The sequence below is a fragment of the Hylobates moloch genome, unplaced genomic scaffold (genome assembly GCF_009828535.3).
Source record: "Hylobates moloch isolate HMO894 unplaced genomic scaffold, HMol_V3 SCAFFOLD_15, whole genome shotgun sequence".
Lineage (NCBI taxonomy): Eukaryota > Metazoa > Chordata > Mammalia > Primates > Hylobatidae > Hylobates > Hylobates moloch.
In genome coordinates, this window is record NW_026652290.1 from 50703556 (window position 1) to 50769283 (window position 65728).

At 45.5% G+C, this 65728-nt stretch overlaps 1 protein-coding gene, 2 long non-coding RNA genes and 1 other non-coding gene across 4 annotated transcripts; 2 read left to right on the forward strand and 2 right to left on the reverse strand.

The window, feature by feature from the left end:
- Positions 1 to 9705: 9705 nt before the first annotated feature.
- On the forward strand, positions 9706 to 9920 carry LOC116484419 (small nucleolar RNA U3). Its single transcript, XR_004252577.1, has one exon. It is a non-coding gene; the product is annotated as a small nucleolar RNA U3 (small nucleolar RNA).
- Positions 9921 to 19055: 9135 nt separating this feature from the next.
- On the reverse strand, positions 19056 to 23068 carry LOC131381381 (uncharacterized). The gene is made up of 3 exons (XR_009210093.1): positions 22998 to 23068; positions 22133 to 22261; positions 19056 to 19848 (listed from the first exon to the last, which is right to left on the reverse strand). It is a non-coding gene; the product is annotated as an uncharacterized LOC131381381 (long non-coding RNA).
- A 4508-nt stretch (positions 23069 to 27576) lies between these two features.
- On the reverse strand, positions 27577 to 33213 carry LOC131381379 (uncharacterized). Its single transcript, XR_009210091.1, has 4 exons — positions 33080 to 33213; positions 30126 to 30791; positions 29391 to 29483; positions 27577 to 28600 (listed from the first exon to the last, which is right to left on the reverse strand). It is a non-coding gene; the product is annotated as an uncharacterized LOC131381379 (long non-coding RNA).
- A 1067-nt stretch (positions 33214 to 34280) lies between these two features.
- Positions 34281 to 60207, forward strand: LOC116483415 (ubiquitin carboxyl-terminal hydrolase 32-like). Its single transcript, XM_032177439.2, is given in 10 exon segments — positions 34281 to 34505; positions 39348 to 39532; positions 45691 to 45777; positions 47934 to 48054; positions 52970 to 53161; positions 55158 to 55446; positions 56849 to 57075; positions 57078 to 57275; positions 57971 to 58063; positions 59891 to 60207. Coding segments are annotated over 9 exon segments (1566 nt in total). The 5' UTR covers positions 34281 to 34505; the 3' UTR covers positions 60065 to 60207.
- The last annotated feature ends 5521 nt before the right edge of the window (positions 60208 to 65728 follow it).

Genomic DNA, 65728 nt, shown 5'->3' on the forward strand with positions numbered 1-65728 from the left:
CGGGTGTTCGGGCGTGCGCCTGTAATGCCAGCTACTCAGGAGGCTGAGGCAGGAGAATCACTTGAATCTAGGAGGCAGAGGTTGCAGTGAGCCGAGATTGCGCCATTACACTCCAGCCTGGGCAACAAGAGCGAAACTCCATCTAAAAAAGCAAAAAAACAAATAAACAAAAAACGGGCCGGGCGCGGCGGCTCATGCCTGTAATCCCAGCACTTTGGGAGGCTGAGGCGGGTGGATCACGTGAGATCAGGTTAGTGACCAGCCTGGCTAACATGGTGAAATCCTCTCCACTAAAAATACAAAAATTAGCCAGGTGTGGCAGCTCAAGCCTGTAATCCCAGCTACATGGGAGGCTGAGGCTGGAGAATCGCTTGAACCTGGGAGGCAGAGGTCACCATGGGCCGAGATCACACCATTGCACTCCAGCCTGGGGAACAAGAGCGAAACTCCATCTCAAAAAAAAAAAAAAAAAAAAAAAAACTGTCAACACCAAATGCTGGCAGATTTGTAACAAGACTGGATATAACATAACATACATTGCTGGTGGAGATGTAAAACATAGAGCCACTCTGGAAAATAGTTTGTCAGTGACAACAAACTAAGCAGTTTCCATAGGACCCAGCAATTGCACTGCTGGGCACTTATCCCAGAGAATAGAAAAGTTATGTCCACACGATCTATACATGAATGTTCACAACAATGTTACCTATAATAACCAAAAACTAGAAATATTACAAATGTCCTTCAGTAAATAAATGGTTAAACTATGGTATATCCATACATGGAATACTAGTTAACAATAAAAGGAAATGAGCTATTGATACATACAACTTGGATGGATCTTTTTTTTTTTTTTTAAGATGGAGTCTCGCTCTGTCGCCCAGGCTGGAATGCAGTGGCACAATCTCAGCTCACTGCAACCTCTGTCTGCCAGGTTCAAGCAATTCTCCTGCCTCAGCCTCCTGAGTAGCTGGGACTACAGGAGCATACCCCCACACCTGGCTAATCTTTTGTATTTTGGTGGAGACGGGGTTTCACCATGTTGCCCAGGCTGGTCGCGAACTCCTGAGCTCAGGCAATCCACCCACCTCGGCCTCCCAAAATGCTGGGATTACAGGCATGAGCTACCATGCCTGGCCAGGAGGATCTTTTTGTGTGTGTGTGTGTGTGTGTGTGTGTGTGTGTGTGTGTGTGTGTGTGATTTTTTGGTATATCCTAATTGGATGGATCTTAAGGGAATTACGCTGCATGAAAAAAAAGGCAATGTCAGGCTAGGCGTGGTGGCTCATGCCTGTAATCCCAGCATTTTGGGAGGCTGAGGTGGACGGATCATCTGAGGTCAGAAGTTTGAGATCAGCCTGGCCAACATGGTGAAACCCCACCTCTACTAAAAATATAAAAATTAGCCGGGTGTGGTGGCCGGCACCTGTAATCCCAGTTACTTGGGAGGCTGAGACAGGAGAATCGCTGGAACCTGGGAGGTGGACATTGCAGTGAGCTAAGATTGCACCACTGCACTCCAGTCTGGACAACAGAGTAAGACTCCATCTCAAAAAAAAAAAAAAAAAAAGGCAATCTCAAAAGGTTACAGACTGTATTATTTGATTCCATTTATATAACATTCTTGAAATGACATAATTATAGAAATGGACAACAAATTACTCATTGTCAGGAATTAGGGATGGTGTGGAGCAGGGTTATGTCTATAAAGGGGTGAGGGCCTGGCATGGTGACGCATGCCTGTAATCCCAGTGCTTTGGGAGGCTGAGATGCAAGGATCACTTGAGGCCAGGACTTTGAGACCAGCCTGGGCAACATGGCAAGATCTTGTCTCTACAAAAAATTGAAAAAATTGGCCGGGCGCCGTGGCTCACACCTGTAATCCCAGCACTTTGGGAGGCCGAGGCGGGCAGATCATGAGGTCAGGAGATCGAGACCATCCTGGTTAACACGGTGAAACCCCATCTCTACTAAAAAATACAAAAAATTAGCCGAGTGTGGTGGCAGGCGCCTGTAGTCCCAGCTACTCAGGAGGCTGAGGCAGGAGAATGGCGTGAACCGGGAGGTGGAGCTTGCAGTGAGCCGAGATTGCACCACTGCACTCCAGCCTGGGCAACAGAGCAAGACTCTGTCTCAAAAAAAAAAAAAAATTGAAAAAATTATCCAGGCCTGGTAGTGCATGCATGTCTGTAGTCCCAGCTATTCTGGAGGCTTAGGTGGGAGGATCACATTAGTCCAGGAGTTCAAGGCTGCAGTGAACTATCATTGTGCTGCTGCACTCCAGCCTGGGCAGCAGAGTGAGGCCCTGTCTCTAAAAATTACTAATAGAATAAATAAAAGGCGAAAGAGATCTTTGTGGAACAGTTTTGTATCTTGATTGTAATGGTGAGTACATGAATCAACACGTGATAAAATGGCATAAAACCATATACACATATTTCATTAATGTAAATTTCATGGTTTGATATTGTACTATAGCTATGGAAGATGTAGCCATGGGAGGAACTGCGTGAAGAGCACACAGGACTTCTCTGTGCTGTGTGCAGTTTCCTGTGAATGTAAAATTATTTTGAAATTAAAGGCCAGGCGTGGTGGCTTTGGCTGGGTACGGTGGCTCATGCTTGTAATCCCAACAGTTTGGGAGGCCAAGACAGGCAGATCACTTGAGGTCAGGAGTTCAAGACCAGCCTGGCCAACATGGCAAAACCCCATCACTACTAAAAATACAAAAATTAGCCAGGTGTGGTGGCACGTGCCTGTAATCCCAGCTACTCAGGAGGCTGAGGCATGAGAATCACTTGAACCCAGGAGGCAGAGGTTGCAGTGAGCCCAGATCATGCCACGAAGAAATCTGTCAAAAAAAAAAAAAAAATATATATATATATATTATATATATATATATAAATATATTTATATATATTTTCTCACCCTTTGAGGTCAAATCGGAATCAAATTTTAGGGTCTTTGAAGCCAGAAGGGGGATCCTTTCTTGATCCTCCCATCCTGGTGTTACTAAAACACCAGGGGTTCCGTCTAGGGCCTGCCACTCACCTCACAGAAAGCCTATCACTGAGACAACAATTATTGCCAAGGAAGAAGGCTTTAATAAGGTGCTGCAGCTGAGGGGATGGGAGGGATTTATCCCAGGAATGCAGGGGGTGGTTCAACATAAGAAAATCAATTAATGTAATATACCACATTAGTAGAACAAAGGGAAAAAAACAGTCATTCCAGCTGACACAGAAAAAGCATCTAAGAAATTCTAGCATTTCATGATTAAAACATACATAAAACTATGAAACGAGAGGAATTGCCTCACATTATAAAAGATATTTGTGAAAAACCCACAGTTATCACCATACTTAATGGCAAAAGACTAAAAGCTTTCCCCCTAAGATCAGGAACAAGACACAGAGGTTCACTTTTACCACTGCTAGTCAACATTTTACTAGAAGTTGTAGCCAAAGCCTTTAGGTAAGAAAAAGCAATAAGAGACACCAAACTGGGAAAGAAGAAATAAAATTCTCTCTCTAAATATAGAAAATCCCAAGGAATACTCACACAAAAATTACTAGAGCTAATAAGTAAATTCAGCAAAGTTTCAGAACACAAGATCAACTCACAAAAACCAGTTGTGTTTTTTTGTTGTTGACTTTTTTTTTTAGGAGTTTTGCTTTTGTTGCCCAGGCTAGAGTGCAATGGCTGGATCTTGGCTCCCTGCAACCTCGGCCTCCTAGGTTCAAGTGATTCTCCAGCCTCAGCCTCCCAAGTAGCTGGGATTACAGGTGCCCACCACCATGCTCAGCTAATTTTTGTATTTTTAGTAGAGATGGGGTTTCACCATGTTGGCCAGGCTGGTCCCAAACTCCTGACCTCGTGATCCGCCCACCTCGGCCTCCCAAAGTGCTGGGATTACAAGCGTGAGCCACCGCGCCCGGCCTTTTTTTTTTTTTTTTTTTTTTTTTTTTGTATTTTTAGTAGAGATGGGGTTTTGCCATGTTGGCCAGGCTGGTCTCAAACTCCTGACCTCAAGTGATCCACCTGCCTCAGCTTCCCAAAGTGCTGGGATTACAGGCATGAGCCACTGTGCCCGGCCTACTGATACTTAAATTTATTTTATTTTATTTTTTTTTGAGATAGAGTGTTGCTCTGTCTCCAGGCTGGAGTGCAGTGGCACAATCTCAGCTCACTGCAACCTCTGCCTCCCAGGTTCAAGCAATTCTCCTGCCTCAGCCTCCCAAGTAGCTGGGACTACAGGCACCTGCCACCACACCCGGCTAATTTTTGTATTTTTAGTAGAGACGGGGTTTCACCATTTTGGCCAGGATGGTCTCCATCTCTTGACCTCATGACCCACCCGCCTTGGCCTCCCAAAGTGCTGGGATTACAGGTGTGAGCCACTGTGCCCAGCTAAAAAATATTTTATTTGTGGCTGGGCATGGACTTAGGCTCACACCTGTAATCTTAGAACTCTGGGAGGCCGAGGTAGGAGGATTGCTTGAGGCCAAGAGTTCAAGAGTAGCCTGGGCAACATAGCAAGATCCCATCTCTATGAAAAATTGAAATTAAAAAAATTATGACGTTTTGTGCTACATGATGAAAAAAATTAAAAAGAAAGAAAGAAAATTGGCCAGGTGTGGAAGTGCACACCTGTAGTCCCAACTAGTCAGGGTGCTGAGGGGGGAGGATCTCCTGAGCCCAGGAGTTCAAGGCTGCAGTGAGCTGTGATAGTGCCACTGCTCTCCAGCCTAAGATATGGGAAAAACCAAAGTGTTTTTCTTTTCTTTTTTTTCTGCTGTCATTGTATGAAATAGTCTATAGGTTTCCATTATATCCAGTTATAGAGGGTGTTACTGAGTTACGGATTTTCTGCCTGCTGGATCTGTCTGTTTCTGATAGAGGGACATTGAAGTCGCCAACTAAAATAGTTTCTCCTTGCAGTGCTATCGCTTTTTGCCTCACGTTTTGATGTTCTCTTGCTAGGATCATACATGTTAAGGATTGTTATGTCTTCTTTGAGCATTGACTCCTTAATCATTATGTAATGCCCTGTTCTTATCCTGGATGACTTTCTTTTCTTTTTGTTTTTCAGACAGGGTCTCTGTCAACCAGGCTGGAGTGCAGGGATCTCGGCTCAGTGCAACCTCTGCCTCCCACACTCAAGCGATTCCCTTGCCTCAGCCTGCAGAGTAGCTGGGATTACAGGCTGGGATTACCACCACGCCCTGCTCGTTTTTGTATTTCAGTAAAGACAGGGTATCGTCGTGTTGGCCAGGCTGGTCTCAAACTCCTGGCCTCAGGTGATCTGTCTGCCTTGGCCTCCCAAAGTGCTGGGATTACAGGTGTGAGCCACTGTGCCTGGCCTATTCCTGATGACTTTTCCTTGCTCTGAAGCCTGTACTGTCTGAAATTAATATAGAGACTCCTGCTTTCTTTTGATTAGTGTTGGCATAGTAGATCTTTCTTTATCCATTTGCTTTTAATACATACGTCTTTAAAGTGTAGTTCTTGTAAGCAACATATAGTTACATCTTGTTTTTTGCTCACGCTGACAATCTCTGTCTTTTAATTGGTTCATCTGGACCATTGATATGCAAAAGAATGTTGATATAATTGGATTAATAGCTGCCTTTTTTTGTTTTTACTGTTTTCTATTTGTTGCCTTTGTTTCTATTTTTGTCTTCCATTCTTTTTCTGCCTCTTGTAGTGTTTTGCCTTTGGGGTTTTTCTTTCTTTATTTTCTTTTACTTTCTTTTTTTTTTCTGAGACAGAGTCTCCCAGGCTGGAGTGCAGTGATGCGATCTCAACTCAGTGCACCCTCTGCCTCACCAGTTCAAGCAATTCTCCTGTTTCAGCCTCCCAAGTAGCTAGGACTACAGACACGCACTGCCATGCCCGGATAATTTTTGTATTTTTATTAGAGATGGGGTTTCATCATGTTGGCCACGATGGTCTTGATTTTCTGATCTTGTGATCCACCTGCCTCAGCCTCCCAAAGTGCTGGGATTACAGGCATGAGTCACCGCACTCAGCCTATTTTTTTTAAAGTTTTTTTTTTTTTTGAGATGGTATCTCGCTCTTGTTGCCCAGGCTGGAGTGCAATGGCAAGATCTCTGCTCACTGCAACCTCTGCCTCCGGGGTTCAAGAGATTCTCCCGCCTCAGCCTTCCGAATCGCTGGAATTACGGGAGCCCGCCACCACGCCCAGATAATTTTTTGTATTTTTAGTAGAGATGGGGTTTCACCATGTTGGCCAGGCTGGTGACGAACTCCTGACCTCAGGTGATCTACCCGCCTCAGCCTCCCAAAGTGGTTAGATTACACGCATGAGCCACCACGCCTGACCCTAAAAGTATTTTTTTTATAGAGATGGGGTCTCCCTCTGTTGCCCAGGCTGGTCTCAAACCCCTGATCTCAAATTACTGCCTGCCTTAGCTGCCCAAGTAGCAGGGATTACAGACACAAGCCACCACCACCAGCTCTCTTTAGGAACATCTTAGTTTCAAGTGTTGGCAATTATGGATAAAGCCGCTATAAACATATGCTTGCAGGCTTGTGTGGACATAGGTTTTCAACTCATTTGGGTAGACACCAAGAGCTGCATTCCAGCCTGGGCAACAAGAGCGAAACTCTGTCTCAAAAAAAAAAAAAAAAAAGAAAGAAGAACAGAAATTAGGCCAGGCATGATGGCTTGCGCCTATAATCCCAGCACTTTGGGAGGCCAAGGCAGGCAGATCACTTGAGGTCAGGAGTTCAAGACCAGTCTGGCCAACATGGCAAAACCCTGTCTCTACTAAAAATAAAAAAATTAGCCAGGCATGGTGGCGCATGCCTGTAATCCCAGCTACTCAGGAGGCTGAGGCCCAAGAATCACTTGAACTCAGGAGGCAGAGGTTGCAGTGAGCCCAGACTGTGCCACTGCACTCCAGCCTGGGTGATGAAGTGAAACTCTGTCAAAACAGAAATTATTCTCTCGCAGTTCTGGAGGCTCAAAGTCAGGAATCAAACTGTTGAAGCCTCGAAGGGGGATCCTTCCTTGACTCCTCCAGCGTCTGGAGGCTACTGGCCATCCTGGTGTTACTAAAACACCAGGGATTCCATCTAGGGCCTGCTGCTCACCTCACAGAAAAAGCCAATCACTGAAACAACAATTATTGCCAAGGAAGAAGGCTTTAATCAGGTGCTGCAGCTGAGGGGATGGAAGCGATTCATCCCAGGAATGCAGGGGGTGGTTCAACGTAAGAAAATCAATTAACGTAATGTACCACATTAGTAGAACAAAGAGAAAAAAAAGTCATTCCAGCTGACACAGAAAGAGCATCTAAGAAATTCTAACATTTCATCATTAAAACATAGAGAAAACTATGAAACGAGGGGATTTGCCTCAACATTATAAAAGGTATTTGTGAAAAACCCGCAGCTATCATCATACTTAAGGGCGAAAGACTAAAAGCTTTCCCCCTAAGTTCAGGAACGAGACACAGAGGTTCACTTTTACCACTGCTAGTCTGCTAGTCAATGTGGTTTTTTTTGTTTGTCACCCAGGCTGGAGTGCAGTGGTGCGATCTTGGCTCACTGCAGCCTCTGCCTCCCGGGTGCAAGCAATTCTTCTGCCTCGGCCTCCCCAGTAGCTGGGGATTACAGGTGCGCACCACCACGCCCGGCCAATCTTTGTATTTTTAGTAGAAACGAGGTTTCACAATGTTGACCAGGATGGTCTTGATCTCCCGACCTGGTGATCCACCCGCCTTGGCCTCCCAAAGTGCTAGGATGACAGGCGTGAGCCACCGTGCCCGGTCCAGTTGTGTTTTTATACACTAGCAAGGAACAATTCGAAAATGTAATTAAGAAAACCACTGGGCGTGATGGCTCACGCCTGTAGTCCCACGCCTTTGAGAGGCTGAGGCGGGTGGATCCCTTGAGCCCAGGAGTTCAAGACTATCCTGGGCAATGTGGTGAAACCCCCTCCCTACAAAAAAATACAAAAAATTAGCCAAGTGTGATGGCATGTGCCTATAATCCCAGCTACTCAGGAGGCTGACGTGGGAGGATCACCTGAGCCCTGGAGGTCAAGGCTGCAGTGAGCTGTCACGTCATGCATCATTGCACTCCAGCCTGAAAAAGGAGTGAAATTCTGCAACATGTTACAACATGAATGAACCTTGAAAATGTCATTGTAAGTGAAATAAGCCAGATACAAAAGGACAATATTGCGTGTTTCCACTTACAGAGGTGTACCTACGAGAATCAAATTCATAGAGACAGAAAGTAGAATAGCGGTTAAAAGGGTCTGGGCAGAGGGAGGAAAGGGAAGTTTGTTTTATGGGTAGAGTTTCAGTTTGGGATGTCGAAAAAGTTCTGGAGATAAATAATGGTGATGGTTACATGCCAATGGCTACATGAATGTACTTAATGCCACTGAATTGTATATGTGAAAAATGGTGGGGCCGGGCGCGGTGGCTCATGCCTGTAATCCCAGCACTTTGGGAGGCCAAGGCGGGCGGATCACGAGGTCAGGAGATCGAGACCATCCTGGCTAACATGGTGAAACCCCGTCTCTACTAAAAATACAAAAAATTAGCCGGGCGTAGTGGCGGGCGCCTGTAGTCCCAGCTACTCGGGAGGCTGAGGCAAGAGAATGGCGTGAACCTGGGAGGCGGAGCTTGCAGTGAGCCGAGACTACGCCACTGCACTCCAGCCTGGGCGACAGAGCAAGACGCAGTCTCAAAAAAAAAAAAAAAAAAAGGTGAAAATGGTAAATTTTGTATCTATTTTATACCATCCCCCCTAAAAAAAATTGTTGTTAAGAGTCAAGATCTCACTGTCTCCCAGGCTGGGGTGCAGTGGGGTGATTGATCAAAGCTCACTGCAGCTTTCAACTCAGCCAGCTTCCCTGACTCAAACGATCATCCCGCTTCAGCCTCCCGAGTAGCTGGGACTACAGACGGTACCATCACGCCCAGCTCATTGTTGATTTTTGCCCCGCCTTGGTAGAGACGGGATTCCGCTATATTGCCTAGGCTGGTGACGACCTCATAGAACAAAGGATCCTCCCTCCTGGGCCTGGGCGTGGGCTCGCAAAACGCTGGGATTCCCGGATTACAGGCGGGCGCACCACACCAGGAGCAAACACTTCCCGCTTTAAAAATTCAGTTTGTGATTGGCTGTCATTCAGTATTATGCTAATTAAGCATGCCTGTTTTTTAAACTTCTTAAAACAATTTTTAAAATTACGTTTCCACCTAAAACGTTACAATTTGTCAAGTGATAATATTCAAAAAGATGTTATTGCCAAACTATTTTCCTATTTGTTTCCTAATGGCATTGGAAATAGCGAAAGTATCTCGCCATCAGTTAAAAGTTTGCAGGGCCGGGCGCGGTGGCTCACGCTTGTAATCCCAGCACTTTGGGAGGCCGAGGCGGGCGGATCACGAGGTCAGGAGATCGAGACCACGGTGAAACCCCGTCTCTACTAAAAATACAAAAAAATTAGCCGGGCGTGGTGGCGGGCGCATGTAGTCCCAGCTACTCGGAGAGGCTGAGGCAGGAGAATGGCGTGAACCCGGGAGGCGGAGCTTGCAGTGAGCCGAGACTGCGCCACTGCACTCTAGCCTGGGCGACAGAGCGAGACTTCGTCTCAAAAGAAAAAAAAAAAAAAAGTTTGCGACCGATGTAGACCCAGCAAGAGGCTGCGAGCACAAAGTTAAGACTATACTTTCAGAGATTACTTATGTGGTTTACTACTAGAGGGGTTTTTCTGAACATGTAGAGTAGTGGAAGCTATAATGGAAGAGGTGTAGTGTTCTCTTCTGAGCGTTAAAGCGGTTATTGGTGTTACTTTCGTGCAACATGTTGTTAGCTATTGATTGTTCTTCTCTTCGATTTGGAGAGTAAGAAGGAGAGAACACAGTCTGAGTGGTTTTCTTTCTTAGTGGTTCAACGATAGAGATTGGTGTGTTTGGTTGCGTTTGGCATGCTACGAGAAAGTTATTCGCTTTGTTATATTACCTCTTTTTTTTTGAGACGGAGTCTCGCTCTGTCGCCCAGGCTGGAGTGCAGTGGCGCGATCTCGGCTCACTGCAAGCTCCGCCTCCCGGGTTCGCGCCATTCTCCTGCCTCAGCCTCTCCGAGTAGCTGGGACTACAGGCGCCCGCCACCACGCCCGGCTAATTTTTTGTATTTTTAGTAGAGACGGGGTTTCACCGTGGTCTCGATCTCCTGACCTCGTGATCCGCCCGCCTCGGCCTCCCAAAGTGCTGGGATTACAAGCGTGAGCCACCGCGCCCGGCTATATTACCTCTTTTTGCATTTTCTGCCTTTGTCGCTGCCTCTCGACGTCGTTGCCCGCCAGCCCACCACCCCACCCCCAGACCGGGTCTCGAGGTCACTTGTTCTGTCTGGCGCCCAGGCTGGAGTGCAATGGCACAATCTTGGCTCATAGCAACATCTGCCTCCCGGGCTTAAGCGAGTCTCCTGCCTAAGCTCTCGCGAGTAGCCGGGATTACAGGTGCACGCCACGCCCGGCTTTTTTTTTTTTTTTTTTTTGTAGAAACGGGGTGTCACCGTGTTAGCCGGGCTGGGCTCGAACTCCTGATCTCAGGTGATCCGCCCGCCTCGGCCTCCCAAAGTGCTGGGATTACAGGCGTCAACCACTGTGCCCAGTCTTATTTTTTTTAGAGACAGGGTCTTCCCATATTGCCCAGGCTGGTCTCAAGCTCGTAAACTCAAGGGATTGGCCTCCCAAAGTGCTGGGATTACAGGCGTGAGCCACCGCGCTCGGCCAGTGAAGACATACTATTTATTTATTTTATTTTTATTTTTGAGACCGAGTTTCCCTCTTGTTGCCCAGGCTGGAGTGCAAGGGCGCAATCTCAACTCACCACAACCTCTGCCTCCCAGGTTCAAGTGATTCTCCTGCCTCAGCCTCCACAATCACAGCTCACTGCAGCCTCGACCTCCCAGGCTCAAGCAATCCTCCCACCTCGGCCTCCAGAGTAGCTTGGACTACAGGTGCCCACCACTATGTCTGGCTAATTATTTGTATTTTTAGTAGAGATGGGTTTTCGCCATGTTACCAAGGCTGGTCTTGAACTCCTGGACTCAAGCGATCCTCCTGCCTTGGCCTACCAAAGTCCTGGGATTACAGATGTGAGCCACTGCGCCTGACTGAGAACTGTAAGAAATAAATTTGTGTTATTTTTAAGCCACAAAGTCTGTATATTTTGTTATGGAGCCCAAAGAAAGACAAACAGCTTCTTCTAAAGCTAAACATACTCTTTCCATATGATCAGAACTTGTGCCTCTTGGTGCCTACCCAAATGAGTTGAAAATGTATGTCCACACAAAAACCTGCACACCTATGTTTATAGCAGCTTTATCTATAATTGCCAAAACTTGGAACTAAGATGTTCCTAAATAGAGCCAGCGGCTGTGGCTTGTGTCTGTAATCCCTGCTACTTGGGCAGCTGAGGCAGACAGTCACTTGAGATCAGCAGTTTGAGACCAGTCTGGGCAACAAAGTGAGACCCCATCTCTATAAAAAATACTTTTAGGGCCGAGTGGCTCCCAAAGTGCTGGGATTACAGGCGTAAGCCACTACGCCCAGCCACGCGGTGGCTCACACCTGTAATCCCAGCACTTTTTTTTTTTTTTTTTTTTGAGGAGTCTTGCTGTGTCGCCCAGGCTGGAATGCAGTGGCGCAATCTTGGCTCACTGCAGCCTCCGCCTCTCAAGTTCAAGCAGCGTGGAGTGCAATGGCACAATCTGGACTCAGCACAACCTACACCTCCCGGGTCCAAGCGATTCTCTTGCCTCAACCTCCCGAGTAGCTGGGACTACAGGCGTGCGGCACCACACCTGGGTAATTTTTGTATGTTTAGTAGAGATGAGGTTTCACCATGTTGGCCAGGCTGGTCTTGAACTCCTGACCTCAGGTGATCCATCAGTCTTGGCCTCCTAAAGTGCTGGGATTACACGCGTGAGCCACCACGTCCAGTCCAAACTTAATTCTATTTCCAACTTTAATTCCTCTTTGCATATGAGGTGACATATTTACAATTTCCAGGGATTCAGATGTGGACAGCACAGGGGGCCCATTTCTCTGCCCACCACATCCACATACATTGATTTCTCTGGAGTCATTTTACTTGGATAAAGGAATGACAATTAGTATATTCTACTCATTGAATACATTTGTCTTTTGGGACACTGCTAGCTTTCTCTTTAGGAAAGTGCAGAGTAGCAAACACAAAAGTGAGCTGCAGGATGGCAGAAAAAATGGATTTATTCACCCATATAGCAGAAAATTCTGGCTCCAAAGAGATTTCAACTCAGTTTGCTAATGCAATGCTTAATAATACTTCAGAGCGGCCGGGCGCGGTGGCTCACGCCCGTAATCCCAGCACTTTGGGAGGCCAAGGTGAGCGGATCACCTGAGGTCAGGAGTTTGAGACCAGCCTGGCCAACATGGTGAAACCTCGTCTCTACTAAAAATACAAAAATCAGCTGGGCATGGTGGCAGGTGCCTGTAATCCCAGCTACTTGGGAGGCTGAGGCAGGAAAATTGCTTGACCCTGGGAGTCAGATGTTACAGTGAGCTGAGGTTGAGAGTGAGACTCCGTCTCAAAAAAAAAAAAAAAAAAAAGAGAAAAACCCCATAGGCATCTGATATGCAAAATTAAAATGTTCACGTCAAATATGTGTGAGTGTTTCATATGAACTCATCTTGGCACATCGTAATTATCTATTTTGGAAATTTCAGTTGCTGCATGTGGGTAGCTCACATTGGCTGTCTTAATCAGTCAATTCAATATCACATCACAATGCAAGATACCCACCATTGTCTTCTCTTTCTCCTTGGTTATGTGTGTGACTGATAATTTCCCACAGGTTCTGTGTATCGTCCTAACATTGTGGGACCATAACATTAACCCATATTTAACGAACACATCTAAACTCAAACCAATAATTTATCATCGTAGTAAAAATATACAACCAAAATGATGAGACGGCTTTCCCAGGGAAAAGCGCTGTGCGCACAATCATTCTCTAGGCGACTTCATATTTCTTTAGTGCAATTCTCTGGGAACAATGAGAATGCTCTCTCTTTGCTCTTCATCTAGTACCTACTTTTCATGTGCAAAGGTATAGACCCTATTGGGAAATAATGCCTAAAACCACCAACCCCTTGATGGTTTGCTCATAACACTATAAATGAAACTGTTTTCCAAATAATCCATCTTTGTCTATGACCATTGCATCAACGTTTGTGTTATCCTATAAAATTTAGAAGGCCTAGAAGGATGTTTTTGCTTTTTGCAATATAAAAAATGGCCCAGGCCAGGTGCAGTGGCTCACACCTGTAATCCCAGCACTTTGGGAGGTCAAGGCAGGCGGATCATGAGGTCAGGAGATCAAGACCATCCTGACTAACACGGTGAAAACCCCTCTCTCCTAAAAATACAAAAAAAATTAGCCAGGCGTGGTGACGGGTGCCTGTAGTCCCAGCTACTTGGGAGGCTGAGGCAAGAGAATGGCGTGAACCAGGGAGGTGGAGCATGTGGTGAGCCAAGATCGCGCCACTGCACTCTAGCCTGGGTGACAGAGCAAGACTCCATTTCAAAAAAAAAAAAAAAATGGCCTAACAGACATAGATGATATAGACATGGATAGATAGGGGGTTGTATTTTGAAATTTGTATTTTGAAATTCTAAGGGACTTATTTCACTTCAAATTTGAAATTATACTGGTTTTATTTTTTATTTATTTATTTTTTTGAGACAGAGTCTCGCTCTGTCGCCCAGGCTCACAATCTCTGCTCACAGCAAGCTCCGCCTCCCGGGTTCACGCCATTCTGCCTCAGCCTCCCGAGTAGCTGAGACTACAGGCGCCTGCCACTACGCTTGGCTAATTTTTGTATTTTTAGTAGAGACAGGGTTTCATTGTGTTAGCCAGGATGGTCTCGATCTCCCGACCTCATGATCCGCCCGCCTCGGCCTCCCAAAGTGCTCGGATTACAGGCGTGAGCCACCGCGCCTGGCCTATACTGGTTTTAAATGTAACAAATGATAAACCTTATAGAATGACAACACAGTTGAACATGTTATAAAGGCACAGGGTATATCAAATGATGAACCAATCATTTCGTGTTGAGGTTAGTAGTGTTTTTTTGTTTTTTTTTTCCCTGAGACTTCAATTCTAACACCACCACATACTGGGGCTGTTCTCAGACTCTGAGGCTCTGCCCACATCAACCCAGGATGAGAATTTTATTCCTCATACTGTTCTTGGTACTTGTTTGTATCCCATAGTATCCCCCCAAAAGATCATTTTTTATGCTGTTTGTTCTCTTACATTTCATACATGTATCAAAAAGTTATCTTCGTTTTTAAAATACAATTGTATGCTATCTTTTAATCTATGTCCCTATAGAATTATCTTTTTTTTTTTTTTTTTTTTTTTGAGACAGAGTCTCGTGCTCTCACCCAGGCTGGAGTGCAGTGGCGTGATCTCGGCTCGCTGCAAGCTCCGCCTCCCGCGTTCACGCCATTCGCCTGCCTCAGCCTCTCCGAGTAGCTGGGACTACAGGCGCCCGCCACCACGCCCAGCTAATTTTTTGTATTTTTAGTAGAGATGGGGTTTCACCGTGGTCTCGATCTCCTGACCTCGTGATCTGCCCGCCTCGGCCTCCCAAAGTGCTGGGATTACAAGCGTGAGCCACCGCGCCCGGCTGAATTATCTTGATCCATTTACTTTTGTTGTTACAGGCAGATCAGGATAACCTTCCTCTCTCTGGAATAAATGCCATGACCACTGCTCTTTGAGCATTATTTTTCTTAAAATATTTTAAACAGAAATTTATCTAACTTACATTAACCAAATTTCTTTTCGAAGTAATCATATTTCTTTTTTTTTTTTTTTTGAGACAGAGTCTCGCTCTTTCGTCCAGGCTAGAGTGCAGTGGCACGATCTCGGCTCACTGCAAGCTCCGCCTCCTGGGTTCACGCCATTCTCCTGCCTCAGCCTCCCAAGTAACCGGGACGACAGGTGCCCGCCACCACGCCCTGCTAATTTTTTGTATTTTTAGTAGAGATGGGGTTTCATCATGTTGCCCGGGCTGGTCTCGAACTCCTGAGCTCAGGCAATCCACCTGCCTCGGCCTCCCAAAGTGCTAGGATTAAAGGTGTGAACCACTGCGCCTGGCTGAATCTTTTTTAACACAGGCACTGGCCAGAGGAAGTCATATGGTGTGTTAGTCCATTTTGTGCTGCCAGAACAGAATTCCACAGACTGGGCAGCTTATCATGAACAGAAATTTATTGGCTCATGGTTCTGGAGGGTGGCAAGTCCAAGATTAAGGAGCTGGCATCTAGCCCAAGGCTTCTTGCTGCATCATCCCATGACAAAAGGGCAAAGAGAGGATAAGAGACAGCAAGAGGAGACCAAACTCATTTGTTTATAAGGAACCCACTCCTGTGATAATAATGTCAATCCATTCAAGAAGGCAGAGTCTTCATGCCTCTTCACTTCTTAAAGGTCCGACCTCCTAATACTGTCACATTGGGGATCAAGTTTCCAACATGTGAACTTTAGGGGACACAGTTAAACCACAGCATGTGGCCGAGCATGATGCTAATGGAGCAGGGAGGACAGTCCTCTTCCAGAAAGTGGCGGTGCACGCTGTAATAATAATGCAACCCTCCACCACTGGCCTCTGAGAGGAAAATCAGAGGTAACGATTGGTAAAGTAAACCTGCCACCTAACACAGACATCTTTTCCATTCTTCTCAGGGTGACCACATATTGGAAAGCAGGGATGAAGTACTTCCCTAAGGTACAGAGTCAGGAACTGGCAGATCCAGGAAGGAGGGAATCCCTTCTCCATAACACACCCTTAACTTCTTCATCCATTAGTTCCTGGTGGGAGACAGTTCTGACCTACATCCTCACTCCTCAAGGCAGTGTGGAATGTCCAGGGGTGGGGTTGAATCACGGACTCTCTTGGGGCAGCCTCTTTGTATAAGATGAACACCATCTGCCTCAGATTCTAAAGTCATGTCAAAAAGCAAAATTTCTGCCAGGCACAGTGGCTCACGCCTGTAACCCCAGCACTTTGAGAGGTTGAGGCAGGCAGATCGCTTGAGGCCAGGAGTTAGAGACCTGGCTAGAGAAACCCCGTCTCTACTAAAATACAAAAATTAGCTGGGTGTGGCAGTGCATGCCTGTAATCCCAGCTACTCGGGAGGCTGAGGCACAAGAATTGCTTGAACCTGGGAGGCGGAGGTTGCAGTAAGCCGAAATTGCGCCACTGCACTCCAGTGTGGGTGACAGAGTGAGACTCTGTCTCAAAAAAAAAAAAAAAAGCAAAATTTCAACAAATTTAATTTAAAGATTGAATTGGCTTCTATTAGTGATTCATGAATCAGGCAGCTGCTCATCTATGCCACAGAAAAGGTGCTCCCATAGGCTGAGCAGAGGAGATGGGCTTTAAAGGCAGAAAAATGTGGAAGAAGCAGAAACAGGGGATGGGGGAGCGAATTGGTTGTTTCAAAGTTACTTTCATCTAGTTACTAGACGAGGTGGCTTGTGACTGTAATCCTAGCACATTCGGAGGCCAAGGTGGACGGATCACTTGAGGTCAGGAGTTCAAGATCAGCCTGGCCAACATGATGAAACCCTGTCTCTACTAAAAATACAAAAATTATCTGGGCATGGTGGTGGGCATCTGTAATCCCAGCTACTTGGGAGGCTGAGGCAGGAGAATCGCTTGAACCTAGGAGGCGGAGGTTTCAGTGAGCCAAGATCGCACCATTGCACTCCAGCCTGGGCGACAAGAGTGAAACTTCATTAAAAAAAAAGGAACTTTCCTTATAGGGTTAAAGCAGGGGGAATTTCCTTACCACAACAGCTCAAGTAAACTGGGCCCCTTCTAATTGGTTGCAGTGAGTTTCCTATTTTTTGAAAAACTGGCCCATTTCAAAGTTCAGTTTGATATGTGGCACTTAGCACAAGTAACTCCATTCTGGTTTGGTCTTATCTGTTGGGACCTAGAGCAGGAGCTCAGTCCAAATCAATGGCTTCCCATAAATTTCATTTAACAGGCATTTTAGGCATAAACGTTAATTAGGAAGTTTTTTTGTTTCTTGCTTCTTTTTTGAGACAGGTCTCACGCTGTTGCCCAGGTTAGAGTGCAGTGGCTCAATCATGGCACACTGCAGTCTTGCATTCTGAGCTCAAGCAATCCTTCCGCCTCAGACTCCCAAGGACTACAGGCACACGCCATTACACTCAGCTAATTTTTTTTTTTTTTTTTTTTTTTTAGTAGAGAGAGGCTCTCACTTTGTTGCCCAGGCTAGTTTTGAACTCCTGGGCGCAAGGAATCCTCTTGCCTCAGCCTCCCAAAGTGCTGGGATTTGCAGGAGGTAGGGCTCCCCCAAAAAAATGAAAGAAAGAAAGAAAAGAAAAATCAAAGTGCTGGGATTACAGGCATGAACCATTACACCTGGTTGATTAGTTTGTTTAATTATTTATTTTTATTTATTTTTATACATTTTTTGCTAAACATCCTACAATGCACACAATTAGTTTATTTTTTAAAATAATTTTTGACCAGGCGCAGTGGCTCATGCCTGTAATCCCAGCACTTTGGGAGGCCAAGGCGGGCAGATCACCTGAGGTCAGTAGTACAAGACCCACCCTGGCCAACATGGCAAAACCCTGTGTCTACCGAAAATACAAAAACTAGCCAGGCATGGTGGCACACGCCTGTAATCCCGGCTACTTGGGAGGCTGAGGCAGGAGAATTGCTTGAAGTCAGGGGGCTGAGGTTGCAGTGAGCTGAGATCGTGCCACTGCACTCCAGCCTGCAAGAGTGAGATTCCATCTCAAAAAAAAAAAAAAAAAAATCATTTTTACCATGTCAGAACCTACAGTGGCTTTCAACTTACAGCCTATAAGATCTAATCAGAACACACCACTCCCTGTTCCAGCTGTACTGAAAGTCAGTGTCAGTTCCCTTGGGGTACAAAAATTGGGGTAATATTAGGAGTGAAAAATGGATACTAGGGAAGTGACCAGCAATAACCATCATAGTTTACCACCGTAATATGCTCCTCTTACTGTCCCTCTTATGACCTTCTATAGTAAAACACAAGGCCTGGTTCAACAATGCATGTTCCCCTGTGGGCACACAGATAAACTACATTTCCTACTTCTCTTGTAGTGAAGTTGCAGTCATGTGACCGTGTTTTAGCGCAGAATGTGAGCAGAAGTAATTCACATTACATTGAGGCTTGGCTTATAAAAACCTCCCATTCACAATCTCCCATCAGATCCTTATTTTTAAACACTAGCTATAAAAGATATTTTGGAAGTAGTTAAGGAAATTTGATAAGGGACTGACTATTAAATGATACGGAATTTTAAAATTTTTTTACATGCAGTAATGTCTTTTTGGTTATGTAGCATACCCTTATTTTTAGGAAATGCATTAAAACCCACTCCTGTGGTCTTATGGTAACCTTGGACCTCTAGGCAAAAGGTTATTGCAAGACCACAGGAGTGGATTTTAGGTGAGGACTGAATCAAACTCACAATAAACAATCCAGCACTAATGTTCTTAGAAGGGTACGGAACAGGAAGCATAGCAGCAGCTTCTTAGAAAATTTGGACCCTCGGCGGGGGAGTGGTGACTCACATCTGTAATCCCAGCACTTTGGGAGGCTGAGGCAGTTGGATCACTTGAGGCCAGGAGTTTGAGACCAGCTTGGCTAATATGGGGAAGCTAAAAATACAGGCAGAATGAACTGGCCAGTAAACCATATAGGAAATAAAAGCAAAAGATAGATTTCTTTTGCTTTTACTACTAAAAATACAAAAATACAAAAAAGTCTCTACTAAAAATACAAAAATTAGGCCAGACGTGGTGGCTCGTGCCTGTAATATCAGCACTTTGGGAGGCCAAGGCAGGCAAATCACCTGAGGTCAGGAGTTCGAGACCAGCCTGACCAACATGGAGAAACCCCGTCTCTACTAAAAATATAAAATTAGCTGGGTGTGATGGCGCATACCTGTAATCCCAGCTACTTGGGAGGCTGAGGCAGGAGAATCACTTGAACCTGGGAGGTGGAAGTTGCGGTGGGCTGAGATCACATCATTGCACTCCAGCCTGGGCAACAAGAGCAAGTGAATCTCCGTCTCAAAAAAAAAAAAAAAAAAAAACTAGCCAGGCAGGCTGGGTGTGGTGGCTTACACCTGTAATCCCAGCACTTTGGGAGGCTGAGGTGGGCAGATCACAAGGTCAGGAGTTTGAGACCAGCCTGACCAACATGGTGAAACCCCATCTCTACTCAAAATATAAAATTAGCCAGGCATAGTGGCGGGCACCTGTAATACCAGCTACTCAGGAGGCTGAGGCAGGATTAGTAAATTGCTGAGAATAATGTTCCTCCTACTAAGAGGGCTAGCTCATGGCTTCTAAAGAGAGGCGTTAAAGCTGCCAAGAGGACTGTAAGGTGTTAAGAAGTACATGTCTCACTGCTGAGAAGTGAAGCACCAGGGGTGGGGGTAGTCGGGCCCTCTGCCAACCACCACAGCCTGGCAGTCACTACTTTCCTTTCAGGACAACCTGGACTGCAGGGTGTTCCAGGCCCTCCTGGTGCAGTGGGACACCCAGGTGCCAAGGGCGAGCCTGGCAGTGCTGGGTCCTCTGGGCTAACAGGTGAGGTCTTGGGTCCTGCGGTGGGCATGGGGAGTGATGTGTGAAAACCTGCCTAGTCCAGCCCTTATGCCTTCTGTGGTGTCTGTTGTCCAGGATGTCCAGGGAGCCCCGGGGGTCCAGTAGCCGTGGGCCTGAAAGGAAGCAAAGGGGACACAGGTAACAGAGGGTGTGCTGGGTGAGTAGGTGGGCTTGCTGGGTGGCAGGATGGATGGGGAGAAAAACTGCCTCCTGTTAGGCCCACGGAGGAGGCAGAGGGTCTTCTGTGCCTTGGCCTCTGAGGTTCCTGGTTATGGAGGGTAGTTGCCCCTGCCAGGACCTCTTTTTTTTTTTTTGAGATAGAGTCTCGCTCTGTCACCCAGGCTGGAGTGCAGTAGCACAATCTCGGCTCACTGCAAGCTCCGCCTCCCGGGTTCACGCTATTCTCCTGCCTCAGCCTCTCTGAGTAGCTGGGACTACAGGTGCCCGCCACCATGCCCGGCTAATTTTTTTGTATTTTTAGTAGAGATGGGGTTTCACCGTGGTCTTGATCTCCTGACCTCGTGATCCGCCCGCCTCGGCCTCCCAAAGTGCTGGGATTACAAGCGTGAGCCACCGCGCCCGGACGCCGCTGCCAGGATCTCTTAAGCCCAAGGGCCTAGGGCTGTTCTTTCTCTTCTCAGGGCTCATGAAAGGCCTTGAATGCCATGACCAAACCTCCAGCATCAGGGAGGAAAGCAAAGCACCTTGACCATACCATCTGCCTGATCTGCCTCCCAGCTGTATGTTTCTGCTCTCTCCTGCTGACCTTTCATTGGGACCCCCAGGAGGGGGTCCAGGAGTCTGGATTCAGGCTGGAGGGTCCAGAAAACTCTTCTTCCACATTTTTCTAGGGGGGCAGCCTGGGAGCACTGACCCACACTAGCCAAACTCACAAAGACTAGTTTATACCATAATGCCAACCGAGTCTAGGTTATATACCATCATGTCTATTTAGTCTAGGTTGTAAACCATTGTACCAATATAGTCTACTTTATAAGCCAGTTTGGTCCAGTTGCAGTGTGCTCACTTGGTCTAGAAAGTCCAGACCATTGTCACAATGCATAAGACCAATTCCTGCCTTCCTGCCCTCAGACATGCACGGTAGTGCAGTGAACAGAGAGACTGTTGCCAGATGGTGTGGGCACACTCTGATTGGGTATTTCCGCGGAGAACTGTTGCACACATTGGAAAGCCAGGAGCAGGCAGGAGGGGCTATGGGGAGGGCAGGGTTGTGATGTAAAGCTGTGTGTCTGCCAAGGACATCTGTAGACAGTCTGCCTCCACCCCTGTCCTCTGCCTGAGAAGAAGGTCATGCTTGTGTCAGACAACCTGGATGCCCTCACCCCCCATGCTGTGCTAGAGACCACACTGGGACCTTGTCCTCCATAGTTCTAATCGATTGATTGATTCATTCATCACCACCTCCTGGCAAACCTTGGACTATGGGCCCGAGCTTTTGGGTTTTTTTGAAAGCTGTCGGGAGCCATGGCAAGGGCAGCTTTTACACCCTCTCTGTCCTTGTAATCTACCCAGCCCCAGAGCAATTGTGTTTTTTATGGATGGTGTGTCGGTTTGGGAGGTTCCCTACTACCTGATCCCATGTGGATGCCACCTGAAGGCCACCAGCAGGGTCTCACCATGGGAAAGTTTCCATCTGGGTATAGTTGTCAGACCTTCCTGACTTGTTCACCGTCCATTCTGATCTTATAATTCCATTTTCTCTGGACCCCAGTCTCAGAGTCCATCTGACTATGAGACCTGATGCTCTCTTGCCCCTGAACCTTCTGTGTGGTTTCATGGAGATGATTGCTTTCATCTCGGTTGTAAATGGTAGTCACCCTCTGCCCCCACCCCCACTGCCACACTAACGGTTCTCAACTAACCAAGAGTATTGGAGGTAAAACATGATTTTACCCACAGGAGCATTGTGCTCACTCCCCAAGCCCCAAGCCTGTGTCTTCCACAGTCTGAAGGTAGGGAATCCTGCCCTGCCCTTTGCATCCTGGGAGGATTTGCAGAACAAAAGCAGCTCCTGCTAATGAGCATCTTCTTGACACCCAGTGGGACAAGCACCCTTTGTAGCGCAACTTTACAGTCAAACAGCCATTAAGAGATGCAGCCAGGTTCAAATCTAGGCCCATACAAGACAAAGCTTGGGGTCTTATTAGTACAGTCTATCATGAGGTCTCCCTCCCCAGTCCTACCATCACGGTGTGCTGATGAGTGACACCTCCTCCCTTCATCCCAGTTCAGAAAGGATCGGAGCAGAAGGTAGCAGCTTGCACCTAGCCTCCAAGTTGGCATGGTATTTAGGAAAGTTTCCCCAGACTGGGCAAGACAGCAATGGCCCCCTGTCTACAAAACATAAAAAAATTAGCTGGGCATGGTGGCATGTACCTGTAGTCTCAGCTACTCAGGAGGCTGAAGGAGGAGGAGGAGGAAGAAGATCACTTTAGCCAAAGAATTTGAGGCTGCAATGAGCTATAATTGCACACTGCACTCTGGCCTGGGCAACAGAGTGAGACCCTGTCAAAAAGAAAGAAGAAAGAAAGAAATTTTAGCTATTTTGAAATAATATTTGTTTAGAAATAAGGAAGGACTCCACTTCAGCTTGTAATCATGACATTTCTCTTTTTACCATTTACACCTCATGAAATAACATTAGAAGCAGCCAAAACATTTAAACTCCAAAACACCACTCTGATTGGAAATTCTTTATCTCAATGGCCTTTATGTCTAAACTATAACAATGTGAATTTTCCATGCCCTTTTATTTTCCTCTTGGGGCAAAACTGAAGTGCAAATAACTCAAAATCCATTTTCTCATCTGTATTTGAAGATGTTTTACTTTAAAGATAAGCCAAAAAGATCATCCATAATAGCAGTTGAGCCCTATATCATGAATATAATTTCTCAGTTAATTCCATTCCTCATATCTAAGTACTGAGATAGTCCAATAATTTATTAAATTCCACGAAGTCAAATTACTAAATTGTCATTTATAAAACCCTTCCTCATTTTTCTCTAAGTTTCTTAGAGAGCTCTGCAGAAGTCTACACATACCCCAATTTTAAGTCCCTTATCCTTCATCTCACTTCTTACCACAAGGTTGATTTGTTAGTTATTAGCTCAATCCTAAATTTGTCAGGTTGCACCTAGCCTCCAAGCTGACATGGTATTTAGGAAAGTTTCCCCAGACTGGGCAAGACAGCAAATCTCTCTACAAAACATAAAAAAATTAGCTGGGCATGGTGGCATGTACCTGTAGTCTCAGCTACTCAGGAGGGTGAAGGAGGAGGAGGAGGAGGATCACTTGAGCCAAAGAATTTGAGGCTGCAATGAGCTGTGATTGCACACTGCACTCCGGCCTGAGCAAGAGTGAGACCCTGTCAAAAAGAAAGAAGAGAGAGAGAGAGAGACAGGGAGGGAGGGAGAGAAGGAGGAAAGAAGGAAGGAAGGAAGGAAGGAGAGGAGAGAAAGAAAGAAAAGAAAGGGAGAGAGAAAGAAAGAAAAAGAAAAAAGAAAAAGAAAAAGAAAGAAAGAAAAGCAGGAGAAAGAAAGTTTTCTTAATGTATTGGAAATTTCTCCATTTCACTCAGAATCAGGAGATCTGAGCCTCAACTTGAACTTACCCCTGACTAGCTGGGTAACCACAGGCTCAGCTACTTGACATTGCTGAGCCTGTTTCCTTTTCTGTGGCGTGCAAGCAGCGTAGAAGAACACCAGGTCCCTGACAGGTTCACAGCAGTCTGGGTTTGAAATAGGCAGCTTCCCTGGGAGCAGGAACAATTGAAGTCAGAAGACCAGCTCAACACCAAACAACTAGAAGGCATCTGTTTTCTAACTTAACACATGTTTCTTGGGAGAATATTATTTCTGTAAAAACTTTGCGAGTAAATATTTGGAGCCCTCTCAGCTTGATAAGCTTGTGGTACTCATGGAAAGCCAGCTTGCTTATGGTTAAGAAGAAAAATCCAGCATTTATTTGCTCTCCAGTGTAGTTTTACAACATGCAGCTCTAGAACCTATTTTTTAGCCATTTCTCCCTCTACTGTGCAGGAGCTGATCCTATCAGGTTGCTGCCCTGATTTATAGTGAAGTAATTACTAGTTCCTCCATCGATTAGTCCATGAACAACCACTCAGCCAGTGTTCTCTTAGAGTCCAGTGAGGCTTGGAGAGAAATCACACAGACCTCAATTATAATTTCCAATACCCATTAAACACATATCAGAAGGCATTTCATCAAGGTCCAACCTCTGCCATATGAACTTTGGGTCTGGGACGGTTCAGACATGAGAGGGGCTGTGAGCTCCTATAGAGACAAGGAAGGCTGCTCGTACGAGGTGGGCTGTGAACTGGTCCCTCAAGAACGAGTGAGAGTTGTTTAGGGCAGTGCTACTCAAAATGTGGTCCTGAGACTTGCAGAATTAGCATCACCTGGGAACTTGTTAGTACTGTGGATTCTTGGATTCCCACTCCAGTTCCACTAAATCAGTGACTCTGGTGGGACCTAGCAAGTTGTTTACTAACAAGAGGCATCCAGATGATTCTGATATATACTCTAGTTTGACTACTCCTCTTTTAGGGGGAAGAAATGGCCTCAGGGAGGCCGGAGGTGTCTTGGGAACCAAGCGAAACTCCAGAGAGGAGTGAGCCTAGTACTAGTGGAACAAAGGTGCCTTCAGGGAACACTGGGAGGCTGGGCCTGGGTGACAGCCCCGACTTCCCCCATTCACTCCTATATGACCTGGAATAACTCACCTAGCATCTCTGAGTGTGTACTTTCTCCTCCGTAAAGGAGGGAAATCACACTGCCTTGGAGGGTATCTGAAAGATCAAACAAGGTAATGGACTTGTAAAGCCCCTGGCACAGTGCCTGGCACAATGCAGGCAGCAGAAAATGCTGAGTCCCCTGGAGGTGAGGAGCTAGGAAGGGAGAATGTGGGAAATGAAGAGGGAGGGTCAGGCTTGGGGCCATGGACTTAGTGAACAGGGGCTTTCCTATGATTCCTGTCTTTAGAGGGCGTTTGCTGTTCAGTGCTTTAGGGGACAGTTGGAGGGGTGCATCTCTTTGGGTGGTCACAATAAAGGGAGGTCACAGTGTTTTGAGGCCCCTTCTGCTTACCTGCATGTGAACAGCGTATGTCAAGATTGGTGGGGAGAGGGCCGGGCGCGGTGGCTCACGCCTGTAATCCCAGCACTTTGGGAGGCCGAGGCGGGCGGATCACGAGGTCAGGAGATCGAGACCGTCCTGGCTAACACGGTGAAACCCTGTCTCTACTAAAAATACAAAAAATTAGCCGGGCGTGGTGGCGGGCGCCTGTAGTCCCAGCTAATCGGGAGGCTGAGGCAGGAGAATGGCGTGAACCCAAGAGGCGGAGCTTGCAGTGAGCCAAGATCGCGCCACTGCACTCCAGCCTGGGAGACAGAGCGAGACTCTGTCTCAAAAAAAAAAAAAAAAAAAAAAAAAGATTGGTGGGGAGAAAGACCACCATCTATATATCTATGATGGCGATGAAGCAGGAAACAGTCCACATCCACACTCTTGGCCCCTTCTAACTGCATCCCAGAGGGTGCCATGTTGCAGAAATCTCTACCTTAAGAGCGTGTCCCTAGAGGCAGGGTTCAGGGACCCCAAGACACTGTAACCTCCCTGGATGTGGACTGTTTCCTACTTCATCACCATCATAGACACATAGAATGTGATCTTTTGCCCAACCCATCTTGACATATGCTGTTCAGATGCAGGTAAGCAGAAGGGAAATATCTGTCGCTTCTCCTGGGCAATCTCAGCTAAGTCCTTCAGGTCAATATCAGACATCTGCTGGGTGCTAGCTGTGCAGCAATCTTGGTGCTCATGTGTGGCCTCAACCTCAGTACCTGAGATGCTCCCCACCTGGAGGGGACACAGGACACTGTGGGTCCTGTGACATCATTTATTCAGCACTGGCCAGGCACTGGTCTCAGCACTTGACACATACGATTTCATTTCAGCCTCACGACTGCCTCAGAAGGCAACAAGGAGACTCAGAGAAGGAAACTGAGGCTCAGAGCAGGGACACCTGGCTCAAGGCCGCAAAGTCGGTATAAGACAGAAGTGGACTCGAGTCCGGGCTGTCAGACTTTAGAACCACTTTGCTTTACCGCCTTGGGAGAAAGGATATCATGTCATGGGAGAGGGAGGGAAGGCTTCACAGGTGGTGACATCTGACATCTTTGCAGAGTTTACAAGCTAAATGTGAGTTCTCCAGGTGAACCAAAGGGGTGAGGCATTCTATTCAGAGGGACAGGTGTGTGCACAAATGGCCCTGTGTAAGCTGGGGCCTGTCTGCCAGGGGCTGGCCTCTAAGGCACCTCCAGCGGTTACAAAAACCTATCCCAGTCTCAGTTCTGTCCCTTTCTCTAACACGAGGAACAGAAGGAGCTGCCCTCTCAGAATCTTCTGGTGCTTCCTGCTTCTCTTGTTGCCCAGGTCTGCAGCAGCAGCTCCCAGCCCCTTGGCTCTCTGGCCCTCCTCCCCAGGCAGCGCCAAGCCTGGCGGTGGGATCTGAAATGCCCCTGGAGTCACAACTTCTCTTGCTCATTATTCCAAGAAGGGGCCCTGAAGAGGCCTGCCAGCCCCTTGCCTCGCCCTCCACTGACCAGCACACTGCAGGTGCTTGGGAAATCCAGGGATTGAAGTAAGGGCAGGCAGAAACTTCCCCGAGGCAACTGTAAGGAGGACTGAGCTCCGTGCTTGGCCGGGGGCACAGATACTTATGACTCACTGTTGTTGTTCCCCTTGTTACCCTCTAGTAACTGTTATTTTTATTTATTTATTTATTTTTTTGAGACGGAGTCTCGCTCTGTCGCCCAGGCTGGAGTGCAGTGGCACAATCTCGGTTCACTGCAAGCTCCGCCTCCCGGGTTCACGCCATTCTCCTGCCTCAGCCTCTCCGAGTAGCTGGGACTACAGGCGCCCGCCACCACGCCTGGCTAATTTTTTTTTTTTTTGTATTTTTAGTAGAGACGGGGTTTCACCGTGGTCTCAATCTCCTGACCTCGTGATCCACCCGCCTCGGCCTCCCAAAGTGCTGGGATTACAAGCGTGAGCCACTGCGCCCGGCTAGTAACTGTTATTGATAGTCAATAATGAGCTTGCATTTTCCCAAGTTTGTGTAACTGCCTTGAGGAGTCCTATTTCTCTGAAATAAAATAAATATTGGCACTTAAAACCAAGAGGACATGATCTTGCTAAATGAACAAACTATTATCTCACAGTGACCCAGCAGGGTGCTGGGGACAATGGGTCTTCCATGAAAGTTTACTGAAAAAAAGGATGAATGGATGGAAAGAAGGAAGAAAGGGGGACCTTTAACATTAACTACAGTAGGATCATTACCAATGATTGTGGTTATTATTTTTCCATTTTCTGGACATGAGACTCTTCAGCCACATGAATCTTTAGCCACTGGGGGCCACAATGAAATAAACCAACAAATACTTGTAGAGCATCTACTATGGGTGAGGACCCCCAAAGTTCCTGGTGGCCACTGAGCCCCCTCCACAGTCTTTTGGCAATAAAGATAACTTTATTTACCAAATATCTCCCAATTCTCTTCCAATATAAATGCAATGGCAGCGAATGGGATTGGATTTAGACGCCAGGTCAGGTTACTGGTGGGCAGGGAAGGCCAGCTGTGCATCTGGGGTCTGCCTAATCCAGGCTTTCATCCAGTACTTTGCTGTTTCATCCCCAACACACCTGTTCTCATTCATCTGCAGACGATCTCTTTTTACAATCTGCTGAAGAGGCTTTAAACGTGGAGAACCAATGTATCTTTCCATCTGCATTAATCAGACAAAAGGTAGAGGTTGTCTAAGATTAAAAATGTCTAATATCTAAGTTTTATGATCTCCCCCCCCCTTTTTTGTTTTGATCTTAGGACTTCAAGGACAGCAAGGAAGAAAAGGAGAATCAGGAGTTCCAGGTAAAGGGCTGGCTGCATTTTCATCCCTCGGAGTGATGACGGGGAAGGCCTGCCTGCTCAGAGGGCAGGTCTTGTTGACTTTGAACGCACAGCTGTGACCTTCTCCCAAAGTAGAGGTTAAGACTCCAGGGCTCTGTCACTCAAGCCTCAGATTTCTCTGCTGCAAAACCTGGGAACAACAGGAACTCAGCATCCTGAGGGGTATAGCATGTGGGGCAGGCGCTGAGGATGGCAAAGGGGAAAAATGTCAGGAGAGCTGTGGGTGCAGGCGGAGGCTCCAGGCTGTGCAGCTGCCATGGAGCTGTGTCCCTTCTGCTCCATCCACGGCTGCTGCTTCCCCACCTCAGCTGTGGCCCATTTGCCTCTTCTTCTTGGCCCCCAAGCCTCTCCTCTCTGCCTCCCGCTGCCTGTTGCTGGGCTTTCTTATTCTTATCCTCACCTCCAGAGCCTGTGCGTCAGTTGGGTACTGAGCTGGCACCAGCTGCAGGGTGTTTCTAGGCCTCTCAACAGCCCTACCCCTGTGAGTGCAAAAGTGAGATTTTTCAGACACATTTCTTGAGCAACTTTTCTTCCTCACAAGCTAGATATTCTATTACCATTTTGTGTTTTGTTTTGTTTTTTCAATTTTTTTAGAGACAAAGTCTCTGTGTCACCCAGGTCTGAGTGCAGTGGTGCCAGGATAGCTCACTGCAGACTTGGCCTCCCGGGCTCAAGTGATCCTCCCACCTTGGCCTCCCAAAGCATTGGGATTACAGGAGTAAGCCACTGTACCTGGCCTCTGTTACTATTTCAGTTCACTAAAGGACACATCGAGGCTTAGAAAAATTCCAGCAAATTCTCCCAGCATGGCCAGAACTTCCACATAACTATGTAATTCCAGAAGGACCAACAATCTGTGGAATACCACCAGCTATTTTAGCCTGCCTGCAGCATTTACCTAAGAGTTGAGAGATCAGTGCAGCCCCCGTATGGACCACAGACAGGCTGAAATTCAGATAGCCCAGCCATGGGGGAGGTCTGGCAGTTAAGGATAACTCATTTATTAAACAGCAAGGCCCTTGGGTCTCTCTTGGGAAGGCAAAGCAGGGCACCTGACCAGGGCAGTATCTCTCCTTCCAGGCCCTGCAGGTGTGAAGGGAGAACAGGGGAGCCCGGGGCTGGCAGGCCCCAAGGGGGCCCCTGGACCAGCTGGCCAGAAGGGAGACCAGGGAGTGAAAGGTAAGCCCTCTGCATCTGATTCCTTGGTTCTTAGGACTATGCTTTACAGCCAATTCTTTACCTTAAAATAAGAAAGGCCCTGTTTAAGAGTTTTGGGGGTTTTCAGAACCCAGGAGGGTAAAGGTTTATTTCCTTAATTGACAGGTCTTGCGCTGGGGGTTGCCCTAGGCATGGAGCACACAGCAGTGGGTTAGGCGCAGCTGTAGCATCTGAGGCAGGGGCATGAACGTGCACTTGAGCCATGCCCCACGACCCAATGCCCCTAGACGGTTTCCATGAAGGAGATGAGCCCATCCCACTCCATGTTGCTGACCAGACCAAGTGTCTCTCACCAATCTAACTTCAACCCCTCTTGCTGTAGCTCAGGCCCGTTTCTTCCTGCTCAATCATTGACACCCGCAGGACGTCCCGTCCCCATAATGCCAGGCCACAGGCGAGACCCAGGGAGAGTCTGACCACCCCCACCTCTCCACCCGCTTCCCACTCCTGCAAATGCAGGCAAAGGCATCCTGCCTGGGTTTCTTTCAGACCGTGTGGGTTTTCTCCTCATGACAGGATCTTCTGGGAAGAAAGGAGTAAAGGAAGAAAAAGGTGAAAGAGGTAATCACTATTTATATTCTCTTTAATGTGTGCCTTAAAGTCAATTCTGTACCTGAAAATTGTGTGTGTTGGGGGAACAGACCTTGGTTCTCAAATAAATTTCTCATTTTGGGGAAGAGCTGAGGGTCTAGTCCCTTGAATGAGCCTGCCCACAGCACAGAACAGCAGTTTCCCTCCCCAGCCACTCTCTCCCTTCCTTCCTTCTCTCCCTTTCTTCCCCCCTTCTACTTCTTCCTTTCCTTTTCTCTCTCCCTCCCTCCCTTCCTCCCCTTTTCCTTCTTTCCTCTCCCTCCCTCCTTCCTTTCCCTCTCTCCCTCCATTCTTTGCTTCCTTCCTTCTCTTTTCTCAACTTTTCTTTTCTTCTCTCCACAACACACGACAAGATGTAGTGTATGCGATTTGCAAACCAGCCACAGGGGCACCTGCCCCCCTGGCCTTGTGCCTGAAGGTCCCAGGAGGACCCATGTGCACGGAGGCTGCATGCCAGGTTGGGTTGGTACTGTAAAGTGGGATCTTCCAGGCTCTGGTGACAGTCAAGCAGAGGCATTTCTTTTCCTTAACTGTAGAACTCCAAAATGAAAAGAAAGAGCCTGCACTTACCCAAAGCCCCAAGGGGGCTTCCTCGCCTCTCCCACGTGTGTTTCTTCACCCAGGTGAAAACGCAGTGTCTGTCAGGATTGTCGGCAGTAATAACCGAGGCCGGGCTGAAGTTTACTACAGTGGTACCTGAGGGACCATTTGCGATGATGAGTGGCACAATTCTGATGCCACTGTCTTCTGACGCATGCTGGGTTACTCCAGAGGAAGGGCCCTGTATAAAGTGGGAGCTGGTAAGTGAGTCACCAGCCAGGGGCCTCTTCCCCAGAGGTGTGGATGTGGCTTTCTCTCGCTGGTGGGGTGTTGGCAAGTGACTCAGTGTGGTTTTCCTTGAAAGAAAAGTATTCGTCCAAGCAACCAAAAAGCTCCTGCAGCGCAGGGCGCTCCAGGTATGCATCCTTCCAGCTTGGCAACCCCAGCAGAAAGTTGGCCTGTCTTCTCCAGCACTGACAGTGAAGGCTGGCCCGGCTTCGGTCAATGTCTGTCCAGCCCTGGAGTCAGAATGCCACATGGCTGAGGGTGTTTGCCGGGGATGGCTCTCCAAAGGACAGCTGAGTTGATGGAACTGGAAGAATACAGAGAAGATTCAGGACAGGCAAACACAGACATTCACTGCAGCTGTCTGCAAACCAGCAGCCTGGATTGACCAGCAGTCTTGGCTGTGATCATCTGTAAAGAGAAGATGGGAAGGGAAGAGAAAACAAATCAGAGCAGGGACTCACTAAAATTTGGGGAAAATGTCTTCAGATGCTGGAGACTCAGCCTATGTCTTTCAGCCAAAAGTTCAAACCTTGAGCAAAGGAGTTAAGTCCCCAGGCAGAGCCCTTTTCTCTGGCCATAGGAGCTGGCCCAGCAGGACACCAGGCCAGTTCCCCTTGCTCCCAACCCCAAGTGCTCCCTGTCCTTACCCCGACCCAAAGCAAATGACCGCTTTAGAACAGGGCAATGGCTTGATTACAGACGCAGGTGAGGAAGGTGGACGCAGCAGGAGTGAATTAGCAGGGAGGAGACTTAACTCTGGGACACCCACCTAGGAAGATATTTCAAATACAGTGGGGTTTAAGTATTAGATATCTGCATGAGACTTTTGTCAAAGGGCAGAGAATAGAACGGAGGCAGAGTCATTATAAAACAACAACACCAACAGCAACAAAAACAGGCTAAGCCAGCCATCAGCACATTGGGCCCGAATGGGCCAGAATAAGTGAGAGAATTCAGCAGTCTACCCCAGATGGAAGCTCCCAGGCACACACATGGCTGCTTTGCTTTGACTCTAATCCTACCCGTCTTGCTCTCTCTCTTGCTTTGTGATGGGAAGATGTGAAGAACTTTTCACATCTTCTCCCAATGTATCAGCTACTCTTTGCTTTCTGCTTCCCCTTTCCTAGCTAGCACTTTGGGAGATCAAGGTCAGGAGATCAAGGCCATCTTGGCTAACACGGTGAAACCCCGTCTCTACTAAACAATACAAAAAAAGTTATCAGCCAGGCATGGTGGTGGCCGCCTGTAGTCCCAGGTACTCAGGAGGCTGAGGCAGGAGAATGGTGTGAACCCGGGAGTCGGAGGTTGCAGTGAGCTGAGATTACGCCATTGCACTCCAGCCCGAGGGACAAAGCAAGACCCCGTCTCAAAAAAAGACGAAGAAAAAAAATAGGAAGCAAGCTGGGTATGTGCGTTTAGAGGTGCTGTACATTTTCAGCATTATAAATGAATAGAGATGAGTGCAATCGTTTTTTTGGTCCATAGATTTTTGGTATCTTAACTAGTTTTGGATCTCTTCCACTAAAGGAACTGCCTGTTGAACGTTGTTAGGAATGTAAGTACTGAAGATAAACTGCCTGGGTTTGAATTTTGTTTTGTCCCTTGCACCCTGCCTGGCTTCAAATCCTAGCTCTGCTTATTAAGTTCTTTTAAGGGGATCATCTTTGAGCAAATGTCTTAGCTTCTGTTTTCCCAAGTAAATGGACACAATAGTTGCTACTTTGTGAAAGATTCATGTAACTGACTAGCGTTTACCAAGTAGCATCAGTGTTTAGTCATTGTTGATTCTGCAGTTGGACTGTGAGGGGGTGCTGGGGTGGGGGGTGGTGTGTGTGTGTAGCACTTAATTGCATGCAGAAAGGAAAACATATTTTTGATAACTGAGAGGCAGTTTTCTCTGCTTTTGTGTCAAAAGGGAAGAAGGGAATTTGGAGTGGGAAACGAATTCTCTTTAATACTAAGCTCTCTTCCACAAAACCAGAGGTAGATAGAATGTGCAATAATTTACAGAATTTCTAGACTTCAACAATCTGATTTTTTAAAATATATTTTTATTTTTTCAGGTTGAGAGTGAGCTATTAAAATTAATCTGTGGTGACATTCTGGATGCACTGGACAAACACCTCATTCCAGCAGCTACCACTGGCAAGTCCAAGGTTTTCTATTATGAAATGTAGGTTCTATACTAGAAAGGAAAATGTAAGATTAAAAGTTGGCCTTTTTAGAATCATGACTTTCTTCTATGTAGGTTTCCAACTTTTATTTAAAAATAATTGTTTAATGTTAGAAGGATAGTTAATGTTGGAATAAAAAGATGGTCAGGCTATTATAAAAATGTATTAGCCTTTGTTTTACTTACTTATATTCTTTTGCTTTCATGGGACTTATCTCATTCCCATCCCCCAAACGGCCACACATTGCACAGTGCTGGCTGCATGTTTCATGCAGAAATTTTATTTTATGATTAATACACTCGTGCCATTTCTTGGAACCATTTGCTTGTTTAATTCTAGTCTTTCAAGTGATAATTTTGTTGATATTTAGAGGCTCCTCAGTGAATTTCTGTGGGACTTTGGTTATATTTAATAAGGAAAATAATATGAGATGTCTAAGAAAAAAAAGAAACAAGGCCAATTATTCCTGAGAGCGTTTAAAATTATTGAAGTACACTTGTTAATTGTTAGTATAGAACCTACATTTCGTAATAGAAAACCTTGGACTTGCCAGTGGTAGCTGCTGGAATAAGGTGTTTGTCCAGTACATCCAGAACGTTGCCACAGATTTTTAGCTCAGTCTCAACCTGAAAAAATAAAAGTAAATTTAAAAAAAAATCAGATTGTTGAAGTCTAGAAATTCTGTAAATTATTACACATTCTATGTACCTCTGATTTTGAGGAAGAGAGCTTAGTATTGAACAGAATTCGTTTCCGTCTCCAAACTCCCTTCTCCCTTTTTGACACAAAAGCAGAGAAAAGCGGCCTCTCGGTTATCAAAAGTATCTTTTTCTCCATACCAACACACAGTCCAACTGCAGAATCACCAATGACTGAAACTGAACACTGATGCTACTGGGTAAATGCTAGTCAATTACATGAATCTTTCACAAGGTAGCAACTATTGTGTCCATTTACTTGGGAAAACAGAAGCTAAGACATTTGCTCAAAGATGATCCCCTTAAAAGAACTTAATAAGCAGAGATAGGATTTGAAGCCAGGCAGGGTGCAAGGGACAGAACAAAATTCAAACCCAGGCAGTTTGCCTTCAGTTTACATTCCTAACAACGTTCAACAGGCAATCCCTTTAGTGGAAGAGATCCAAAACTAGTTATCAAAAATCTGTGGACCAAAGTAACTATTGCCACTCATCTCTATTCATTTATAATGCTGAAAATGTACAGCACCTCTAAACGCACATACCTGGTTTGCTTTTTTTTTTTTTTTTGAGACGGAGTCTCGCTGTCGCCCAGGTTGGAGTGCAGTGGCGCGATCTCGGCACTGCAGGCTCCGCCCCCCGGGATTCAAGCCATTCTCCTGCCTCAGCCTCCCGATTAGCTGGGACTACAAGCGCCTGCCACCTCGCCCGGCTAATTTTTTGTATTTTTAGTAGAGACGGGGTTTCACCGTGTTAGCCAGGATGGTCTCGATCTCCTGACCTCGTGATCCGCCCGCCTCGGCCTCCCAAAGTGCTGGGATTACAGGCGTGAGCCACCGCGCCCGGCCTCCAAGCCAATTTCTGACAAGCATTTGCAGGGTATTAGTCGGAGGGGTCCCGTAGTCATGGAAACCCCTCTGAGTCCCAGTCCGATCTAAAAAAGGTACTTCCGGAACTAGCGCGGGGAGCGGGATAATGCCCCGGAAGTATTTCCCTGGGATTCTTCCCTCCCCGCCCCACCACGTAGAAAAGATGGCTGCAGTGCAAGTTGCTTGCTGGTTGCTTTCCGGGCAGCCGCGGGCGGCACCGCGAGAATGAATCCCTGAGCGAGGCAGTGGGTTTCGCCGCTTGTCTTCCAGGCTCTGTGCCCTGCGCCCGGATGACAGCAGCTCCGCCCGCACCGAGATCCACCTGCTCTTCGATCGGCTCATCTCCGAGAACTACAGCGAGAGCAGTGGCGTGGCCCCGAAGGTAGGTGGCGCGCTCGGGAGAGAGCGGGTGCGGCGCCTGCTGACCCCGGCCCCACCCCTCCGTCAACCCAGCTGGTGGCCTCCGCCTGCATTTCCTTGCTCTTCCCACTCTTGCGTCTCATGATTTAGTTTCAAGCTGGCGTGCCCCCTCCTACCTTGGCACATTCTTAGTTCTCCTTTTGGAAGACCCTGCAGTGCTTGGCATGCTGGAGTCATTCAAAACGCAACTTGAGACTCCTGCTCTGATAATTACCTCAGGTTTCCTCTCTGATACCACCTTTCCATCGCCCACACCCTCCTTCACTCCCTCTCTATGCACCCAGAACACTTTGTTGACAAAATGCATTACTATTGTTTATTGCGTACATGGTACACGGACCACGTGGGAATCTTAGAACTTGGGTAATATTAGGTCTTTTTTGCTGATGAAAATACTGAAGCTCGTAAAAATACACTATACAAAACTCTGCCACAAAGCCCCTACGTTTTCTGTTCCTACACACTGGCTCCTTCCCTCTGCCGTCTTTCTGAGTAATCTTACACACATCAGGCCTTAAATTAATGAATTCTCTGAACTGTTGACACCATGGCCTTCTGGCCCTATGTAGGAAAGAGGGAAGTGGTGCAAGTTGCCTGCTTGCACAGGCATCTCAAACTAGACAGTTCCTAAAGATGAAATTCATTAGCTCCAAACACACATTCCCGTCCCCAGCCCATCCCACCTTCCAACACACATGCACCATCCACGAAGTCACACAAGACACAAACACTGGTTCTTCCCTCCTTCATCCCAGATCCTGTCCAATTCAGATATTTCAGAATGTGTCTCATATGTATTTCTCAGTTCATCCCCTCCTGTCTATTCCCATAGCGAGTGCCTTAGACCTCAGGCAAGGTGACTTACGCCTGGACTGTTCCGCTGGTCTCCTCTGACTGATCTCCTGCCTCCTGTCTAGCTCCTCTCCAAGCCAGTCATTCCTCTGCTGCCAGAGTGATCTTTTCTTTAGGAGGAAAAAAAAAAATTGATCATAAAATTTAAAATCTGCTTTGGAAAAGTCTTCAATACGTATTGGTAAATGGTTGGAGCAAGTTACGGAACAATTCATACAGAATGAGATCAGTATGAAGCTGGAGGAGGGATTTTAAAATATGAGTTTTATATATGCAAAGTAAAAGGTCTGAAAGAATTGACAACAGAGTAACAGTGTATGTCATTAGGAAGCAGAGTGAGATTAAGGCAGTAGTCGAGGACTTTAGCTGTATTTGTATAATTTGATACTTTTGCAACAAAACTTCATGCCTTTCCATTCTCTCCTTTTCCTCCCCCTTTTGTTCCTGTGTGCTGTCATTTAAAACTTGCTGTTCTTCAGGCATCTACTGGTGTTTCACACCTCCAGGTTTTTGCATACTCTGTCCACTTTGCTTGCAGTGTTTTTTGATGCCCTATCTGGCAAATTTCTCCTCATCCTTCAAATCATTCCAGATTCTGCTTTACAATCACCTCCACAAGGCCTCCCTAATTACTATTTCTGGACAGAGTTTGTACTTTATTCTTTCAGCACTTAATTCACCTTATTTTAATTATTTGTTGTGTTTCTTTCTTGTTTGTGAAGATTACGCCATTGCATTCCAGCCTGGGCAACAGAGCGAGACTCCATCTCAAAAAGAAAAAAAAAAGTGATCAATGACACTAGTAATCAGTGAAATGTAAATTAAAACAATATTATGATATCAGTGCACTCACCTGAACAGGTAAAATTAAACAGACTGACAGGGTTGCTAAGTAGAGCAACAAGAACTCTCATACCATGCTGATGAGAATATAAATCAATACAACTACTTTGGAATACAATTTTCTAGTTAAAGATAAGCAGTTCTACCTGTAGGTATCCACCCAAAAGATGTGTACCAGGAGATATGTACAAGAATATTCATAGCAGCATTATCTATAGTAGCCCCAAAATGAAAAATTACATGTCCATTAGTGTAGAAGGGATTGGGAAGTTGAGATATATTAAGATAATGGGACATTATACAGGAATGAAAAATGAATGGATTTGTAGTTATATCCAGTATAAATGAATCTCGTAAACCTAATGTTGATGGAAAGAAGCCAGACACAAAAGAATTAGGCTAGGCACGGTGGCTCACACCTGTAATCTCAGCATTTTGGGAGGCTGAGGTGGGCTGATTGCTTGAGCCCAGGAGTTTAAGACCAGCCTGGGCAACATGGTGAAACCCCATCTCTACAGAAAATACAGAAGTTAGCCGGTGTGGTGCCACACACCTGTAGTCCCAGCTACTCAGGAGGCTGAGGCAAGAGAATCTCTCAAGCTCAGAAAGTGGAGGTTGCAGCAAGCTGAGATCACACCACTATGCTCCAGCCTGGATGACAGAGCTAGACCCCGTTTCAAAAAACAAACAAAGAAAACGAATTAAGTAATTCTATTTATAAATATAAAAACTTTTAAAACAGGGAAAATGAAATCTAGTGTTTATTTACTTGTGCATAGGATATAAAACTGTAAAGAAAAGCAAGAAAGTGATTACTGTAACATTTAGAATATTTAATAGTTACCTTTGTGAGGAAGGGAGAATTTGTGATTTGGAGGAAGCAAATGGAAGGCTTTCGAGTGCTCACTATATTCTGTTTCTTAAACTCAGTGATAATGGAAAGCTAGTTGCTTTGTGATAATTATTTGAAATGTACTTTTTTTTTTTTTGCAATGGAGTTTTGCTCTTGTTGCCCAGGCTGGAGTGCAGTGGCAGGATCTCAACTCACCTCAACCTCCGCCTCCTGTGTTCAAGTGATTCTTCTGCCTCAGCCTCCCGAGTAGCTGGGATTACAGGCATGCGCCACCACGCCCGGCTAATTTTGTATTTTTAGTAGAGACAGGGTCTTTTTATGTTGGTTAGGCTGGTCTCGAACTCCCAACCTCAGGTGATCCACCCGCCTTGGCCTCCCAAAGTGCTGGAATTACAGGCATGAGCCATCATATCCAGCCAGAAATGTACCCTTTTACCTCTGATTTTTATTTTTCTCTGAATTAGTAGCCCTTGGCTTAAAGCTATTTTTCTTTTTTTTTTTTTTTTTTAGACAGAGTCTTGCTGTTGTCACCCAGGCTGGAGTGCAATGGCACGATCTCAGCTCACTGTACTCTCTGCCTCCTGGGTTCAAGTGATTCTCCTGCCTCGGCCCCCCAAGTATCTGGGACTACAGGCGCCTGCCACCATGCCCAGATAATTTTTGTATTTTTAGTAGAGACAGGGTTTCACCATATTGGCCAGGCTGGTCTCGAACTCCTGACCTCATGATCCGCCCGCCTCGGCCTCCCGAAGTGCTGGGATTACAGTCATGAGCCACTGCACCTGGCCCTGGCTTGAAGTTTCTAACCATGTTAATAACTGGGAGTAGAATTTATCTCAGTAGTAACTGAGAAAGTATGAGCCCTAGGGCACTAGGAGAAGTTCCTTAATGAGAGGATGAAAATTGTGTGGGTTTAGCTATGTTTTAAAATTTTATAAAATACTTGTACTGAACTCTGTCTGGGTTTCTCTGGGTCTTATAGTAACATATGAAATAGGGTCTTAAAATTATGTATTTAAGCTTAAATGAAAATGGCAAAATAAAATGCTTAATAATCTGAATAAAGAAGGGTCTTTTTACTTAGAAACTAGCTAACTTAACCCCTAGTGAGTTGACAAGTTGCTGATTTAGGTTTTCTAACTACTCAATAAATACCAATCTTCTTAGGGAATTAAATGTTCAAAGGTTCAGCAGCTTTGGATAACCTTGAACTCCCACCAACCATTCCATTATACTAAATGTTTATTAAACAGCCATTTCCAGGATAATTCTGTGCAGTATCTCTATATTAAGGAATATCATAAATATCTCTTTAACATACTCAAAGCAAATTTTTAAAATTTTTACCTTACTTTTATCCTATCCTGTATTTAAAAAACAAGAAAAAAGATTAAAATCACTTAACTGCTTTTAGGAAGTTGGCTAAGCTTGTTACAAAATAGAATTACTAGGTTTCACAAATCTCCAAAACTTTGGGAACTGCCACTCTAACAACCACTATCAACAGCTTATCTCTAGAAAACTATAATTGAGAGAGTCTTATTATTATTTTTTTTTCCACTGGCATCTTTTCATTTCTTATCCTTTTTTGGGACAGGTCTCACTCTACCTTCCAGGCTGGAGTGTAGTGGCACGATCACAGCTCACTGTACCCTCAACTTGCCAGACGCAAGCAATCCTCCCACCTCAGCCTCCTGTACAGCTGGGACTACAGACACATGCCACCATGCCCAGCTAATTGTATTTATTTCTTTATAGAGATGGGGTCTCCCTACATTGCCCATTCTGATCTCAAACTCCTGGGCTCAAGAGATCCTCTTGCCTCAGCCTCCCAAAGTGCTGGGATTACAGGCGTGAGCCACCACACCTTACTGGCATATTTTCTGGAGAAAGAAAGAGTCTTAATTGTTTAAAAGCCTGTAGCTATGAAGCTATTACTAGTTTTTACATGTGATTCAGTGTATGTGAGAAACGTTTATCAGAGAAAACTGTGGTTTGAATATATTAATTGCTGAAACCCAAGTTTGATAGAATAGGCAACAACTCTAAAACTGGCAATACCTCAGCGCTTTTAATGACTCCACTGTAACCGTTCTCTTTGTGTCAATAAAGATGGTTTTATAAACATAGAGAAGAATGTGATAGTGACTAATTGGAAATGGTGATAATGCCTGCCATTGGCAGGGTTAGAAGAACTAAAGGGAGGAATCAGAGGCCTGTCTTCTCAACTCTCTAGTCTCTTATTTGTACATACAGATGAGGACAGAACAGTGTTTCCTGTCATCTCAGGAGAATCACCCCAGCCTCTTTGGAATGCCATTGATTGTTCCATGTACTGTGCATACCCGGAAGAAAGACCTACATGATGCAGTTTGGATTCAAGTATCCTGGTTAGCGAGCCCACTCCCACCTCAGGAAGCTAGTAATCATGCCCAGGATTGGTGAGTTCAGGGGATCCATCTAAACCTGTGGTTTCCACACTCTAGAAAAATAATTTATATGAATTCTACATGACTGATAGGACCCAGCCTATGTCAAGTTAATCACTCTTGGAAGAACCACTCAGAGAGCATACAGTTCAACCATTTGGTTTGATATTTGGAGTAGGAGAGATGATACAGCTTCCTCTTGCCAAACATTCTAGTGTCTAATAATCCTTCCATTCTCTAATCTTTTGCCTGGATTCATCCTGCTAATGCTTCAAGTAATATCCTTGTCTTCTGTGTTGCAAAAGTAGAGAGCATGAATTCACCAGGAAATTTGTATAATCTCAGTCCTCTGAAATTCAGAATGAGAGTGACTGCATACATGAACTCTGAAAAGTCTCATGATACAAAATATAATTCTGTTGGATTGTTTCCATACCATGTCATTCTTTTTTCCTTTTCCCTGACCATGTCATTTTTTTTTTTTTTTTTTTTTTGAGACGGAGTCTCGCTGTGTCGCCCAGGCTGGAGTGCAGTGGCGCAGTTTCGGCTCACTGCAAGCTCCGCCTCCCGGGTTCACGCCATTCTCCTGCCTCAGCCTTTCCGAGTAGCTGGGACTACAGGCGCCCGCCACCACGCCCGGCTAATTTTTTTGTATTTTTAGTAGAGACATGGTTTCGCCGTGGTCTCGATCTCCTGACCTCGTGATCCGCCCGCCTCGGCCTCCCAGAGTGCTGGGATTACAAGCGTGAGCCACCACGCCCGGCCCTGACCATGTCATTTTAACGTGAAGTAATTTCATAAATCTAGATAAAAATAATTAGCATTTTCTGTTTTCTTTCCCTTTTTCCTACCACTGTTCTATTTGATTAGTAAATGCATTTACTCTGAATAATTTTTGGGATTGTGATGATGTCTTATTTTTATCTCAATCAAATTGTAGATCATTTTCTTTTCTTTTTTTTTTTTTCTTTTCTTTATGACCGAGTTTTGCTCTTGTTGCCCAGGTTGGAGTGCAATGGCACGATCCTGGCTCACTGCAACCTCCACCTCCCGGGTTCAAATGATTCTCCTGCCTCAGCCTCCCGAGTAGCCAGGATTACAGGCATGCACCACCATGCCTGGCTAATTTTGTTTTTTCTGGTAGAGATGGGGTTTCTCCATGTTGGTCAGGCTGGTCTCAAATTCCCAACCTCAGGTGATCCGCCTGCCTCAGCCTCCCAAAGTGCTGGGATTACAGGCGTGAGCCACTGCACCCAGCCTGTAGATCATTTTCTTGCCATCATGGTACAAATGAGCGTTCTGTTTTATGGTAACTAAGAAAAGTTCTTTACTTATTTGTTATGATATGGGGTCTTTTGATTATTAGGGTAGGGCTTAGGATAAATACATCTTTTTTTTTTTTTTTTGAGATAGATTCTTAATTTGTCACCCAGGCTGGAATGCAGTGGTGCGATTTTGGTTCACTGCAAACTCCGCCTCCAGGTTCAAGTGATTCTCATGCCTCAGACACCTGAGTAGCTGGGATTACAGATGCTCGCAACTACACCCAACTAATTTTTGTATTTTTAATAGAGACAGGGATTCACCATATCGGCCAGGCTGATCTCGAACTCCTGGCCTCAAGTGATCCACCTACCTCGGCCTCCCAAAGTACTGGTATTACAGGTGTGAGCCACCACACCTGGCCAGATTTAAATTTAAAGTTTTAAATACATCTTTACTTAAATAAGTTATTTATTTATTTTTATTTTGTATTTTCTTGAGACGGAGTCTTGCTCTGTCACCCAGGCTGGAGTGCAGTGGTGCGATCTCGGCTCAACGCAACCTCCGCCTCCCGGGTCCAAGCGATTATCCTGCCTCAGCCTCCCGAGTCACTGGGATTACAAGTGCCTGCCACCATGCCTGGCTACTTTTTGTATTTTTAGTACAGACAGGGTTTCACCAGGTTGGCCAGGCTGGTCTCAAACTCCTGACCTCAAGTGATCTGCCGGCCTCAGCCTCCCAAAGTGCTGGGATTACAGACATCAGCCATCACGCCCGGCCGAAATAAGTTATTTAAATAAATATTTAAAGTATTTATTTTAAGATTTAAATAAATCCTAAAGGAAAACTGCAAATAATAGATAAGCAGTTTAGTTAATGAATGTTGTGTTTAGCAAAGATGGAAGTTGGACAAGATTAAATTTGAAGTGAAGTAATTGAATTAAAGAGCTTCTAGATGAGAGCTTTTCCCAGGACTTGCTAATGAATTGGATGTGGACTATAGGCAAAGAGGAATCCAGGCTGACTTCTTTTTTTGGGGGGGTGGGGGGGAATGGAGACTTGCTCTATCGCCAGGCTGGAGTGCAGTGGCATGATCTCGGCTCACTGCACCTCTGCCTCCCAGGTTCAAGCAATTCTTCTGCCTCAGCCTCCCAAGTAGCTGGGAGTACAGGTGCATGCCACCACATTTGGCTAATTTTTGTATTTTTAGTAGAGACAGGGTTTCACCATGTTGGCCAGGATGGTTTCGATCTCCTGACCTCATGATCCCACCTCAGCCTCCCAAAGTGGTGGGATTACAGGCCTGAGCCACTGCACCCGGCCCAGGCTGGCTTTTCACCCTGAACAATTGTTTGTGAATGGTGGTACCATTTAATGGAAAAAGGAAAACTGGAGAAGGAGCAGATTTTGGCAAGAAAAGACAGGAATCCAGTTAAATTCAAGAAGTCTATTATACATTCAAGTGGGAAATTCACTTGAATGTCCTCTGCTGGAGATATAAATATAGATGTCATCAACAAATAGGTGGTATTTAAAGCCCTGAGGCCAGATGATTAACATTTAGAGAGTGAGAGTTAGAGAAGATTCCCATGATCTATACATGAACTCTGAACTGAGTTCATATGCATTCCGACATTTAGAGATTGAAAAGGGAAAAAGAAGCATCAAAAGAGATCGAGGCTGGGTGCAGTGGCTCATGCCTGTAATCCCAGCACTTCGGGAGGCCAAGGTGGGAGGATCACTTGAGGCCAGGAGTTCAAGACCAACCTGCCCAAGATGGCAAAACCCCGTCTCTACTAAAAATGCAAAAATTAGCCAGGCATGATGGAATGTGCCTGTAATCCCAGCTACTTGGGTGGCTGAGGCATGAGAATCACTTCAACCCTGGAGGTGGAAGTTGCAGTGAGCTGAGATCATACCACTGTACTCCAGCCTGGGCGACAGAGCAAGACTCTGTCTCAAAAGAGAGAGAGAGAGAGAGATTGAGAAGGAGCAGCCCGTAATGTAAGAAGAAAACCAGGAGTTAAGGAAGTATATCAAGAAACGAGTGATAATTGTTTCAAATGCTACAAAGGACTGGGAATTGCTCACTGGATTTGATAAAATGGTCTTTGGTGATCTTTGTGAAAGCTATTTTAGTATAGATAAAGGAGTAGAGATTGGAGTGGGTTAAAGAGGGAATGGTCCTTTGGACATTAAAGAAGATAGCCAGGCATGGTAGCTCTCACCTGATTCTAGTGGTACTTGGTAAAGTTATGGATGAAATAAGAGTGGACTGGAGTTGATGATTTTTATAGTTGGGTAATGAATACATGGGGTGTTCATTGTATAGTTCTCAACTTCTTGAGTGTTTATGTCAATAAATTTTAAATTTTAGATTAAATGGACAAAATCCTGGAATTAAGGGTCTATATAGAAGAGTGATTATTTTCAGAGACAGTGGGTAAAGAGGCAAGTGAGGATTTCAGGGCAGCAATTGGAGGTTTCTCTTGGGTGAAAGAATCATTAGAATAGGGGTGTTTGAATAAGTAACCCAAAAAGATAGGAGGTGGTGGTTGCAAAGTAGGATACTTGGAATTGAGATTTTGGAGGTAGAAAAGTTTGTATTCACAAGGTCTAGAATATGACATTCGGAGAGGGTTTACATATGGGATGGAGGAAGTTATTGTTGGAAGAGAGAAGACCAAGTTACTGTTGTATTAATTGCATTGATGTTGATGTCACCAAGAATAATAACAGGAGAAGTGGTGGAGAAAAAACACAGTGAACTGGGTGCTGCAATCTTTAGTGAGTAAAGAAGATATGTACCTTCCAAGGAGGAATAGCAGTTGGCATAATTCAGTAGCACATGCTACAAAGAAGCTGGAACACAGTGAACTGGGTGCTGCAATCTTTAGTGAGTAAAGAAGATATGTACCTTCCAAGGAGGAATAGCAGGTGGCATAATTCAGTAGCACATGCTACAAAGAAGCTAGAAAAGGAAGGAAGAAGAAACCATGTACAAGTGGCATAGTAATAAGGAAGAGATCTATTTTACCTCCAGGTTCTGGAATGTATGAGAATAAAAAGTGCAGAGGGTAGGGTGTGGTGACTCACACCTGTAATCCCAGCACTTTAGGAGGCTGAGGCAGGAGGATCACTTGAGCCCAGGAGTTCAAGACAAGGCTGGACAACATGGGAAAATGCTGTCTACAAAAAATGTAAAAATTAGCCAGGTATGGTGGTGCATGCCTGTAATCCTAGCTACTTGGGAGGCTGATATGGGCGGATCACCTGAGCCCAGAAAGGTGGAGGCTGCTTGAGCCATAATCACGCCATTGCACTCCAGCCTGGGCAACAGAGTGATACTCTGTCTCAAAAAAAAATGGAAAAACTCTGCAGGGGGAGCAGGATTCTCAAGAAAGCCAGGCTTCATTCAGTTAGAGCAAAAAGGTAACAGAAATTTTCAGAAGAGAAATGCTGCACAGCTTCCTATGAGAGTGCTACTTGATTGTTTTATCCCGTTATCTTTCTTTTGATTCCTCACTTATTGCTGGCCCGAGTTGGACATGGTACTAGACAGTACAGGCTATCAATGATCATTCACTGGATGAGTTATGCAGAAAGATGGGAACTCCTATGCCAGATGTGACTCTCACTTTTGCCCTTACAGTGACTCTTTATCATGGTTTCATTACCTTCAATGGCCCACGTAATAACCACTATCAGTTGCCAGATGAGCTGTAAAGTATGTCACTCTTATGTTATATTCCTTGCATTGCTTCCTTCTCCCCCACCCCCAGCTTTATTGAACTACAATTGACAAGTAGGAATTGTATATACATCTAAGGCACACAGCTTATGTTTCGATAATATGTATAAATTGTTGCATTGCTCCTTGTTAGGGCAAGGATGAGTAAATTTTTTTAAAAGTTGGAAAATTCACAGGGCCATCTTGACATAATCATTGGCAGTTAAAAGAAGTTATTCCATGGTGTACATGTGCCACATTTTCTTAATCCAGTCTATCGTTGTTGGACATTTGGCTTGGTTCCAAGTCTTTGCTATTGTGAATAGTGCCGCAGTAAACGTAAGTGTGCATGTGTCTTTATAGCAGCATGATTTATAGTCCTTTGGGTATATACCCAGTAATGAGATTGCTGGGTCAAATGGTATTTCTAGTTCTAGATCCCTGAGGAATCGCCACACTGACTTCCACAATGGTTGAACTAGTTTATAGTCCCACCAGCAGTGTAAAAGTGTTCCTATTTCTCCACATCCTCTCCAGCACCTGTTGTTTCCTGACTTTTTAATGGTCACCATTCTAACTGGTGTGAGATGGGTGCAGCACACCAACATGGCACATGTATACATATGTAACAAATGTACGCTAAAACTTAAAGTATAATAATAATAAAAAGAAGTTACTCCAAAAATGGTATGTAGCTTATAACTCTGAGTAGTTAAGGCAGTACTTAGCATGTACCACATCAGCGATTCTGATTAAAGAAGACTTCTAAATATACAGCCTTCTGCAGTGTGTCCGTGTTCTTGTCATGGAAAGATCAAATTATTTTAGTTTAATGTGAATTAAATCCTCTGATAGAATTAAGGCTGAAGGATAATTGGTATTCGATTGCATGATTAGCTTATCTTGTAAAATTTTTCTTGAGCCACATGGACTCCCTTAGAGACATCTGGCAGTCGTATGTCTACCCTTCTGTAAGCCCAGATAGAGTATGGGAAGCCAGAGTGTATTTGGTACTGGGCTGCAGCTAATGGATTAGGGTAAGTAACATTGAGCTGTCAACATGAGCATACTGCTGTGGCAAATGCCCCTTCCTAGGATTACTTCAAGAGAAGATGAAAAGGAGTTGGACCTTGAACCAGAAATCTTCTTACACTCTTTTTGTTCTCTTCTGTTTCAGTGATGACAGTATGGGCTATCAATATCCATTCACTCTACAAGTTGTGCTGAAAGATGGGAACTCCTGTGCTTGGTGCCCATGGTCTAGGTAAAGTGACCTGCAAAAGAATTACTTTAGTAGAATGTCAGCTTTAGATATTATACAATTTTCATAAGATTTCCAATTTTGAGAAGTAAATAGTGAATAATGAGAAACTTAAGAATTGTGGCTGGGCACGGTGGCTCACGCCTATAAAATCCCATCACTTTGGGAAGCCGAGGTGGGTGGATCACCTGAGATCAGGAGTTTGAGACCAGCCTAACCTGGTAAAACCCCGTCTCTACTAAAAATACAAAAATTAGCGGGGCGTGGTGGTGCATGCCTGTAATCCCAGCTACTTGGGAGACTGAGGCAGGAGAATCACTTGAACCCAGGAGGTGGAGGTTGCAGTGAGCCAAGGTTGCACCACTGCACTCCAGCCTGGGCAACAAGAGCAAAACTCTGTCTCAAAAAAAGTTTTTCACTTCCTTTTGAGGTCAATAGATAAGTTTTGCTTTTGAGACTTTGCTGGTTTTATAAACTACAGTCCATACCAAATTCATAGCTTGTGATAGACATTTATTACTCTATAACTTCACCTCTCCTTTTTTGTTTTGTTTTGTTTTGTTTTGAGATGGAGTCTCACTCTGTCGCCCAGGCTGGGGTGCAGTGGCTCAATCTTGGCTCACTGCAACCTCTGCCTCCCAGGTTCAAGCAATTCTCCTGCCTCAGCCTCCTGAGTAGCTGGGACTACAGGTGCGCACCACTGTACCCAGCTAATTTTTGTATTTTTAGTAGAAATGGGGTTTCACCGTGTTAGGCTGGTCTCGAACTCCTGACCTCAGGTGATCCACCCACCTCAGCCTCCCAAAGTGCTGGGATTATAGGTGTGAGCCACCACACCAAGCCTCTCCTTAAATATAAATCAGTTTGCCAGTTCTGAGCACAGTAGACCATAGTCTTTACTAGACCTTGCTGGAAATCTGTTCTTGGTTTTTAAAGAGTTACAGAGATTGATTGGTCATTGCTGTTACAGCAGGGAAGGTGCCTAATGACACTGAAGTCCACCTTTAGAGAACTGCAATAGACTTAGCAAACTGAGTCTAAAGTAGGCATCGGCCAGGCGCGGTGGCTCACGCCTGTAATCCCAGCACTTTGGGAGGCGGAGGCCGGCAGATCACGAGGTCAGGAGATCGAGACCATCCTGGCTAACACGGTGAAAACCCATCTCTACTAAAAATACAAAAAATTAGCCAGGCGTGGTGGCGGGTGCCTGTAGTCCCAGCTACTTGGAAGGCTGAGGCTAGAGAATTGCTTGAACCCGGGAGGTGGAGCTTGCAGTGAGCCCAGATAGCACCACTGCACTCCAGCCCGGGCAACAGAGTGAGGATCCTTCTCAAGAAAAATAATAATAATAATAAAGTAGGCATTGGAACCATGACTTTATTATATCCTCCTCCCCTACCCCATCTCCCACCCCACCCCTGCAACTCTATAAACTTTTTTTTTTTTTTTTTGTGAAACAGAGTCTCACTCTGTCACCCAGGCTGGAGTGCAGTAGTGAGACCTCGGCTCACTGCAACCTCCACCTCCCAGGTTCAAGCAATTCTCCTGCCTCAGACTCCCAAGTAGCTGGGATTATAGGTGCCTGCCACCATACCTGGCTAATTTTTGTAGTTTTAGTAGAGACAGGGTTTCACCATGTTGGTGAGACTGATCTCGAACTCCTGACTTCAGGTGATCCACCCACCTTGGCCTCCCAAACTGCTGGGATTACAGGCATGAGCCACCATGCCCGGCCTCTGTAAACTTTTGTATGCATTTGTTTAATTTTTACAAACAAGGAGCTAGGTGTTATACCAGATAAATTGTCATAACTCAGAGCATTAAATAACTGAATTTGGAATTTCTTGAGTGCTGTAGTATCTCAAACAGCCAATTCCCATGTCATTTATTTGCCATAAAGTTCACATCTTCCTGTGATTAACAGATGGTTATCAAGTACTTTGTAAAAATAAAGAAAAGTGAAAAGCATGATTCCCTGAAATGATAATAATTATTAATAAGTATCCCTACATTATCAGAGTCTGAAGTTAGAAGCCCATGACAAATTGTGAGTCCCAAGAGGAAAGCAGAAAAGTAGGAAGGGAGAATATTTTTTATTAAGAAAATTTAAATTCCTTCATAATTATTTCTTCCTCTGTGGGTCTTTTCCCCCTTTTTAGATTTTGCAGAGGCTGTAAAATTGATTGTGGGGAAGACAGAGCTTTCATTGGAAATGCCTATATTGCTGTGGATTGGGACCCCACAGCCCTTCACCTTTGCTATCAAACATGCCAGGAAAGGGTAAGTATTTAGGGCCACCATAAAATGGTGGTTTTTATGTGGGAAATTTCCCCCAGTATAACTATTATGCCATTTCTGTTTTAGACAATTTAAAAACAGCCAGAAAAACGTTCATTGGCATCCTCTATGGCCCCTCATATATTGACATGTTTGCTTGAGCTTTTTCATCTTCCAGCTTCTGGAGTTCATTGTATTGGGGCATTGTCTTTGTCCATTTTGTGTTGCTATAACAGAGTATGTGAGGCTGGTAACTTATAAAGAAAAGAGGTTTATTTAGCTTACTCTTCGGCAGCCTGGGAAGTTCGAGGACATGTTCCTGGCTTCTGGCAAAGGCTTCTGTGCTGCACGATAACATGGCAGAGAAGATCAAAGGAGAACAGACACAGGCAAGAGGGAGGACCAAACAGGAGGAAGATCCTCACTTTCTAACAGCCTGCTGTCGTGGAAACTAAGTTCTCAGAAGAGGACTCACTACTGCAAGAATGGCACCAACCATTTATGAGAGTTTCACCCCTATGACCCAAACACCTCCTACTAGGCCCCACCTCCTAACAACGCCACATTGGGAATCAAATTTCAACATGCATTTTGGTGGAGACAAATAAATCATATCCAAACTATAGCAGGCATTAAATTTCAAAAATATTAATAAGTGAACCTTGAAACAAAACTGTCTGGCCATGACATATCAATAAGCATCTCTCTGTTAAATATTATTGAAGTTGCAGCATTTGGTAACCACAGTTACTTAGTTCAAATGTGTCCCAGGGCTATAGCTGCTACCTTTAATAGGCATAGTGATCAGAAAAGTTAGAGAAAGGATTGAAATGTTTCAATTTTGGGTACCTAAGAGCACATCTCAATGGCCACTCTTCACACTTCACATTCTTCTATTGTCGCTGTCTGGCCAGAGCAATTTTTAAATTTTGAAAATGTTGCTTCAGAAATAATTTTAACTAAAAATGTTTGCCTCAGGCAGTTTTTAATCAACCAAATATTATTTGAAAGGTAAAGACATTAAGAATCTGATAGAGAGGTAAAAGCAACAGAGTCAAAGGAGTTCCTTAAGTCACATGAGGAATTGTAGTGGTTTTTGCATTTTTATGGCTCTTGATAGTCAGAAATTTCCTTTACTGTTTTTTAAAGCATTCCCTTTGGATAAGTTAGTAACGGTAACTGACTTTTCTGTCTTGTTATGCCCCGGAGGACTGGGGAAACTACCAATTCTAGACCTAGTTTCCTATTTAGATCCCAAAATGTGCCCCACACACCAAGGCTCCTGGGAGCCCTTTCTAGCCAGGAATAAGTATAATTTGTGGATACTTGTCAAATGAAAGATCACTAGGCTAAAGCTAAAGAAAGCTGAAGAGAAACTGATGTTCTAGATCATGCTCACTAGCAAGGAGGGAAAATTTCACCAGTTGATAGATTCATAAATCTTTGTCAGCACAAAATCTGACAGGGCATTATTCTGACAAGACATTACTGTCAATGATAATAAATTATTTGGCTCTATAAATCTCTTCCCCTTTTTAACAAATCCAGTGTGCAATCTGAAAAGCTCTTTAGGACGTCCTGCTTATAGGAAACGGCCTACGTGACCTGTTAAATCTTACCCTACTTCCACTTTCGGTGATGCACTTAGGATACCATGGAAACAAAGGGCTATTGATGCCTTGCTAGGGAGTAGGGCCATATGCCTAATCTGGGCTCCCCTACATGTAGGGTTTCTGCATGTGCTTAGAAAGTCATGTAGACAAAAGAGATACCATGGTTTAAATTGGGATTATTGCCCATATGCTTTATATTTTTTATTCCAGTGATTTCCCTTTTAGGAATTTATCTGAGGGGAGAATACTCTGTAATTACTCCATAATTTGCAGGCAAATATCATCATAGCATTTTTTAGGAGAGTAAAAAGTTATTAACAACTTATATTTGTCTCACATTAGAGGAATGGTTAAATAAAGCATGGTGTATTCATTGGATAAAATATAATGCAGTTGTTGAAAATGATTACCAGGAGTTTTTGCTAACATTTATGGGAACACGCTTATGATATGTGAACATTTTTTAAAAAACAAGACATAAAGTTGCATATACTGGAAAAATACCTTCAATATTGAAAAAAGATACTATTTAGGAAAAAGGACAGAAGAAAATCTGCCAATATTTTGACAGTGGTTGCCTTTGTATTAAGAATATAATAGGATTCTCTGCCTTTTTACATTTTTCTCTGCTTTCCAAAATTTCCACATGAATATTATACCTAGTAATCAGAAAAAAATAGAGGGGCAATCACTCTTATCCTTTACATTTCTCTCCTGTTTGGACCTCAGATTCCTCAGTAGAAAATTAAACTAGATGCCAGCCTGGGCAATATGATGTCACCCTGTCTTTACAAAAAATGCACAAATTAGCCAGTGGTGGTGTGCACTTATAGTCCAGCTGCTTGGGAGGCTGTGGTTGGAGGATTGCTTGAGCCCAAGAGATGAAGGCTGCAGTGAGCTGTGATCTCGCCAGTGCGCTCCAGCCTGGGTAACAAAGCAAGAGCCTGTCTCAAAAAAAAAAAAAAAAAAAAAAGAAAGAAAAAAAGAAAATTAAACTAGACTTCTTAGTCCTCTCTCTTTTTTTTAATAGTCTTATATGAAAACTACTACTTCATTTCCTGTGTTTTGTGTTAAAGATGAGCTTTAAAGCAACTCTGAAAAAGAAGAGGGTGCCTATAAGTAGTTTATAGACTGTTTAAACAATAGTAGAGGATCTAAGCATAGCTCCCAAGAGGTGAAGGGAATCTTTATCACTTTGGGAAATTTTACTGATAAATAGAAATTATTGTCAGTACAGTCCATAAATATGTTTTTTATCAGCCTTCTTTCCTCTCTGTCTTCATCTAGCACTGTAGCCTGTGTTCCACAGAAAATATAGTCAATAAAAATCAACATTCTTTACTAGCTTACTCTAATTTGTGGTTGGCCATAAAGTATTCCTGGTAGAGATAATAGAGATAATATTTAACTGGCTATGAGAAAAGAAACACTATTGTATATGATACACCCCTTTTTCTGCTCATTCCAACAACTATGATACAGCATGTTTCCTTTTGAAGTACATCAGTTTTTTCCTTGAGTGACCAGTTCAAAAGATGATGACAGTTAATATCTTGTTACTACAGAATTTGTACTCAAAAAAGAAGTCTATAACCCAAGTCTAAGCCAGATTTCCTTTTCTAAAAAAAGAATTTTCCTCTAAGTTCCCCTTTTTAAATGAGTTCTTTAGCCTGGATAGTTATGCAGTGCTAGAACCTTCACTGCATGATCAAACCCAACCTTGCTAGTTTATAACACCATTTGACAGCCTCGTGACTCTCATATAGGGAAAAAGTCTCACCTGAAAACCCGTGCTAAACTGAATGTCTTGAGCTGTGCCAATTTGTATTCTAGGCAGCCTAAGGTTCCCATCATGAGTTTCAGGAAGGGAAATTCATAGAGGAAGTTCACCTCTGGAAGGGAGGAGCAATAAATAGGGTGGGTGATGGACATGTGATGTTTGCCACACAGGGGCAGTCAGTGTGGGCCTTGTGGTCCAGGCTCTGCTTTGGGACACAAATATATACTGTGTGAAGTCTTATGGTAGCATTCATAACGCTGATGCTTCACCCACCTTCCCATACCTTAGAGGGACAAACAGAAGGATCCCAGCTCTGTGGTTCTTGATTGTTTGTCAGGTAGCAGCCAGACATGGAGAGGGAAAAATTCGTTCTTTTCTGCTGCACTCTGGATCCTTTCTTCTCTCCTCCTTCTTCATTCCACACTACCCCCAACATACATCCCTGCACTCCGCCCATTCTTTGCTCTCTCTCCTTTCTTATACTTAACTCCTTCTTGCTCCACAGCCTAACATGCTGATTAACAGGGCCCCAAAGCTTTGGGTGGGTATTAGGGGCCTTCTCAACAAAAGCAGCACACTCTTGAACTTGTTCTTCCTTTTGTCGCCATCTCAGATAAAAAGGCCCCCTGAGGGAGGAGACAGATAATTATAGACTTGGTATTCTGATAACTCTGTGATACACGGGATCAGATGCAAATGAGTTGTACCCTGTGGGGTTTCACGCTCAGCTGCGTTGTCTTCTCATGGTGAGCTTTTCTGTGCCCTTATTTCATCCAGCTCTGGTTTCTGTGTTTCATGTTGTTTCTCCTAGCGTCTGTAAACTCTGCAGCATACTAATAATGCTCTGGCTTTCTGATTAAAAATAAATGGCTTACTATCAGCACCCCTGGCTTGAGGGCCAGCTCACATGTAATCCCTTATAGGATTCCAAAGTTGTTAAATAAATGCAATTCTTTTTGTTTTTGTCATTTTGAAGCATTCAAAAATTTTTCAAGAAAAGTTATGGTCATATAAATAGAAATTTTATCCAGAATGTTACTGATGTAACATTTGTGAGTAAATGTGTAGGTGCTGTATTTGCTCAGACTCTAGTTTGGGTTGTGTTTTCTTTTCCCTTTTTGTTGAGACAGGGTCTCTCTCTGTCATCTGGGCTGGAGTGCAGTGGCGCAATCACAGCTCACTGCAACCTCCACCTGCCAGGCTCAAGCAATCCTCCTGAGTAGCTGGGACTACAGACATGCGCCACAACGCGCAGCTAATTTTTAGATTTTTCTTTTACAGAGACAGGGTCTCACTCTGTTGGCCAGGCTGGTTTTGAACTCCTGGACTCAAGCAATTCCCCCCACCTCAGCCTCCTAAAGTGCTGGGATTACAGGCCTGAGCCACCATACCCAGCCAGTTGTATTTTCTTTTTCCTTATAAAGAGTAAAATAAGGGTGAGTGACTGAGCAGTTGATGCATAGCTAGATCACCGGTTTAAATGCCTTCCCACACACCCCTTTCCTCCTGTTCCTTCTACCTACAGGTTGTAGATGAGCATGAGAGTGTGGAGCAGAGTCGGCGAGTGCAAGCCGAGCCCATCAACCTGGACAGATGTCTCCGTGCTTTCACCAGTGAGGAAGAGCTAGGGGAAAATGAGATGTACTACTGTTCCAAGTGTAAGACCCACTGCTTAGCAACAAAGAAGCTGGATCTCTGGAGGCTTCCACCCTTCCTGGTATGTTGCAGTCCTGCCTCTGAGAGAGCAGGAATCTAGCATAAAAGAAAGAAGACATGAACAAACAGGAGGTTTGGTTATTTTTGAGAATAAGACTTTTCCTGCAGCAGTGTTTAAAACACTTTCTGTACAAAGTTTTTATGTTGAATACAGAGATGAATCTTTCTACAAATATTTGGTAGTTCCTTTTCCTAAACAGCTTATAACCTAGAAGAAGAGATCAATCATGTAGAACAGTAACTGCAATTCAGTGCGACGTGAGAACTGCCACAAGGGGTACAACGTGGTGAATTTGAACTTCAGGAGAGGGTGAACCTCTGGCTCTGTGGAGGGAGGAAGCTTAGGCTAGCCCTTTGTGGACTCTAGAAGAGCAGCTGAGCCCAGAGCCCCCAACACCCACTGCACGTAGTCATGTGGCTGTGGCACACTGCTGAGTTGAATGTGTGTGCACAAGCACACCAGTGCACTAGGGCCTGTGTGTTCTTTTATATTTAATTTACTTCTGCCTTCTCCCTTCATGGATTAGGAGACTGTCCTTTTGTTTGTCAGGAGAGTTTGAGGTGACAAATCTTCCTATTCATTAAGATCAGTGTAACTGTAAGGTACTAGCATATTTTAATCAGATATTTATATGTATTTTCTTTTTTTTTTTTTTTTTTGAGACAGGGTCTCAAAAAAACACTGTAGTGCAGTGTTGTAATCTCAGCTCACCGCAACCTCCACCTCTCAGGCTCAAGTGATTCTCTTGCCTCAGTCTCCTGGGTAGCTGAGATTACAGGCGTGCACCACTACCACCCGGCTAATTTTTGTACTTTTAGTAGAGATGGGGTTTCACCATGTTGGCCAGGCTGGTCTCGAATTCCTGACCTCAGGTGATCCGCCCACCTTGGCCTCCCAAAGTGCTGGAATTACAGGCGTGAGCCACCGTGCCCAGCTGTATTTTCTTATTATATTCATGTCTCTGTCACACTACTCCATGAAGCTGAATGTAGGTTTTTCTTAGACCAGAACAGCTTCCCAGGGGATGATGCACAAGAAATTAATAACACTGGTTGTTAGCTAGCTCCACAGATAGGAACTAGAGGGAAGGGGCAGGCTTGGGGACAAGGTGGCTGGGGAGGAGGGGGAGACCTTTTTTTTTTTTTTTTTTTGACGGAGTCTCGCTCTGTCGCCCAGGCTAGAGTGCAGTGGCGAGATCTCAGTTCACTGCAAGCCCCACTTCCTGGGTTCACACCATTCTCCCGCCTTAGCCTCCTGAGTACCTGGGACTACAGGCGCCTACCACCATGCCTGGCTAATTTTTTTTGTGTTTTTTATTTATTTATTTTTATTAGAGACAAGGATTCACTGTGTTAGCCAGGAGGGTCTCGATTATCTTACCTCATGATCCACCCGCCTCGGCCTCCCAAAGTGTGGAGATTACAGGTGTGAGCCACCACGCCTGGCCGAGGGGGAGACCTTTTAAAAAAATTGAGGTATAATTAACATACAATTAAAAGCATAGATTTTTAATATCCAGTTTGATGAATTTTAACAAGTATATATTTTCATATTATCATCAAATAAAACAAGCAGAGCTGTCATGTAGCCCAGTAACTGCAATTCAGTGCAATGTGAGAACTGCCACAGGGGGTACAACGTGGTGAATTTGAACTTCAGGAGAGGGGGAACTTCTGGCTCTGTGGAGAGTGGAAGCTTAGGCTAGCCCTTTGTGGACTCTAGAAGAGCAACTGAGCCTGGAGGCAATACCCACTGCACAGTCACGTGGCTGTGCCACACTGCTGAGTTGAGTGTGTATACACAAGCACACCAGTGCACTGGGGCCTGTGTAGAGCCCTTTATGAAACCATATTTTTGAAGTCTTTAAAAAATAATGAAGGTAAATGTTCTGTTATATATTCCCAAACATTCGTGTGTATTTGTCTTGTTTTTTCCATGTAAATTTTGTATCTTCAGAACCCTTTAATGCAGATGTTTTCTACCTTTGCTTCTCCAGATTATTCACCTTAAGTGATTTCAATTTGTAAATGATCAGTGGATAAAATCACAGAAAATTGTCAAATTTCCTCGGGAAAGTTTTGATCCAAGTGCTTTTTTGGTACCACGAGACCCGGCTCTCTGCCAGCGTAAACCACTCATACCCCGGGGGGATGAGCTCTCCAAGCCCAGGATTCTGGCAAGAGAGGTGAAGAAAGTGGATGCGCAGCGTTCGGCTGGGGAAGAGGATGTGCTCCTGAGCAAAAGCCCATCCTCACTCAGCGCTAACAGCAGCAGCAGCCCGAAAGGTGAGGCCTGGGGGCCTTATGCAGGTGCTTTCTTGGGGCTCCTGTAGGCTACATATGTTTCTCTGTCTTCCGTTCTGGAACATCAGGTTGGTTGGGTGGAAGGAACCTATCTGGAATCAGACCTATCTGTATTTGGGCTATGTAAGTTTTATCAAGAGATTCAGCCTCCCTGAATCATTTTCTCATCTGTAAAATGGAGAGAATGCCAGGTTTACAGAGTTGAGAGTTTGACATATAGAGAGTAAAGCACTTCACACAGTGCCTGATGTATGGTAAACAGGAATGGTAGCTGCTGTCTTGTCCCCTTACAGTGAAAGTTCTGAGGTTCCCCATCTTTCAGGGGGTCTAGAGGATCAAAACTCTTTATTTATTTATTTTATTTTTTATTTTTTTGGGACAGAGTCTCTGTCACCCAGGCTGGAGTGCAGTGGTGCAACACAGATCACAGCTCACTGCAGCCTTGACCTCCTGGGGTCAATCAATCCTCCCACCTCAGCCTCCTGAGTAGCTGGGACTACAGGCACCCACCACTGCACCTGGTTAATTTTTGTATTTTTTTGTAGAGATGGTGCTTCGCCATGTTTCCCAGGCTGGGCTTGAACTCCTGTGCCCAAGTGAACCTCCTTCTTCGGCCTCCTAAAGTGCTGGGATTACAGGTGTGAGCCACTGTGCCTGGCCCAAAACTATTTTCATAAAAATACTAAGACAATATGTGCCTTTTCACTTTTATTCTCTCACAGATGTACAATGGTGTAAGAGACAACATGACATGGAATAATATCGTCACTTTGACAGTGAAGTCTGTGCTAATGTATTGTACTTTTTCATGCCTCAGTTTTAGTTTCTAATACAGGAAATATTGATAGATAAAATTCACATAAAAGTTCTAAAGGTTCTCAGTAATTTTTAAAGGTATAAAAGAGGGTAGGGATAAGAGGCTATAACCAAAAAGTTTAAAGCCTTACAGGATTTTTGTGAGACATAGAGGTAACTGTGGACAGCAAGAAATTCCCAGTACCATGCCTAACAATAGGAAGTACTCAGTAAATGGTGGTCACATTTTTTGTCTAATTTTACAAAGGAGAGGAATATGTATTTGGAAAACTCCTTACTCTAATAGTTAGATTTTTTTCAACTGAATCTGACATAAATCATCTTTCTGCTATTTTCTGAGTCCTTATAATGTACTTTACATTTTCAGGACATTGTTGCTTATAGGGACTTGGCATTGAAGAAGACAAAAATGTAACTTACTGGCTACATAATAGGAACTAAAGGGTAGCCAGTTATGACTCCCCTGTCTTTACCTTTGTGTATACAGTTGTGAAGCTAACCTCAGAGTTAGCATTTGGGGCTGGCTTACTTTGTGACATTTGGATTTGTGAATCTTTTCTTCTGTCCTGTTCTCCTTCTTCATCAAGAAATGGTGGAACCAGCTGTCCATCAGCAAAAACCAGAAGCCCTAATAGCAGCCCACCAACTTTGGGGAGGAGCAAAGGGAGGCTCTGGCTGCCCCAGACTGGCAGCAAAAATAAACTGTCAAGTAGTAAGAAGAACTTGGATGCCAGCAAAGAGAATGGGGCTGGGCAGATCTGTGAGCTGGCTGACGCCTTGAGCCGAGGGCATATGCCGGGGGGGGCAGCCAACCAGAGCTGGTCACTCCTCAGGACCACGAGGTAGCTTTGGCCAATGGATTCCTTTATGAGCAAGAAGCATGTGGCAATGGCTACAGCAGTGGTCAGCTTGGAAACCACAGTGAAGAAGACAGCACTGATGACCAAAGAGAAGACACTTATATTAAGCCTATTTATAATCTATATGCAATTTCGGTAAGTGGTTTATTGTATGGTTTTCAGAGAGTGGTCTGTGTTTTGTTCACTTGTCTTCATGTATTCATCAGCAAGTATTTTTCAGGTCCTGCTTATTTCCTGGCATTGAGCTTAGCGATAGACAAAGGTAACATAGAAATCTGGGCCTGCCCAGGTGTGGTGGCTCACACCTGTAATCCCAGCACTTTAGAAGGCTGAGGCAGGAGGATCGCTTGAGCCCAGGAGTTTGAGACCAGCCTGGGCGCCACCTCTACAAATAATTTTAAAATGGAGCGAGGTATGGTGGCATGTGTGTGGTCCCAGCTACTTGGAAGGCTGAGGCAGAAGTATCACCTGAGCCCAGGAGGTCAAGTCTTTAGAGAGTTGTGATCACTCGACTGCACCCCAGCCTGGGTGATAGAGCAAGTCCCTGTCTCAAAATAATAATAATAATAATAATAATAGTAATTACAATTATAAAATGATTGTTTATCCACACAAGACTTGGAGCTTATGACTTTTGTATTTTGCTTTTTGCTTATTTTGGTTTTAGAGAAAGTTAGAGGGTTCTAAAATATTTTTTCACCTACTGATCATTTACATGATTTTAGGTGATCATTTACATGATCAGTGTTCTTCTGCTCAGATCCTAGTGCTATACCCTGGCCATAGTACAGTTAACTACTAACATACCTCCACTTTCTTATCTCTTACAGTGCCATTCAGGAATTCTGGATGGGGGCCATTATGTCACTTATGCCAAAAACCCAAACTGCAAGTGGTACTATTACAATGACAGCAGCTGTAAGGTAAACATTCTCAATCTTTGAATGAAAGTTAGAAACAGAATATCAACAGAACTGGGAACATTTGTTGAAATAATGGACTATCTCTTGAATAGGAAATAGATTTTTCTGTTAGAATCAATATGTAGATGCTGTCAGTATTAAAGGAACAAAAGCGATATGCAGAGTAGGGAATGAAAACATGAGTAGTGAGGAAAAATAAAGAGTTAGTTGACCGAGCGCAGTGGCTCATGCCTGTAATCCCAGCACTGTGGGAGGCTGAGGCAGGCTTAGGAGGTGGATCACTTGATGTCAGGAGTTCGAGACCAGACTGGCCAACATGGTGAAACCTTATCTCTACTAAAAATACAAAAATTAGTTGGGCATGTTGGCGCATGCCTGTAATCCCAGCTACTCAGGAGGCTAAGGCAAGAGAATGGCTTGAACCTGGGAGGTGGAGGTTGCAGTGAGCGAAGACTGCACCACTGCACTCCAGCCTGAGCAACAGAGCAAGACTGTCTCAAAAAAAAAAAGGAGTTAGTTAATGCAAAAAGCTCCTATCTTCTAGACTGTTAGAATTTGATGGGGTTGGGCCCAGCGCGGTGGCTCACGCCTGTAATCCCAGAACTTTGGGAGGCCAAGGCAGGTGGATCATGAGGTCAGGAGATCGAGACCATCCTGGCTAATATGGTGAAACCCCATCTCTACTAAAAATACAAAAAGTTAGCCAGGCATGGTGGCGCACGCCTGTAGTCCAGCTACTCGGGAGGCTGAGGCAGGAGAATGGCTTGAACCTGGGAGGTAGAGGTTGCAGTGAGCCAAGACTATGCCACTGCACTCCAGCCTGGGCAACAGAGCAAGATTCTGTCTCAAAAAAAAAAAAAAAAAAAAAAGGAGTTAGTTAATGCAAAAAGCTCCTATCTTCTAGACTGTTAGAATTTGATGGGGTTGCCGGGCGCGGTGGCTCACTCTTGTAATCCCAGCACTTTGGGAGGCCGAGGCGGGCGGATCACGAGGTCAGGAGATCGAGACCATGGTGAAACCCCGTCTCTACTAAAAATACAAAAAATTAGCCGGGCGTGGTGGCGGGCGCCTGTAGTCCCAGCTACTCGGAGAGGCTGAGGCAGGAGAATGGCGTGAACCCGGGAGGCGGAGGTTGCAGTGAGCCGAGATCGCGCCACTGCACTCCAGCCTGGGTGACAGAGCGAGACTCTGTCTCAAAAAAAAATAAAAATAAAAATAAAAAAAAAATAAAAATAAAAAAATAGAATTTGATGGGGTTGGGCCAAGCACAGTGGCTCACGCCTGTAATCCCAGCACTCTGGGAGGCCAAGGTGGGCAGATGATGAAGTCAGGAGATCGAGACCATCCTGGCTAATATGGTGAAACCCCATCTCTACTAAAAATACAAAAAGTTAGCCAGGCATGGTGGCACATGCCTGTAGTCCCAGCTACTCGGGAGGCTGAGGCAGGAGAATTACTCGAACCCAGGAGGCAGAGGTTGCAGTGAGCTGAGATTGCGCCAGTGCACACCAGCCTGGTGACAGAGCGAGACTCCGTCTCAAATAAATAAATAAATAAATAGATAAATACAAAATAAATAAATAGAATTTGATGGGGTTTTAGGTCATTCTGTTTTGACTTGTCTATGGTCAAAATATTTTCCCCAAAGCAAACATTGGAAATAATGGGGCTCATTTTAAAGGGGCAGGTGTGAGACAGCCAAACTAGTGAACTTATTGGAAGCAATCAGGTTTAGTAATTACAGAGGGTTGGTCTTCCCTTTCCTGGCAAGGATTTAGAGTCATAATAGTGATGGCTTTTTGTTAAAGGTTTTTCTTGCCCTTTCAGGAACTTCACCCTGATGAAATTGACACCGACTCTGCCTACATTGTTTTCTATGAGCAGCAGGGGATAGACTATGCACAATTTCTGCCAAAGATTGATGGCAAAAAGATGGCAGACACAAGCAGTATGGATGAAGACTTTGAGTGTGATTACGAAAAGTACTGTATGTTACAGTAAAGCTACCACTCTGGCTGCTAGACAGCTTGGTGGTGAGGGAGATGACTCCTTGTAGCTGATAGTTGGCAAAAGCATCACTGAAAGGCAAGCTAAATGTAGTTATTTTATCCTGTTAGAATAAAAATTCTAATTAAAATCGTTAACTTTAAGAGTAGTAATAATTTTATTTTGAAGTCTCATACAAGCTCTCCGATAGAGAACTTTCAGGCAGATCCCATCATTAGCCTGTAAACAAAAGGTTTGGCACCAGTCACCTGGGACCAAATAAGAATTCAATTGTGCTTGTCCAGATTGGGTGCGATGCCACGTGCTGAGCCTCTGGCCCGTGTCGGCCTCGACAGTGCAGCTCTTTGCATGGAACGAATCAATCCCTCTGCTGAGTCAGAACTTGTTCTCTGTTCCTGGTTGTGCCCAGAGACTGGGGACTTTCCCTCTTCTTCCCACCTGGAAGTCTAGAAAGCAGAGCTGAGCCCTGCGGACCAGAATGTGGGCAGCCTCATTCTGGACTCAGCATCACCAGAGGACACCCAAGCCTGGTCCCAATAGTAGGGAGCTCAGCCTGGCTGGCCGAGACTGCCTGCCAGCCGGAGCCAGTACATGGCTCTTAGCCAAAGTGCCCTGCTGCCTCAGAGGCTCCACGGTCCTGCTGGCCACCTTCCATGACACTTTGATTTTAGCCTTCTGACCTCCAACACTAAGCACAAATGTGTTCTTTTAAGTTGGCCAGCTAAGGCTGCTGTGGCATTTGGATCCATGTGTGTCCGTGAGGGCTCTGGGCATGACCAGAAACATTTATCCTCACAGCAACCCTGGCCACTTTTACAGATGAGGAAACTGAGGCACAGAAAAGTTCAGTCACTTGCCCAAAGCTACACAGCTGGTCAGCAACAGAGCTGGGATTTGAACCCCAGCACCCACGCTTCTAGCCACCACACAGGCTTCCTCTCATGAGGAAGCTGAGAATGTCCTTATTCCTGGCTCTCCCAGTGCTTCCTGGGCCACATAGCAGGTGGTTCCAGCTTCCCCCCGGCCCTCCAAAGAGGCTGGGCTAGATGAGGCTGGACAATAAGTGGGAGTGAGGTCTCCAAGCCAGGCCCTCATGGCACTCAGCCCTCCTCAGCAGGACAGCGAACCACGTGACCTTCCCCCACTGTCGGCACGTGGAGGAAGCATGGCTCCTACTGCCAGATGGGCCACCGAGTGAGGCTCAAGTGTCCCAACCCAGGGGAGCCCCCATGGGGTAGAGGGGTGCTCTGGACACCCATGGGGGCTGCCCTGATCGTCTTTCTTGTCCGGGCTTCAAGGCCCTGCTTTAACTCTCTCAAACTCGCTGATGTCCATAGGAGGGTTTTCCTTCTGAATCCAAAGATTAGAAAGTAAAAACCAGTTACTAGAACAATAATATGTCAGAACCTGGAAGAAGCTCTGGGATCCCCTCTCTGACAGAAAACCAGAAACGGGGTGACATGCTCAAGGTGGCACATGCGGACCCTAAGGCTCGCCCAACACCGGCAGCCCGTTCCAGCTTCCCCCACTCCCTCCATGCAGGTTCTACCTTGGGGACCTCCATAGGGTGGCTGAGGGGTCACTGGTGACAGCCAGGAGGAAACAGGCCTCCTTTCTCCATTCTTCTTCTCTGGAGTCTAGAAAGCAGAGCTGAGCTCTGCAGACCAGAATGTAGGCAGCCTCATTCTGGACTCAGTATCACCAGACGGCACCCAAGCCCGACGCTGGCCTCTGCTGAGGTGGGCCCTGGCAGCTTCCCTGCCCTCAGCACCCTGCCTCTGCCCACCTTCCCCATTCTGCCTCCCCATTCAGGAAGGGCCCATCAGCCCACCCTCTCCAGCCCCTTGGGAAGCTCTTTGCCAAGGTAGCGTGAGATCCTATGACAGAATCCAGCCCAGGACACAGTCACCGCTGAAGGCTCCTGGGCTCCTGGGGCTGCCACTCCCATCTGGGGGCATTTGGCAACTGGCCTTTGCCTCCCTGAGCCTTGGATTTTCTGTGAATGAAGGGGACTCATAAACCTCACAGAGTTTCAGCAAGGCACCCGCAGCCCTCTGACCCCACACTGCAGGGACAGCCCCTGCCCCCTATCACCTCTGAGACTGTCCCTCTGCAGATACCCTGACATGCCTATGCCTGGTTAACTCTGCCTCACCCTTCAGAGCACAGACGCCTCCTCAGGAGGCCTTCCCTGCTGCACCCAGACTCCCAATAACATGAAACACTCCCAAAGCACCTACAGTGTGTCAGGCACTGTTCAAACACACTAGATACACTACTTCCTTAATCCATATCCCAACCTGGGGAGTGGAGGGCTCAAGTATTATTCCCACTTCACAGATATGGAAACTGAGGCCCAGGGCCCACCAGCCAGTAAATAGCTGGACCCAGGGAGGCCATCTCCACAGTACGCACCCTTAACTACCATGCCGGGTAGCATCCTTACTGTCCCAGAAGCGTGCTTGCTTCCTCTTTACACAAACCATCCCACTGTACACCTCTTCCCCTGAGCGCACAGGACAGGACAGGACAGGACAGCTCAGCCAACACTGTCAAACCCATGACTCATGGGAGGAGCATCCCTCCAGGCATGAGTGAGCTCAGCATGGCACAGGTGTGCCAGGATGACCCCCACTGACATCTCTGCCCTGCTTGTGTTCTCTTTGGGATGCCCCCACCCCTATCTCCTGCCACCCAGGAGTTGCTTCCTCAGAGCCCCAGAACTGTGTCCCCCCTGGCTGAGGCAGCCCTGTGCCCACGGCCCCGGAACTCACTGGGCTCAGATAGGGAGCCTGGGAACCGCTGAAGGCCATCTCTCCACCGCCTCTGTGGCCACCGCTGCCTTTCACACCTGCCAAGCAGTCCTTTGCAGAAGGAATGACTTAACAAAGATATAGAAACCAAAGCAACTTGGCTGTTGTTCAATGGGGAGGGGCCGGCAGCAAGAAGAAGTGGGTCCAGAGAGAGAAAGGTAGGGTGCTGGGTGAACTGGGGTGACACTCATAGAGGGAAATAGGCACTCCCAGCCCCAGTGACCTTTCCCTCCTCCCTCTCCTGTGCTCAACCCGAGCCTGAAGCATATTTGGTTCATAGAGGTCTACAGTGCTTGACCACACTGACATGACAGCGAGTTGCCAGATGACACTGCCCAGAAGTATGTGGCTGGGTGTCCTAAGCGTGCTTGGCCACGGGTTCCAGAAAATAATGGGGCTGGGCATTGCCTGTGCACAGGGTGCTTGTGGGGAAGGGTGGCTTCAACCCATTTTACATATAGAGAAGCTGAGGCTCAGAGTCTAAGGGGCATGCCCCAGGTCACACAGCTAATTCATGGCAGCCTGAGCTATATGAAGATTCTCAGACTCTTCAAAAAGTATTTCTCCTCTTTAAATTTCTATTCTTCATGTAAAAACATAATTATGTAGAAGGGAATATTTTGCATGAAAAACACCATAATGAAGATTTTTATTCTAGAGTGTGGGGTGCCCAGGAGCTTCTGATCCTCCCTCTCAGTGAATCTCTCTTTCTTCTCTTCTCCCTCTCTTCTCTATCCTTATTTTCTGATCTTTAGGATGGGGAGAGAAGTCTTGGACATAATAGAACATTTCGAGTGACATGGGGGTGGGAAGGAACATATGGCATGAACTGCCTTTAATTGGCTTCAGCACCTAGTTAGGGGAAATAATTGGCTGAAACAGAGAATAACAGGATAGGCTGCAGAGGGGAGAGGGAGCCATGAAATAAACTTACCTGACGTTGACCAGGTCTCAACGATTTGCTGGCAAGAAGGCCCAGAACTCAAGCTGGGGATGGGCGGGTAAGGACCATACAGGCTCGAGGGGATGGCAGGTGCCCCGGGGTCATATGTGAGTCTGCACCTCTCTTCCTTCCTGTGCTCTGCCTAGATGCACTGGAATTTGCAGACGAATTCCTTTGAGATGCTCCCATAGACTGAGGCCATGTGTGTCGTCTGCACTCTCCATCCCATTATGTTCTGGATAAAGTAGAATTTGACCAAGTTAAGGAGTAGACAGTACAGGGGGAGCAGAAAGGAGAGAAAGGAAGGGAAATTCTTTGCAATCCTCTCGGACACCAGGAACATTTTCATCACGTCACATCATTTGTAGGCAATCACCAATTGACTGGGATATGGAACAACTGGAACTATCATTCATAGCAGACTTGAGTGTAAAATAATCCAACTTAGAAAAATGGGCAGGGCATGGTGGCTCATGCCTGTAATCCCAGCCCTTTGGGAGGCTGAAGTGGGAGGATCACTTGAGTCCAGGAGGTTGAGACCAGCCTGGCCAAGATAGGAAGACCCTGTCTCTACATATAGTTTAAAAGGCAAATTAGCCAGGTGTGGTGGTGCACACCTGTGGTCCCAGCTATGTGGGAGGCTGAGGTGGGAGGCTCACTTGAGCTCAGGAGGCCAAGGCTGCAGTGAACCCTCACCATGCCACTGCACTCCAGCCTAGGTAATAGAGCAAGACTCTGTCTCAAAAAATAAAAAGAAAGAAAAACTGTTTGGTGAGTTGTAATACAGTCAAATATCTACTTCCTTATGTTCTGGCTTTTCTACTTCTAAAAAATTACCCAAGAGAAAGGAAAACATATTTGTCTGTTTTTAAAAGCTTTACTCGTCGTAGCCCCAGGCTGGTAACAATGCAAATGGTCACCAGCAGGAGAAGGGAGAAATGAATTGTGGTTTTCACACTACAGAGTGGCCCTCAGCAATAAAAAGGAGCTAGGCCACAGGAAACATCAATGAGCCTTGCAACTGAGCGGAAGAAGCCAGATCCAAACAGACACATGCTGTGAGAATTCCATTCGAGTCAAGTTGAATAACAGGCCAGAATGGCGTTACCCTTGGGAGTCACTGACTGGGAGGGGCATGAAGGAGTCTTCGAGAGGCTGGAAATGTTCTGGATCTGGTTCTGGGTGGTGGTCCCACAGGTGTTTACATCCATTCACAACTGGCTGAGGCTGGGCGCAGCAGCTGACACCTGTAATTCAGCACGTTGGGAGACTGAGGCAGGAGGATTACTTGAGTCCAGGAGCTTGAGACGAGCCTGGGCAGCACAGCAAGACCTTCTGTGTACTAAAAATCAAAAAAATTAGTGAGGCATGGTGGTGCATGCCTGTAGTCCCAGCTACAGGGAGGCTGAGGAAGGAGGATTGCTTGAGCCTGGGAGGCTGAGGCCACAGTGAGCTATGATCGTGCCACTGCACTGCAGGTTGAGTGACAGAGCAAGACCCTGTCTCAAAACAAAACAAAACTCAAACAGAAAACCAGGATCTGTACATTTTACTCTACCTAGACAATATCTCCATAAAATACTGCTAAACGAGAAAATCTCCCAGAGCCCAAGGAGACACAGGCACAGCTAAGAGTTCCAGCACTTTAGTACCTTAGCATCACCTTGAGCCTTGGAGGTGAGTCACAGGTAAGCAGCTTCACTAGTGAGTCCAGCCCATAAAGGAGGGCCCTCTGCTCCATGCCCTGTCTGGAGGGGCCCCACTCATACCCAAAGGCTGACATGTTTTTAGACTAATCAACACAGTAGGGAGGCACTTCGAGGCACAGTGCCAGGCCACTGAGAGTTCTAACTTCGGCACCCTTCAGTCACCATAATCCATTCCCAGTGGTTAGCTCTGTTC